The sequence below is a fragment of the Diospyros lotus genome, chromosome 4 (assembly GCF_014633365.1).
Source record: "Diospyros lotus cultivar Yz01 chromosome 4, ASM1463336v1, whole genome shotgun sequence".
Taxonomy (NCBI): domain Eukaryota; kingdom Viridiplantae; phylum Streptophyta; class Magnoliopsida; order Ericales; family Ebenaceae; genus Diospyros; species Diospyros lotus.
The window spans coordinates 6,507,785-6,577,748 of record NC_068341.1 but is presented as its reverse complement, the minus strand read 5'-3'; the positions used below and the strand labels follow the sequence as shown (position 1 = coordinate 6,577,748).

General features: G+C 36.8%; 8 protein-coding genes and 2 non-coding genes across 12 annotated transcripts in view; 7 read left to right on the top strand and 3 right to left on the bottom strand.

Moving 5' to 3' along the window:
- LOC127798834 (major allergen Pru ar 1-like) overlaps positions 1-693 on the top strand; it is an 860-nt gene extending 167 nt beyond the window's left edge. The window contains exons 1-2 of the mRNA XM_052332462.1: positions 1-114; positions 212-693. The exon at positions 1-114 is cut by the window's left edge and continues 167 nt beyond it. Of these exons, the coding sequence (XP_052188422.1) occupies positions 1-114; positions 212-504 (407 nt within the window). The 3' untranslated portion in view covers positions 505-693. The remainder of the gene's footprint in view (positions 115-211) is intronic.
- Positions 694-4,110: 3,417 nt separating this feature from the next.
- Positions 4,111-5,040, top strand: LOC127798991 (major strawberry allergen Fra a 1-2-like). Its single transcript, XM_052332656.1, has 2 exons — positions 4,111-4,385; positions 4,503-5,040. The coding sequence occupies exons 1-2, from the start codon at positions 4,202-4,204 to the stop codon at positions 4,793-4,795; spliced, it is 477 nt and encodes a 158-aa protein (XP_052188616.1). The 5' UTR covers positions 4,111-4,201; the 3' UTR covers positions 4,796-5,040.
- A 4,577-nt stretch (positions 5,041-9,617) lies between these two features.
- LOC127800506 (major strawberry allergen Fra a 1.06-like) lies at positions 9,618-10,364 on the top strand. The gene is made up of 2 exons (XM_052335144.1): positions 9,618-9,824; positions 9,923-10,364. Exons 1-2 carry the CDS (start codon positions 9,618-9,620, stop codon positions 10,199-10,201), a joined length of 486 nt encoding a protein of 161 aa, XP_052191104.1. The 3' UTR covers positions 10,202-10,364.
- A 191-nt stretch (positions 10,365-10,555) lies between these two features.
- LOC127800505 (pathogenesis-related protein STH-21-like) lies at positions 10,556-11,458 on the top strand. Its single transcript, XM_052335143.1, has 2 exons — positions 10,556-10,868; positions 11,016-11,458. The coding sequence occupies exons 1-2, from the start codon at positions 10,685-10,687 to the stop codon at positions 11,312-11,314; spliced, it is 483 nt and encodes a 160-aa protein (XP_052191103.1). The 5' UTR covers positions 10,556-10,684; the 3' UTR covers positions 11,315-11,458.
- A 136-nt stretch (positions 11,459-11,594) lies between these two features.
- LOC127800504 (probable polygalacturonase) lies at positions 11,595-16,593 on the bottom strand. 2 transcript variants are annotated; one of them, XM_052335142.1, is made up of 7 exons: positions 16,429-16,593; positions 16,143-16,225; positions 14,536-14,853; positions 14,266-14,386; positions 13,992-14,166; positions 13,815-13,885; positions 11,595-13,262 (listed from the first exon to the last, which is right to left on the bottom strand). In XM_052335142.1, exons 2-7 carry the CDS (start codon positions 16,170-16,172, stop codon positions 12,583-12,585), a joined length of 1,395 nt encoding a protein of 464 aa, XP_052191102.1. In that variant the 5' UTR covers positions 16,173-16,225; positions 16,429-16,593; the 3' UTR covers positions 11,595-12,582. The 2 variants fall into 2 exon arrangements, with proteins under 2 accessions (XP_052191102.1, XP_052191101.1); XM_052335141.1 differs by having other exon boundaries at positions 16,143-16,593.
- LOC127800924 (U2 spliceosomal RNA) lies at positions 11,747-11,943 on the top strand. The gene has a single exon (XR_008022909.1). It is a non-coding gene; the product is annotated as a U2 spliceosomal RNA (small nuclear RNA).
- Positions 16,594-21,933: 5,340 nt separating the features above from the next.
- LOC127799914 (topless-related protein 2-like) lies at positions 21,934-33,826 on the bottom strand. 2 transcript variants are annotated; one of them, XM_052334199.1, is made up of 24 exons: positions 33,592-33,826; positions 33,318-33,497; positions 31,170-31,283; positions 30,863-31,021; positions 30,093-30,270; positions 29,862-29,991; positions 29,170-29,285; positions 28,912-29,047; positions 28,679-28,785; positions 27,335-27,404; positions 27,191-27,264; positions 27,011-27,106; positions 26,822-26,914; positions 26,008-26,135; positions 25,693-25,927; positions 25,439-25,603; positions 24,872-25,024; positions 24,664-24,774; positions 24,396-24,572; positions 24,166-24,294; positions 23,965-24,060; positions 22,777-22,959; positions 22,525-22,700; positions 21,934-22,378 (listed from the first exon to the last, which is right to left on the bottom strand). In XM_052334199.1, the coding sequence occupies exons 1-24, from the start codon at positions 33,669-33,671 to the stop codon at positions 22,180-22,182; spliced, it is 3,285 nt and encodes a 1,094-aa protein (XP_052190159.1). In that variant the 5' UTR covers positions 33,672-33,826; the 3' UTR covers positions 21,934-22,179. The 2 variants fall into 2 exon arrangements, with proteins under 2 accessions (XP_052190159.1, XP_052190160.1); XM_052334200.1 differs by having other exon boundaries at positions 28,700-28,785.
- Positions 33,827-34,353: 527 nt separating this feature from the next.
- LOC127799584 (pumilio homolog 24) lies at positions 34,354-55,561 on the top strand. Its single transcript, XM_052333741.1, has 17 exons — positions 34,354-34,697; positions 35,019-35,072; positions 35,964-36,025; positions 36,164-36,245; positions 36,334-36,457; positions 36,589-36,672; positions 37,058-37,172; positions 50,296-50,446; positions 50,566-50,679; positions 50,788-50,859; positions 52,154-52,204; positions 52,300-52,350; positions 52,738-52,845; positions 52,938-53,147; positions 54,180-54,254; positions 54,742-54,980; positions 55,071-55,561. Exons 1-17 carry the CDS (start codon positions 34,449-34,451, stop codon positions 55,201-55,203), a joined length of 1,974 nt encoding a protein of 657 aa, XP_052189701.1. The 5' UTR covers positions 34,354-34,448; the 3' UTR covers positions 55,204-55,561.
- A 572-nt stretch (positions 55,562-56,133) lies between these two features.
- LOC127799585 (60S ribosomal protein L19-1) lies at positions 56,134-59,416 on the bottom strand. Its single transcript, XM_052333742.1, has 5 exons — positions 59,195-59,416; positions 58,251-58,373; positions 56,832-57,145; positions 56,477-56,523; positions 56,134-56,394 (listed from the first exon to the last, which is right to left on the bottom strand). Exons 1-5 carry the CDS (start codon positions 59,304-59,306, stop codon positions 56,370-56,372), a joined length of 621 nt encoding a protein of 206 aa, XP_052189702.1. The 5' UTR covers positions 59,307-59,416; the 3' UTR covers positions 56,134-56,369.
- Positions 59,417-69,226: 9,810 nt separating this feature from the next.
- Positions 69,227-69,387, top strand: LOC127800919 (U1 spliceosomal RNA). Its single transcript, XR_008022905.1, has one exon. It is a non-coding gene; the product is annotated as a U1 spliceosomal RNA (small nuclear RNA).
- The last annotated feature ends 577 nt before the right edge of the window (positions 69,388-69,964 follow it).

The following is a 69,964-nucleotide window of genomic DNA, read 5'->3' as shown; positions in this document are numbered from 1 at the left end:
TCGTCGACGCCGACATCCTCATCCCCAAGATAATGCCGCAGGCTATCAAGAGCGTCGAGATCCTCGAAGGCGACGGCGGGCCCGGCACCATCAAGCTCACCACTTTTGGCGAAGGTAATTAAGAACCCACAACTACTATCTTCTTTCGGTGTCGGCCGGCCGCCTGTGCACCGAGTAAAAACTGACGGGACATTTTTCTTTAATTGTGAAGGGAGCACATACAAGAGCGCAAAGCAGCGCGTCGACGGGATAGACAAAGATAACTTCACCTACAGCTACAGCATAATCGAAGGCGATGCTTTGACGGGTGGAATCGAATCGATCTCGTCGGAGGTCAAAATCTCGGCCTCCGCCGACGGAGGATCCATCTGCAAGAACAGTAGTACGTACCACGTGAAGGGTGACGCCCAGATCACTGAAGAGGATATCAAGAGCGGCAAAGAGAAGGCCAAAGGCATGTTCAAGGCTATTGAGGCCTATCTCTTGGCCAATCCCGAGGCTTAATTAGTAACCCAACTATATATTTGGCCATAGTTTGGTGTTGTTATGTTTTACGTACGTTCCAATATAAAAAAGAGCCTTGTGAGAGGGTTTGAGCTATGAACGTTAGTTCAAATGTGTGTTTTATTGGTCTTTCTTTGGATGTATGAAATATGTAAGTTCTTGGAGTCAATAAAAGGGATTGTTACTATACTTCGTCATTTAAAAGATGTTGTATTAAATTATTGTAGTTAAATGCCTTCGATCTCCACTTAGAATTGAGTAATTGGTTCCATACTTTTTACTTTTATAGGTGCATGGTCCTAGACAAGAACAAAGGAGAATGGTAATTTATATTTTGACTGGTTTAATTTCTAAAGAAAAATTAAGGAATTAGAATTGGGTGGTGATTTGATTTGCACACTTAAATTAAATGATCTTACTACTTAATTATCCATTAAATGCAAGCAAAGAGATTCACATATATGTTCTCAAAAATTGTGTTACAGATAATATTTTCTTTTACTTAGATTTAGTGTGTATGTATCAGTTTTAAGTATATAAATATCACTATTTATATTGACGAAATCAAAACTTGCGGTAGTTGACTATTTGATTATTAGATCACTAATTAAGCTTAAGTTTAAACTACAGTTGGGTGCTTGCCAAGTATTGTTTGGTGCAATTAATGAGACATTAAAGCAAGGTGTAAGTTACGTGCCACACTGAGTGCCTTAGCATTCCCATATTAATTCCCAACTGTAACGTTAGTCCTTTCTATGCTCAAATCTGAAAATGAAAATGAAAATCTACGGGAAGCAAGATGTCAGAAATATTTGTGAAGGCGACGACGTTGCTGCTAACTTATGGTGCACTTGTTGCTGCACTAGAGAGCAAGATACCAACGAACCAAACCGTAATAAACAATCAATGGTATCAGCAAAAATTGAGCCTGTTCAGTGGCGATCCCAGCGATCCATGGTACCAACAGGCGCTGCCTCTGGAACCCAGGCCAGGGTTCTATGTCTATACGAAGAAATGCTTGGATGGTCTAGGCGACAGACACTGCGTCCACCAAGTGTTCGATGAAATGTTCTACAGAGGCGAAGCAGAAGCGAGTTGCTGTTGCAAGGTGAAGCAAATTGGGCGGATGTGCATGGTGAGCGTGGCGGGGACTATAGCGCATATGGACAAGTTCAAGCCTAATGCCCAGCATATCTACGACAGTGCTCACCTGATTTCTGTTCGCTGTGCCGAGCTGCCGAGCTGCCCTCCAATTATGTAAGAATACTATTTTAATCACACTTTATGTGTAAAAGTTGAAGGCTTGAAGCGAGTTAATCGAATGAAATTTGGTGATTTGATTGAAAACGTGATCAAACCAATTTTCTTAAATCTTTTATTTTCTTTATATTTTTCCAAATTTCTTGTGTTTGCAAGCCATCATTAATCCTGCTTTGACTTTGATTCTAGGATCATAAATTTCTCATTTCCATGTTTATTGTTATCTGGGGATCGCTTCACCGACGTTGACTTTACCTAATGAACATGGAATCAAAGTAAATTGTTTGTTGAAATACTGTCCAAAGTGTTGTTTGAAATTTTCTCGTGCCAACTGCCAAGGAAGCTAAGTGGGCGAGTGGTCAATCGTGACGTCCAATGTGGGTGGGTCTCTGATATGATAGCTTTTAATTTTTGTCAAACCAACCCCTCAAGGCGGGTCAATATATGACCGACTGTTGGACACCCATTAGAGAACCACAAATTTTGTGGATAATATTTTGTATTTTTATTTTACAAAAAAAATTAGAGAAAAATAGAAACACATTTATTTTTGCCAAATATAAAATCAGTTTTAGACTTCAAAAAAATGAAAAAAATATGTTTAAAATTAGAATTTTTTTTACTTGAACAAAAACTAAAAATAAACTAACATGCATTTATCATTAACTTTTAATCACAACAACAGAATTGGAAAACAAAGTATAAACAAACAATCAAGAAAAATTGGCTACCCATTAAAAAGCAAACACCAACATTCAAGCAAATCCAATTAACCCGTAATTGAACTTCATTAATCTTGCAATTGAAACGAACACAAGAACAAAAAGAGAATCAACAACGGTTAGCGAAGCTGAAGAGGAGAGGTTGGTAGAGGAATCTAAAGGGTTTGCAACTCATGACGATGGATTTGCAACGGTTGGTGGAGAAGGAAACAATAAAGCTTGGCGATGGATCTCCAATGATCAGTGGCAAAAGGTCTGCGAAGCTAAAGAGGAAAGGTCACTGGGAGGGAGTTGAAGGGTATGCGACTCACGACAATGGATCTGCAACGATCAGCGAAGGATCGTTGATTTTTTAATTTTTTATTTATGCGAAAATTTTTACTGAAAAACAACTCCAGTTTTCCATTTATTGCGTTATTAGAGACATAAATGATTGGTTCTCTATTTATCTTACTTTTACTTTGCATTTAGATTATTTATACAACTTGTCTACTTCATCAGAGTATGTACCAATATAAAACACTATATAAAACATGTTTTAAACTGCTTTGTGGCTGTGTATATGGCATGATTCAATTACCACCTAATCGTCACGGGCAGTATATATAGATCGGCCATTGTTGGCCTCCACTGCTTGTTCATTTCCCTAGTTAACTGTTGAACATAGTAAATCAAAAGAACTTCCTTTGCAGTGACTTGAAATGGTCACAAGTCACCAAGGTGGACAGTCAACTGGGTGTCGGCATCGAGACCTTAAATTATTTGAAACTTCACTGTTTTCTCTTTGGTGCGAAGAATATGCCCTGCTTTCAGTGCCTGTTCATTTGTGTAATCCTCCAAGAATATTGTCTAGGTGGTCCTCTCACTCGATATTAGAATGTTAAAGCCAAAAGAGCATTGCCACATGGCTCTTGGCTATAAAAGCAGACACCTAACTGAAATTAACCTATCTTGTTGCTTATTATCAGTGAGGGTATGAATGGACTATATGCTAATCCGTCTCAACAGGATAGCCATTTTAACTCTCTAATACAAGCCTTCTGGCCTAGCTAGCTGGTGTCCATTTCAACAGGATAGATAAAAGTGATATATATATATATTCTGTTAATGCTGGCAAAGGACGACCATTTTGTGGCCTGGAAGCAGGTAGCAAAACATGTGTGAGGTGAGGCCCTCTATGGAGCCAGGATAACTCAATAAAAGTCCCTAGCAAGTATCATATAAAGAATGCCTTTAGATTCAAATATCTACCATTATTTGGCTGGCCTTTAATGTTCAAGCCCATTCATCATACTTGATTAAGATGATGACTTGAGACAAAGCTAATATCTTAATTTCCAAGTGTTTGGATTTCAGGCCACCCCACTAAATGCTATAAAGACTTGGGATAGAAGACCCCAACGTCTTGTTCATTATTTATGTCAAAATAATTTTTTTTTATAGAATTTCTGTACAGAGAACATACCATTTAGCTGAATTAAAATTTTAGATAGAACTTTTGATCAAATTTTATTGTTTAGGATTATCAGGATGCGGAGACGAGGGCCCATTTGGAAACAAGTGGGTAATTTTTATTAGACCAAGCAGGGGGCTTGCCTTCATCTTGCCCTATAAATACCACCTCTTCTGCAAGCGTTTCCCTCACACCAAACTTCCCGCTCTTTCTCATACCTCTTCTCATTCTTTCGATCAAATTTTATACCCTCTAAGCCATCATGGGTGTGATCACTTATGACATGGAGCTTGCTTCTCCAATCCCTCCGGCCAAGTTGTTCAAGGCCTTCGTCCTCGATGCCGACACCCTCATCCCCAAGATCATGCCTCAGGCAATCAAGAGTGTCGAGATCCTTGAAGGCGATGGTGGTCCTGGAACCATCAAGCTCACCACCTTTGGCGAAGGTTCGTTTTTCCTGTATAAAGATGATGCCAATATATTTAAGTTCAAAATCAAGTTATAAGAAACTGCCAGTCACTTAACATGGCTTCATGTGCTCTTCTTTTCCTGATCATATGCAGGGAGCCAATTCAAGAGCGTGAAACAAAGAATAGACGGGATCGACAAAGAGAACTTCACCTACAACTACAGCATAATCGAAGGCGATGCTCTGCAAGATGCCATTGAATCGATCTCTTATGAAGTTCAAATCCTTCCAGGAGCCGATGGAGGTTCCATCTGCAAAAACAGCAGCAAGTACACAACAAAGGGCGATACCCAGATCACTGAAGAACAGATCAAGGCTGGGAAAGAGAAGGCATCGGCCATGTTCAAGGCTATTGAATCCTATCTCTTGGCAAACCCTGATGCCTAGTGATCCTGCCCAGTTTTTTTAGGCTCAAAGAAATTAAGTAAACAATCTCTCAATTACAAGCGTGCTTGTTTGTTACTATATATTCAACCAATGAGTTCATATATGGGTGTGTGTTCGAAAGGTTTCAGCTAGCCGCGCCTATTTTTTTCTTTCTTTGGGTTGTTGGTAAGTGTGTTGTGGCTGTAAGCATCCGGTTTACTGATTGCATTTGCTTACTGAGCTTATAATAAAGATACTTTTGATAATTATGCTCTTTTGAGTCAATGATTAGCTATTGTTAAAATTAGTAGTTTTGTAGAGTTTTTTTCTAGCTAAAATTCCGTCTTTCCCTAAGTTTAAAACATCAAGTAACTTTATGAATTGGAATAAAAGATTTTACATGTTATTTGCACATAAGGATGCTTGGGACCCTTCATTGAATATATGGTCTAAACGGTTAAAAGGCGAAAATAGAATAAACTAAAAAGAAAGAAAAGAAGCGTGGCGGCCTGTCGACATAAATCAAAAGCTACAACCCAACAATGGCATCCCAATTCAGCACTCTATATTGATTGGGCCAAACAATAACCTCTATTCACTCAAAGTGAAAAATCTGCCCTCATTCTTTTGTTTTGCTGAGCGATGGCATGAAGAAATCCACCTCTTCAAGTACTAAATATATTTAGGTACCATTTATTAAAATGAACAATTTAAGAGTGTATCAAGATAAAATTAAAATACTTTTTAAATTAAGATATGAAATGGTCAAAATAAGATTGAGAAGTATTGCAAGATTTTTATTAAAATATTTACTAAATTTTTTTGATGCATTAGGAAACATATGAGTAATTTTTTTTATTTATAAGATTCAAGATAAATTTATCTAAAAAGCAGAAAAGTTAAATTTATCTTAACAATTCTAGATAAGAAGTAACGTGATTTCTTTTTCAATGGTTAATCGATAAATTTAACAAATATAATAAAAAATATTTTTATTTGAAATAATTTTTATGTTTTAATCTACATTTTAATTAATAAACACTAGTTTAGGAGCGCCCGTATTTATTATTTATTTATATGAAGAATTTTATATGTACCATTCATTTTGTTTGGCACTGCCTACTGTCATATCATATGTGTATATATATATATATTTTGTAAGTAAGAATTTTATTAAGTACAACTTAAAAGCTTCTACAACTTTAAATTAGGATTAAGCTCCTACTAAAGATTATATTAGAAGATCTAAATAATTAATAAAAATATATAAATACAAAATGTACAATTTTCTTGATATCAAAAGAAATATATAATTGTCAGGAGAAATTTTTATCAGCATCACTTTATGAAAAATTGTTAAATAAAATAACTTAAAAGCTTAAGTACAACTTTAAGTTAGGATATTCCTTAAGCTCCTACCAAATATTACATTAGAAGGTTTAAATAATTAATAAAAATATATAAATATAAAATGTACAATTTTTCTGACATAAAAAAAAATATACAAGTATCAAGGAGATTTTCATCATTATCACTTTTTGAAAAACTGTCAAATAAAATAACTTTTTTAATAATCATGTTGGCTTTGTCGTTGAATGTTAATAATTATGATATCAAATCTAAAATACTTATCAAAATAATAACTTAAGTTGAGTGTGCATATTCATAGTTCAAGCCACCATTAAGGAGAGTATTAACATTTGATGTCAACCGTCACTTACTAAGGAGCATGAACTACTGGAATGTTGAAGATCTTCATCTCTTGCCCCGCAAGTGGTTGAATTCTAGGCCTCCTCATCCTAATCAACAAAATTAATTAGAAGCCTAGAGCAATTAATGGAGATGGGCAGTTTGTTAATTCAATAAATTTATTTGGATATAATCTATCTAGATAGAATTGTCTTTTTTTGTCATTTTAATTATTGATATTAGAATAATTATGTTATTTATTATTTTATTTACCAACAATACTCCTTCCGGTCACAATTTTTGATTTTTTTATAAGATTAAAATTATCTTTTTGTTTGGTTAAATATTATTAAAATATTATAAAATAAGCATTAAATTACTTTTTATTTGGATAGATTCTAGTCCTTTAGCTAAAGTCTTTGTTAATTATGTTCAATGTGGGTGTGATCAATTTAATTACCAAATACACGATTTCTTATGGTTCAAATATTTTTGGATCAAATCATAGTTTAAAGTGCAAGTCTCAATTTTAGCCAAATTCTCTAGTCAACACTTATAAGAGTTCAAATGAGTTAAGTTTCGACAATAAATTAAATCATATAATTAGGCGTCTTTATGATGTTGAGACTTTTTTTTTTTTTTTAAATAATAAATTTTATATAAATCTCCTCCTCACAATTGTATTTAAAACAAAAGAATAATTAAATTTCTTGAGTAGCAACAGGTCAAATGAATCGCCCATTATATGTTACCCGAAAACGTTAAACAAATAAATGTGCGAATTTTAAACAAATAAAATAAAATGCGTCGCTAAAGTTGATCATTAGTGTGCACATGTATTAATACTTACATACATGGCATATATGAGGGAGTTGACACTTGACAATTTTCTTTTTTTTTTTCAAAGTTACTGATTGCCCATTATAATTTGTTTATGAAACAAAGTCGTTCTACACAGCCGACAGGTTTACCAAGCCCCTTATAGAAAGGGGACAAAAAAGATTTTGCCCCTTATATAAGATTTTGTCCCGCCCACTTTGTAAATTGGGCCACTGCTCACTGATCTCCCTTCCATGATCGTCGCCTCGCCGTTTCGCGTTACCGCCTTGCTGCCCTCGTCACCTCGCCTCGTTGAGGGCAGCGAAGGGGCGAGGCGAGGACAACAGGGAGAGAGCAGCAATGAGCAAGCAGGGAGAGAGCAGCAGTGACCCACTTTACAAATTTGCAAAGTTAGTGGGGGCAAAATCATCTTTTTGCCCCGTTTCAGTAAGGCAGTCGGTAAGCTCGTCGGGCTCTCTAAACTTTTTCTTATAAAACATATCACTACAAAAAATAAGGATATCTTATAAATTTGCATCGATATCAAAACAATTTTGACGTTATAAAATATAAACTTTCAAAAGTCATTACTTGTCAAATAACATATAAATAGTAAAACATAACTTCAAATAACACAATAGCAATTTATCATGTAAACTTTTTCTTACTAATATAGTGTTTGTTAATTAAAATATAGATCGAAAAAAGTGTCATATAGAAAGCATCATGAACAAAAGTGTTTTCCATTATATTTGTCAATTTTTTTAAAAAGAAGTCACATGACTTCTTATATTGAATTTTTGAAGATAAATTTATTCTTTTTCCCTTTCAAATAATTTATCTTAAACTTTATAGATAAGTTATCTTGATAAAGACTTATCTAACTTATTTTAACATACATTACCTAAAATGAATAAGATAAAACTCTATCAAGATAACTTATATGTAAAGTTTATAATATTGATAAGTTATCTAAAAAGAGGAAGGAATAAATTTATTTTCAAAGTTTAAGATAAAAAGTCATATGACTTCTTTTTAGAAAATTTAACAAATATAATAGAACACATTTTTGTCCGAACGCAAATTTTATATTTTCTATTTTTTGATTTATATCTTAATTAATAAACGTTACTTTACAAAAAAATACGTAAAGAAAGACCAAGTCGGCAATTACTCTTTGCATTATTCACCTTTTATCCTGCCATACTTGCAATTTTTTCTTGAGTTTGTCTTGTGCTACCATATACACACACATATATATATATATATATTTAAACAAATATTTCATTTTTTAGGCATTACATATTGATGTTAATAAACTTTTTTTTTTTTACTTGATGTTAATAAACTTGAGAATCCTATCAAATTAATGTGATTTGAATTTTCATTTTTCAACTTGATTCCACTTTGATTCTATTTTTTGAATTCATTTAATATTGAGTTGAGTTTGTGTTAGATCATTAGGTCTATGGACTAGATCAACCCAACTAATATAAACTTTATTTCTTTAAAATTGTTTTGCTTTTCTAATTTTTATTCTATCGAATTTGTTGGCTTTGTCAAATTGGTTGCTTTTTTTTTTTTTTAATTATGTTAAAATAAATTTTAAAAATATTAATATTTTGATATGCTACAAGTTTTTAGATTAAAGAATTTTAATATAATTTTATAGACTTGGAACCAGGACCCAACCTGGTTTAAGTCTACTTTAATTGGTGTTGGTTGATTTAATTTTGTTTTATAATTGAGTAGCAAGTTCACAGTGTAATTTTGGCCTAAAGATGACCAAAATTAATTATTCATCTAATCATTAATTAAGTAGCGAGTTCACACTTTGCACTGCGCTAAAAAAGACCAAAATCGAACCCCAAAAGCAAGCATGAATATCATTCTGCTAGAAGGGTTCTCTGATTTAGAATCCAATAATATCAACAAAATTCTTCTTCTAAATTCTAATCAAGGATCAGGGCAATATCCTCCATAGAACAGGACAATGGTGGTCAATTCAATTTCTCTGTGTCCAGTTAGTGTAATCAGATCCATATTTTTGTCTTACTGTTAAAATTATCTATTCTAAGGCGATATTTCATAGGGATCAACTGGGCATCTTATCCTATCATACCCTTCAATTCATTGGAATGGGATTTGCACTGACTGACCAAACACAAACTCTAAACAGAATTCATGGCCGGCCGGCCCTGTGTATTTACAAGCATATGAGCCAAGCAAAGAGCCTATAATTACTACCCTCTCATCAACAAATCCACACCACCACATTGATCAAATCAAGCCTTTTTGGTTCAAATTTGTCTTCACTGCTTCAGAAAACTAAATCATGGGCGTCTTCACTTTCACTGACGAGTACACTTCCCCACTCCCTCCTGCAAGGATCTTCAAGGCATTGATCCTCGACTCCGAAAACTTAATCCCGAAACTCATGCCACAGGCTGTCAAGAGCATCCAAATCGTCCAAGGCGATGGCGGGGCTGGCAGCATCAGGCAGATCAACTTTGCTGAAGGCAACATTGCTCACTCAACTTATGTTCACTTCAATGCGTAGCCAAATTGTCATCCTAAAAGGCCTTATGTTGATATTCTTCTTATTGGTGTGCTGCAGGCAGCCCTTTTGGTCCGGCAAAGAACCGGATTGACGAGATCAATGCAGAGACATACACGTACAAGTACACGCTGATCGAAGGCGACGCCTTGATGGGGAAGCTTGAGAAGATTGCCTACGAGGTTCAATTCGTGCCCTCGCCGGGTGGTGGCACCATCTCCAAGATGACAAGCAAGTACTACACCTTGAGCGATGATGTCGTGATAGGCGAAGAGGAGCTGAAAGATGGCAAGGAGAAGGCCATTGGGATGTACAAGGTTGTGGAAGACTACCTCATAAAAAACCCTGATGCCTATGCGTAAGTGGATTACTGTGCTGGCCTTCTGGTGCTCTCTCTCAAGACTATTGTCACATTGTATTGTTCTTAATTTGCTTCTGTCTGGCTCTGCTTGCCCTTGGTTTGTAATAAAATCTCACACTGGAGATCTAGTGTTAAAATGAAAAAATGGTACTTTTATTATGGGATTAATGATCTTCAATTAGTGTCGTAATTGGATTCCAAATTTCAATCTTCAATGAGAAAATTCTTGGAACCACCATATTGTCCATCAAAGGAACCATCCATCCGTGTTGAACCGGTCAAAATTGAAGGTTGATTGATGCCTAATTGATCATGGTCCACAATAAAGACTTTTTGAATGGCAGACCACCAATAAAGACTTCAGAAGCATTCACCTAATTTTCTTAGTAGACAAGCCCTAACAAGCAAATATCATATCCCCTTCTTCTATCTCAAATCTTCATTCAATCCATTGCTTGCAGATCTGTTGCAGTAATTACAAGACATGGGCGTCACCAAAGTCAATCAATCCTTCAAAACCCAAGTGACTCGAGATAGGATGTTCAAGGCCCTGATCCTTGATTCCCACAACCTCTGCCCCAAGCTCATGTTTTCATCAATCAAGAGCATTGAATTCATTGAGGGCAATGGAGAAGTCGGAAGCATCAAGCAGATGAACTTCACCGAAGGTTAGCATCTCCCACTTTATTCATAGTTCTGGCTGGTATTGGATGATAACTGTTGGGACTGAATCGGGCAATTCACACGCAGAAATCTAGGAAAAACACAGACACAAAAAGATCCCATCTGACAGTAACTGTGATCTGTTATTGCAGCTAGCCCTATGAGGTATGCCAGACTTCGGATCGACGCTCTAGACAAGGAGAATTTCACGTGCAAGTACACGTTTACCGATGCCGACACCTTGATGGAGAAGCTGGAATCCATCACCTGCGAGGTGAAGTTTGAGCCTTACGGCTATACGGGATGTATTTGCAGGATGACGAGCGAGTATAGAACGAAGGAGAATGTGGAGATCAAAGAAGAAGACATCGAGATGGGCAAGGACAGAGCCATTGGCATGTATGAAGTTGTGGAAGCCTATCTCCTGGCCCACCCCCATGCCTATATTTGAAACCTTCAAACATGTTTGTTTCAACGTATGCTTTCCTCTTTACTTCCAGAACACTTTTGCCTTTCTTGTTGTGGATCTTGAAGTTGCTTGAAAGATATATTCTTCATGTAAATTTTGGATATCTCTGGAATTGGGTTTTGTTCATCTTTGATCTTCCTTGATGATTCTGCAACTGCAACTCACTGGATCGGATTTTGGGTAATCGATGAGAAACATCAACTGTCAAATGACCCTTTTAAGTTTTGCTAGAGTCTTGATTTAGAAAAAGCACAGCCCAGATTTCAGAATGATCCAAGTTTTGTCCGTAGCTTTAGCTTAATTAACTGCAGATATGTGAGTGTTTGATGCTACGTGTGTCCCACATCGACCTGTAACGAGGAGGAGGAAACAGAAAGAGCGGAATAAGAAAGCCAGGCGGAAGGATGGAAGAGCATACCTTTCTCGGCCTTTTGGCTAAGATCAAGTGTAGTATCTGTTCTTATCAGTTTAATATCTGATACGTGGGTCATCGGCCCACATGATATTAAATTAATTTTTTGAGGGGGAGGGCCGTTGGCGGTAGCTTGCTACTGTGGTCACTCGAGCGTCGCCTTGGCGTTGCACCACTGCCCTGGCCTGGCGCGCCCCGCCAAACCTTTAGTCTTAAGTTTCCGAAGCCTAAATGTCTTGCAACTTTCGTTACGGGTTCGTATTTTGAATGGGCCGGATGCACTGAGGTCGATATTTAAGGTTCCATCGTAAGGTAACCTTTTGTTTAGAAAGGATAAATTGGCTAAAGGTTGCTAATATGATGTGATGATGCAATCCTTAAGGGGGGATTCTTTTTGAGTAATTAAGTAACGTTCTTCTATTAATGAAGCTTCGCAAATGCAGAACTGAAAATCAAGGCGAATAATGAAGGATTTAACAGAGTTCTTTACTCGATTTCAACTTTATATACCAAGAACTCCGGTCAAATGTAATTCAACAGAAACCCAACTTCAAATCTATAGATGCTGAGGGTTTACAACACTGTAATGCAGCAACTTGACAAGAAAAGACCACAACTACCAAAACTGCTTTACCACAGGAATGAAGGAATGATGACTGTACACAATGAGCAACTGGAAACATTAAAATAGAACACGAAGAAACGAAATGGGAATTGGGAAGATGCAGAAACAAAGCATTCTGGCTGGCCAGGACTGTAAACTGTAACGGGTTTATCACACTTCAGCTTTCCACCTTATACATTGACTGGATCAGAGTTCTGGAACTGGGAAACGGTTTCATAAAGCTGAAGCTGCGGTGCCGCTATCGGGATTCAGTCGGGAGAAGCAGGCCAGGGAAGAGTTGGGGAAGGAGCTCCCGAGATCAGGGCACGGTTCAGGGAACACAAACCGAGAGGATCCCAAGACATTTGTGCAGATCCAACATGTAGGAGAGCAAGAATTGATACCTAAGGAGATGTTGGACAGGCATATGGAAGTGAAGGGAGATTCCTGAATTCCGGTGAAGTAGCCAGCAAGGCCGATGCTTGTGCCGACAACATTCTGCAGGGTGATCTGGCGCAAAACTGGGAGCGCAGATGGATCAAAGTGGTCGTCTGGATGAGAGCGAATTTGACCCGTTGCACCAAATGCTACACGCACAGTTTTCATCTCAACGTTGGATATAATGATCTCTTCGATGTATCCCCCTCTACCTTTTGTTGTTCTGAACTCGATCCCACAGAGTGACTCGTAGAGGTGGAGGTGCTCCACGAGGACATTTGAAATGCCGCCAGACATCTCACTTCCAAAGGCAAGAGCAGCACCGGAGTATGCTTGTAGGTGGACATGTTTGATGTGCACGCTTGTTGTGGGTCTGCCATAGGCGATCCCATACTCATCCCAGCCGCTTTTGAGTGCAATGGCATCGTAACCTACACTGATGTCGCAGTTCTCTATGCATACTTTATCTGAAGAATCTGAAACAACAAACTTGTCATATGAAGTAGAATTCTCCACAGCTTGATTTTTCATTTATACATAGAAGATTAGTAGAGCAGCACAGATGAAAAGTGTTTTTTGTCTATCAATTTCTCAAATACAGAAATTGACCAGGGGATAATGTAGCACTAACCAGTCAGATTTCTCAGACGCCAATATGTGTTAGATGATAATATCAATGCATAAAGAAAACTGAGTTGCTACGAGGATGTTATTCGACTAAAGACTCGCTATACTTGTGTGGATGAAGAACCCCTAGAACTATAGCACAGGAATACAACCACAAAACAGAAGTTGGATCATAATTCAAGCAAAATCAGGTTACCAATTTGTTTCGCATAAATATAGAAGTCACATTGAATACCTTGACAACAATCACCACTCAAAACTAAACAGGGAAAAGAATTTAAAGACATCAGTTTAGGCCCCCGATTACACAGAAGGCACATAATAGGGAAATTATTTCCTGACATAATTCTTCACAAATTTAAACAAGGTATAAAATCAATGCGATAGATCATTGTGTATACCTGGGACAATGCCAACAGTGTAAGGTGATTTGGGTGGAGCATAGACAGAAACGTTCTGAACTAGCAGATTGCTGCATAAAATAGGATTATAGTGATGAAATCGTTACACTCATTAACATATAACCTAACACTTAAATATATCCATATGACAGATTATGAAAATCTCAATCAACTCACCTGCAATATACTGGATGAATATTAAATGCAGGAGCATTCAGGAAAGTAAGGTTTGACACCACAATATCCTTGGAACCAATAAATTCAACAAGATGGGGACGGCTATAATTTAAGGAATGTGAGGTGAAATAGTCCCACCAAACCAAGCCCTGTCCATCAATGGTTCCATTGTCACCTAGTGATGAAGTGCAAAGTGAGATACAAAAAGAAACCTCTTTGAAAAGTAAAGTATTCAGTCACTGAATTTGACAACGTTAAGTCAGGGCAGCGGTACCTGTTATTATCACATCTTGCAACTTATATCCATTTATTAAGCTTCTATACCTTCCTCCTGGAAGTTCAAGTCCTCGACCATATGAAGGAAGGGGTTCATCGATTTGCCAGTGAGATATATCCTAATTGAACAAAAAACATGTGAAAATCAGAGGCTCATAAAAATACATTAGTTCATTCTCTATGCCACTTCTATTTTTTTGTACAATGAAGGATAGGAATAAAAGACAAGAAGGAAATGGAGGAATAAATGGGAAGAATAGAATGAAACCTTAGAGCCAAGAATGATGGCACCCTTTGCCAGAAAGAGCGTGAGGTGGCTGGTAAGATTAAAGCTTTGAGTAAGCCATCTTCCTGGTGGCACATACAACTGAGCACCACCCTTGTCAGCAAAGGATTTGGCATAGAAAATTGCATTCTGGAAGGCAACAGTGTTCAATGTTTTTCCATCCCCAATGGCACCAAACTCTACAACAGACACACTATGTGGTCTGTTTTCTAGTTCTGGCTTATACTTGCACTGTCTCTCACTCCCTTCGCTAACAATTTTGTCAGCATTGCTCAATGGGAGAAGCAAGAGCAAAAGCACCTGAAAAAACAAGGAAACGACAATAAAAACTTTTTCGATAAGGACACAAAAATCTTAGACAAGTTTCAACAAATATGACATACTAATGAAACTAACATATTTAGAGAATGCGACAAGAAAAAGACAGGGCCAACTGCCTATATTGTTCGAATATCCTTTTCAACGACATTGTTGAAAAGGATATTCGAACAATATCCTTTTCAACGACATTGTCAAACTACTTACAAAAAAAAAAAAAAAAGACATTGCCAAATTACTCGGGAAATATCAGAATTAGATTCTTAAATCAACAAGTCGCTGCATGCTCATTTGCTCCACGTGCATGTATACAAGAATAATAGAAAATAAATAAAGAAGGAAAATAAATTCAAAGAACAAATCAAGGGGGAAGAAAAAGTAGAACACAAAAGGAATAAGCCCAGAGAAAGTAAAATTGCAGGATAAAATACAAGCCCAAATAGATTGAATATAGAAATTAACAATGTTTTATTTACCACCAAGTTGGAATTCATAGCAAGTAAAAAATTTGAATATAGATGGATAAGATGGGGAGAAATAAAGACAAAGATGCACACAACATATATAGAGGCACAAACACATGAAAATTAACAGTAAATATAGCTGAAGCCAATCAAAATAGGCAAGCTGCAAATTCTCATAAACATTCGAAAAGGCCGTACGGCACAAATGCATTGAATTCGTATCAGGATGAACAATGGCAGATAATTAAGAGGGCTCAAAATATTTACAGTAGTAACTATTGAGAAAATGCTAATACAATGAAGAACGTAGTAGCTTTGACATATAGAAGAATTTTTTTCCAGTAGCTGATTTTTACAACCCAATTTTTCCAGAGTCAATTAGTTCGAAATCCCAAACAAGGAATAAATGAACAGACGCAAACAAATTAAGTACGAGAAACAACTAATCACTGAAACAGAAGCCATTGAATTTACTATCTGAAAACTGCATTTATAAATCAGTGGAAAAAGAGAAGAGATCCACAGCATAAAGTGCTACCAAACTATGATATCCATAGTGATCGTACTGGAAAATTGAGTGCGTAAACTTCAAAGGAAAAGAGAGAAAATTCAACGTTGTATGTGTTCCCCTTCAACCATCCATGATTGGTAAACGTTCATCACCGAAAATTTGCAGAAACCGAACAAGGAAATTGAATGCAGACCTCAATGGATTGCAGCAAAACCCTAAGAAGAAACGAGCCAAGCCCTGAAATTTTCTTGATTTGGGAAAGAAGCAGAAACCCAGATAGGAAACAACGTACTTACTAGCATCTTCACGAGGCTTGGCCCCTGCATCAGCAGCCAAATCAAGAAACAACGACAGATTCTGATGCCCCAAACAGCAGAAGCTGCACCAGAGATCGAAAAAGCAGTGTAAAAGGCAGAGTAGCTTTCTGGGTACTATAATATACACCGAAACTCGAACCTTTACTATATAAAATGGCAAGAAAAATTACAGAGAGAGAGAGAGAGAGAGAGAGAGGAGCAATGGGTGACAAATGAAAACTTAAGAAAGGTGATACGGAGAATAAAAAAGTAACAATAAAAATACGTGATTATAATGATCAGGGAAATGCTAATCAGCATTTAAATACGATGAATAACGTCTTTAGCCGACAAGGTTGTTTTGAATTGTACGACGGATCCCCCACTTGGGTTTTAGAGAGAGAAAGCGGAGGAGAGAGAGAAGCTGGAAAACAAAAGTTGGTGTGTCTAGTATTCATATGTTGAGTCCAGGGGGTGACATAGGATTTGTCCCGAGATGATTGCTTTGTGAGATAAAGGGTGGGGAGGTGAGTGATAATTCTACCCGCAGGCACATGGGTTTTCCTCGGTGAAACTATCGGCTTGGAGCGGCGGTGAGGGGAGATGGCGTCACGGCACACACGTGGCTTCTGTTGCTTTTGGCCCACATAGGCCTGACAAAGCCCACCAAATTAAAACCGTATATAAATTGTTTTCATCAGTTTTTGTAACATTTCTGTACCCTTAATTGTTTTACGTAAATAAAAAAAAAGTAAAAGTAAATTATTTTAAATAAAAATAAAACTTAAATACAATGATAAAATTAAATTAAATTAAATTAAAGACCATGAATTTAAATCTTTATTTTTTTATATTTAAAAATTATTCACAAAAGAAAAGATGATATATAGTAGTAATTAGGGATGTCATTGTGGGGCCCGGAAGTAATCATGGCAATGTGCCAGCCTGGCACCGATTGCTGCTTTTGACAAAGCATGGAAAAATCGAATTGAGACAGAAGCGGTGGGGTGCGGTTTTGTTGCGCGGGGGGGGCGTGACGTGGCGTGCGTGTCCCCACTTGGTCCATGGTTTTGTTTTTTTTTGATAGATACGAGTCCAGAGTCCAGAGTCCAGAGTCCAGGTGGGTTGGTCTATCAGGTGCCAGATGGTGTATTTGTACTGAGGTTGAGTGTAGATTACAAACTGTCCCTTCGGTGTTGAGTGTAGATTACAAACTGTCCCTTGCTTGGGTTTGGGTTTAGCTCTATAAATCGAAGCTACTGCTGAGACTCAAGAGTGTTTATTTCCTTCCACTTACAGGGGGAGAAGAAGAGAGTGTTTTGTTGTTTGATAGTTTTAAATTATATATAAATACTCTCTCTATTAATATTTTTATTTATTTATTTATTTTTATTATGGGTACTTTTAACTTTTATATATATATATATATAATCTGTTGAAGATTGATAGTTTTAAATTATATATAAATACTCTCTCTATTAATATTTTTATTTATTTATTTATTTTTATTATGGGTACTTTTAACTTTTATATATATATATATATATATAATCTGTTGAAGAATGGGTTGACTTCAACATGACAACGTTGTTAATTGCAATTAATTAATTATTGAATAATCCGAAGGTGACAGTCGTACCCTATAATTAAATTTCCAGCACCTTGTAATTAATTGTTCAAACATGACAGATGTAGACATGAGGAATTGCTTGCTTGCTGCTCATTCATTCATTGTGTTCGAACACGAATCATGGGCTCAATTTATTGCTCCCCCCCATATAACTCTGGTTTAAATCACAAACACTGAAACTTTGGTCATCTGCTTTGTGATTATGAATGAATTCATTCATCACCATTCATTAAATTATACTGCCGATTATTTTTTTTTATAATTTTGAGAATGATATTGATTTTTTATTTTACTTTTTAATTTTTTCTTTTATCTATCATGTAAAAACTATGATCAATCTATAATTTTATTTATACAGAATTAATCTATTGTCCCCATACAGCCCCCAGTTCAGATACATACATACATATATATATATATATATATGAAAATAATTTTATATATTTTTTTAAAATATTTTTATAATATCTTTTAATGTCATACTTTTATTTATTGAGCAATGTTGTAAATAAATTTACAACTTAAAAATATTTTATAAAGAAATATATATTTAAAATTTATTTACAAATTAATACTATTTTATATATAAAAACTAAATATTATATATAATTATTGTAGATTAATTTTAATTACCTCGATTACAATTACAAATATAGTATAATTATAATTATTTTAATACTTACAATTGTAATCATAATTAATAATTTTTTTTTTTAAGCATAACAAAATTTATACTTATTTTATGTTTTTTTTTAACCGTGTTTGACAAATAGAGGTGAAACCAAATTAATCAAATTATTTAAACTGAATAGATTGAATTTTTTTCAAAACTGAACCAACTCGGTTGAATAGATATTCAAATTGAACACATCAAAAAATCAAAAAAATCGGATCGTTTATATTATATATCATATTTAGTTTATATATATAATAGTATTAATTTGTAAATAATTTTTAAATATATAATTCTTTATAAAATATTCTTAAATTGTAATTTATTTACAACATTACTCAATAAATAAAAATATGAAATTAAAAGATATTATAGTAATATTTAAAAAAATATAAAATTATTTTCATATACATATATATATATATGTATATGAACTACAGACTGTACTAGGGTGAAGTTGGGAGAGAGGGGTGTGGCAATACCACATTTGCGTCGGGCAATATAAAAATGTTCAACACAAATAATAGATTAATTCTATTTATTTATATTTTTATTATCTCATTTTTTTCCCTCTCTTCTCTCCACCTTACTCTCTCCTTCCCTCCCTCTCTCTCATTTGTATCTCGCTAATATGGTCAACAATGATCTTGCCAACGACCATGATGACAAGTTAGAAAAACCCTATTGTCTTCGATGGCAAATTGGTGATACTAATTGAAGAGAGGGAAAATGTGAGGATGATGGTTATCTTCAAGGATGGCAACAATGCTTCTTGATTGACTCGACTCCCTCACTTCTTCTATCCCTTTCTTTATGTCTATGTCCTTCAAAGATGAATGGGTTCACCTTCGAAGACAACCCAAATCCATGTTCGTCTTTGAAAATGATGATGAATCCCAAATCAACAAAATGAAACCTAGGTTTGAGTGTTTTGCTTGTTCATAAATCAAACCCAAATCTAGTATATGTTTGATTTCATTAAATTTTTTGTTCATTCTTCGTTAATTTGTTTGGATTCAATCTAGGTATTTGATTTAATTTGTATTTGGGTTCAATTTTACTTATTATGTTCAACCTCTTTAGTGTTTCATTAGTTGGTTAATTCTTATTTTTAGTCTACTGCACACTCTTTAGTTTTGTTGAAACAAAACAATGAAGTTTTTAATTTTGATAAATTACAATAACTATATAGAACATAAGTTAAAAATATAAAAGCACCTAGACAAATATATCTGTGTATCACAAAAGATGATAATTTTTTAATAAATGTATTGTGTATCACTTTAGCAAGGTTTGAAGTTTAATTATCATTTAGTTATTCATATGTGATTTAAGGTGGCAAATTCGCTCTAATATATTGCACTCTAGCGTCATTTATAAGATTAATATTAGTTAATAAGTGTCGACGTGCAGAAATGATCGACTGAAAATCAATCGTCAGCCTATACTAATCCAGTAATCACGAATGCGAGGGGAAGAGAACAATAACACCATCAACAAATAATATCCAAGAGTTTTTTACATGGTTCAACCAAAATGATGCCTAGTTCACGACTATTCTCTGATCATTTTTGCAGAATAACAGTATGTATTTTTCATCATATTCGTACAATAGCTTTTGATCCCCTATTTATAGTGTGGGATATTAACAATTTACAAAAAATTTAAAATAGTGGGGCCATATCGTGAGAGATAATATATCATTATCTCCATAAAACAAGAAGTAAAAGTTCTGCATTATGCGGGGACTAGTTTCCATGTATAAGGACAGATAGACATCAGATTTGGATGTTCTGTTTCGTGGTCTTCTTCACGAGCTGATCGGGTTAACCAACGAGCTGGAGCCATCGCGGGGAACTCATTGGTTATCGTAACCAGAACTCGCGCTTTAGTAACTATACGACCTCGCAGAGATAACGTCAGTCTTAGGCTCACTGGACTTGGAGAGATTGTGCCTTACCATTGGACTATTCCTCGCCCACAACAATCCATACAATAGCCTAAGACAGTTCAGAAAATATTTGTAAAAATAAGTTTCAGTAATAATATTATTATTCGTTTGCTTTAAATATATTATTATTCGCTTGCTTTAAATTTAAAATAATTTTATAACGGACAACCCACTAAACTTTCTATCATAAAAAAAAGTTACTTGTGAGAAAATTTGAATAAAAATTAAATTCAAATATTTTAACTTTTGTATCACTCAAACTACTGTTTTAATGATTATATTTACAGAATACATACATCTCTTATCACGTAATGGTGCTTGTTTGGGAGGCTCTAGCATCCAATGCAGATTGTCAAGCGAAAAAAAGGGGAATCAATCCAAGAATTGGAGAGGGTGAATTTTGACACGTGACATAAAGTTGGTGTCCTAGAATTCCATGGCCATGGAGAACCAGACCAGATAGACCACACAGAGACAGAGATTCACGAGCCTTGCCTTGGCCGCCCTGCCCCTCCCTGGCACTGGCCCCAGCTTGCCTGCACTTCGCAGGGCGACTAATTCTGCTGCTGTTTTGGAGACATGTTTTTGACGTTGGGTAACTAAATTAAGGGCTATTTGGATATGTTTGCTGTTCTTTTTTTTTATTAATTTTAGAATTGAAAATTTTAGAAGTATGTTTGTTTCATGTAGTTTTAATAACAAATTTTTAAATCAGTAGATATCATTCTCTTGAATTATCAAAATTTGAAATCGAATAAAGAATTTTATAACTAGAAGTAGATTTGCTCAAATAGTGAGCTCAAACACCGTTTTAATATGCTAAAATTTAGATACTAAGCTACATGCATTTGTTGAACTTTGAGAATTGCCCCTAAAATTTCATCACAAAATCCTCTGGGTTTAGAAAACAACAAAACATATTTTTATTTCTTTCAACAATTAACTTTGTACAAACACAAAAACCATATGAATATATATTCTTAGAATGTTCATAATTTTTGGCTTTTAAAACAACAGGGAAAAAAACACAGCTGCAAACGTGGCTCAACAAAATTCGTATATCGAACTAGGCCTAAATCTCCTGATAAAAGAATTTACTAAACTGGAGGGAAAGAAGAAGAAAGAATTGGGGAAGAGAGTTTGGGACTTAATTCCTCATACTTTATTTCAAAACAATTCTGACTATTTATCACCCACGCATTACAAGAATAAGAAGTGAATATCTCCCACAACAAACACAACTAACAGAATTGGAAATAACGAGAAAAACAACTAGCTATTTTCAGGCGGCCCTCAACCCACGATTCCTACTGTATAAGGCCACTGTTATTCAACAAAAACATAAGCAAAGATTTGGTCCTACCCATACAGCCCACCTTCCCACACATTAAGCACTTATCATCTCCTTCCCCACTCGTCTCTTTCATATTTTATTCATTACTATTAGGTTGTCGAGAACTCTTGCATTCAAGAAATACTGTTTAACAAGAAATTCCAGCTACCAGATGTGGTTAGGCAAGAAGTAAGCAAAACCTACTTTCAGAATACTTGATGACTCAGATATTTTGGCTATTAGGAATAACCAAAGGGCAAGTACATAAGTCTCCCAATTCTTTCCCCTCACAAAGGGGATCATTTCAAGAAAGTCTTCCAAAATATTTCAAATGAAAACCATAGCATATATACACGTTCCTGATTTGCTTTACCCCTAGCAGAATAGATGTTTGTTGCCTACGGATTATGGATCAACCACCTACTTGACAGATTGCCATCTTTGGATCATCTAATTAGAGGGATTGCTAGTTGCAGAAGACGCCATAGTCCTGCCGCTCTGTGTTCCGGGATTAGCAGGTGCTTTGATACCCCATTTCCCTTCAGATGCTGAAGGCTCAAGAACTTGCACTGTTCCATCAGTTAGACCTACTGCAAATTGATTTGGCTCGTCCGGGTGTGCAGCGACAACAAGAGGGTACACATTGTGGCTGCAAGGAAGTTTCAACCCCGAGACACTAGTTAATTTCCCGAAACAACAATGTAAGCTAAGAGTGTCTCTCACTCAAACATTTGGCACGCTGAAACACGTAAAGAAGAAGTTAATGATTAGAACAGTGTGAGAATTGCTTTTTACCCCTTCAACTGTGTCTGAGATAAGTATGCTGATGGCGCCATGCGACATCTTAACCTTAGATATTCAGCATCAAATACTCCAATATTGCCGTCTGTAAAAGCAGCATAAACTAGTTGACTGTCACAAGAGTATGCTGCATGAGTTATGGGCGCAGTCAAACCATCTTGTGGCACCCACTGCAACAAAAGAAAGGTGGTGTCAGACCTAGCTAGTTAGAAGTAAATGATTTGGTTTTGCAAAGTAGCTACTTACCTGCCGAATTGGAACCATCTTGGAAGCATCATATACTGCTATTTGTGTTTCATGGGATACCAGGAGGTGTAATTGATCAAAGTGGAATTGCACTCTAGTATCACCGCTGGCTTCTTTTCCAGCAGGCAGTTGAACTTTAATTGATTCCCTCTTGTCCCATGTATCAGTGTTCCAAAAGCAAAGCTGGATATCATGTCAAATATACCACTAAAGGAGTAAGAATGATCTCATATATGGAGGAATAAAGAATACCAGAATAAAGCTTGATCAAAGCATGCTAAACTTCAAAACATAAAACAATTATTAATTAATGGCACCACATGAAGACATTTCGACATAACTAACTAGGAAGAAAGAGAACGAATGATTCAACAAACAATATCACAGTGAACTGCTCCACATATCCCATTTCTTCTTTCAGGAAATGCGATCTAACGAATGGCAAAACGGGTCCCAATACCTGAGTGCACACTGGCTAAAGCAGTTCTTGTCCACAGAAAAACACATTTCAACAGAACATTGGATATATGTATATATATATATATATTTTGATGCACGAATAATTTGCTGGGAACAATTATTAATAGAGGTGACCTCTAGTAATATCTGACACACAATTATAAATGGAAAACTGCAAGACAAATCAACAGGACAGAAAGTTTTAGAAGACCCAAAAACTCTTTTGCTCAACCTTTTGATCACAAGACAACCATTTCCGACAAAACTCATCAGCATAGACAACAATTAAGATAGTGAGAAAATCATAAAAAAGTTATTATCTTATTCAACCAAATAGAAACAAATCTTGTAATTGAGAACTAACCCCTCAGATCAATAAACTGCAAATTCCCCAGCTTTTTTGCAAGGCTGGGGAAGTTTTTGCAGCTTATCTCAAGAGCAACTTGCCAAGTCCTCAATCAACCTTACTTAGAGAAGTATAAGAGAACAATTATTTTATCTTAAATAAATTAAATGTCACATTTATTATCTGTCTATTTTCCAGAGAATACATTTGAGTTTACAAACAACCACATCTTTCATTAATTTCTACAGCTTGATTGTGCCATTCAATTACTCAGATCTACTTCAGATGATACGGAACCAAAGTTACTGTTAAGGAACAAAAAAAGAGGAGGGCAGAAAGAAACATAATAATGGATGTCATAAAAGAAACTGTGCGCAGATTACCTTAGCATCAGTACCAGCAGAAACCAGAATGTTGAGTTTGGTAGAAAATGCTAAACTAGTAATGCGCTTCTCATGGCCTTTCAATTTTGTTTTAACCTAACAGTGAAGGACGAACCAGTAAAATGATTATCAACATAGAACCTCAAATCTGTTAAAGTGACAAAAAAAAAAAAAGTGGCATAAACATGCCAAAATAATCACCTCATCCACCCTAACGTTATAAATGTGGACAGTTGAATCTTCCATTCCAATGGCAATGATATTATTATCTTGAGGATGAAATGCTAGAAAGGTTGAAACTGGCGGAGGTGGCATAAATGTTGTCATAACCTGCAAACCAACAAATTTCCCTCACAATTGAATGTGGCTGCTACCACATAGCATAAATTATACCATCCAAGCAAATTATGTCCACCTTGCAAATAATTTACCTTAAAAGTCATCATATTGAATAAAGAAATTTTTCCTCCACAGGCAGACATCACATATGAATCATTCTTTGAGAGTGCCAAGCATGGAAACTTCTCTTCAGAACTGTCTGGGACATCATTAATCATACGAAGACCACTGTTTGGTTGCCAATGTTGTGGAACAACACCAGCGGTGGCCTTCAAACCAACATATTATTCAGAAATCACTCCAAGAAAAATAAGATACTCATATCAATCCACATAGATAAAGAGGTATACAAGCTGATACCTTTCCTCTTGGATTGTGCTCACTACTACTCCATTTCCATAGCTTCTGAACCCCATTTGATCCAAGGGCCAGAATGCCAGTGCCCAAATTTGTATAAACAAGTCGAGAAACCTTAAAATAGGTGGTACAATTTCAATACAGGAATTTTGACGTAATCTATATATGTGGGAAGTGAAAAACAACACAAGGGGAAAAAATAGCCAAAAACCTTGATTCCTTGATCTCCACTATCTGGCATAGAAACTGACTGACACTGAACAGGATCTACAATTTCAGCCAGTACCCAAGATTTAGTTTTATCAGATACATCCTCCAAAGCTCTTGAATTCTCCGTGCTTCTAGCAATAACATCAATTCCGCTCTACGCATAAATGATTCATTGTCAATAAAAAAGTTGTTGATAATGCCAGAAGGAAAAAGCATGACTGAAAGTCATCAGTGAAGAGTTTATTATTCAAAAGTTTCCCCAATCATATGAGTTTGGTAAAACAAAACATTTGGCTACTTCTCTTAGAATCCCTGCAGTCCACAGTAGCAAAATCACAAACAAGGCCATCTTTTTAATTCAAACTCAATGCTGAAAATCAAAAGCACTCCTGTATTTATGTTCCACTCTCCTACAGACTGAGTAGTAATCATGCAAAAGTAAATTCAAGTAACTTAGATAAAGCAACAAAGCTAAGACTTGACCATTGTTCGACTAATCAACTTCTGAACAGAAAAGCTATCTTTGTAAATCAGAACAGGGAGAAGTGAGGAAGTAGTCAATGGTAACCTTCATTAAAGAAGGATCAGCAGGAGCTCTGGAAATTTCATAAGATCGTCTTTCAGATGCTTTTAAATATCTCAGACCTTCAGCATTAGCAAGAATCTTAAATCCATTCTCTGCTGTAACAGCAAGCAAATTTCCTTCTTTGTTGAATTTCAAGTATGGAAAACTCTGCAAGAATTAGAGTGATGAAAAATATTAAAATAAACTTGAATGACTTTTAGTTAGCAGAAATGGGAAAGTTAGAGAAGCACACTAACCAGAAGTTCACCCTCAGCATCTGTACTGGCAAGCATGCTTGTGTTATCCATATCCCAAAATTTTATCTGGTTATCCTCACCAGCAGCCAAAAACTGATTTTGTGTCGTGTCAACTTTCACAACACCAGCTGCTTTCTTCCTAAACCCAGAATATGTCCGCTTTATAGAACCTTCACTTTCATTCCATTCAACTAGGAAAGAATCCCCTTCTTTATTTGTGCCGCAGGAGAACAATCTGACATTTAAAACCAAGTTATACAACCAGATATATGAAATGCAAACTTAGGTTGTTTGCAGTATGTGCAACTATCTTACCTGCTTCCATCCGTACTGTAGAGCATAGTGGTGCATCCCTGCCCTGGAGCATCATAGTCAACCCTGGAGCCCGCATTGTCATACAACCAAGCCTTGATTTTCCCATCAATATCAGTTGAGAATATGAACTGCAACAGTAAGAAAAATAATTATACAACTAACATAAAATTCACCAAGAAGAAGAGGAAAAAGACGAAGAACATCATTAAAAATTGTTTTACAACATCCACAATTTGTTGTATCTCAATCTCAATTACTTACAAAAACCAAACATACTATACAAGATTTGCATCAATACAGAAAGCAACAAAATACAGATCAGTGGAACCTGCAACCCAACAATTACAGTATGGACAAAAAACTTGAACTAATAAGAAAGACAAAAAGAAAATAATGCTCTAACCTTTTCTGCATTTTACTATCATCCAGCTGAGAACGTTTTCATAAATCCATAGCATTTATAGCTTATTTGGAATTGGTTTGAATAAATCATAATGCCAAAATGCTATTCGGGTGTATTTGAACATTTCAATGCACATCCATAATTAGATGCATAGCATTGGACAAAACACACAGTCCAATTTCCTGCTGCCCCACATCTCAATTTTCACATCATCCATGAAAGGAGCCAGTGTTTTTACAACCCACAGAGTTTGTGATAACTCATTCTGTTACAGGTAAGTCAAGTTCCTGATTTCCTCACAAGGTAGTCTAAATAGCATAATTATATCCATAGAGAAAATAAGTTTGAGCCAGAATGCAATTATTTTCCAACACAATCTCTAAATCAAAGTCTATTGGGAACTCGTCTTACATGAATATTTTCCTTTAGGTGAGGACAAACAGAGTAAACAGGTGCCGCATGGCCTTCAAAGACATAGAGCTTTCTTCCAGTCAAAGTCCAAACCTGTTACAATTCTCAAATGTCAGGAAAAAGAAAATATAACAAAATTTAAGTAACTTACAAATTAACTTTCTAGGCTGCTAACTTCTTTTGCTCAACCTTTATTAACTTATCATCTCCACATGTTACAACACAAAGTTGTTTGTATGGAGAAGAGAATGCTAGATCATTTACTCCTCCGGCATGAGCTTCAATCTGAATGCAAATAGAGGCCAACATCAGTTTGTGTTATAAACTTATCCTGTATAACATTGGCAGCAAAAATGGTTCACCACATACCTCTATATGCTGGCGTAAGGTATGAGGTGCTTGATGAGCATACAAGTGAATCAGATGTTTTGAAAATGCAATGCCTGCAAGAAAAGACATAATATGAAGGAACTCAAAGAGTATCCAACCATGTACGAGTTGCAGCACACATACCTATGAAACTTCCTTCTGGACTCCATGCTACACGATTGACAGAGACAGACAGATCTTTAGAAACAGTAGCCTGCAGAAGCCCCAGGCACAAAGCATAACAATTTGTAGTAAATGTATTCAAATGCCAACATTTGAAGAGCAAGTAATGGAAATTACATATTAAATTTCTCAATTGTTATGAATCATGAGTGAAAAGACTTGCTATCTTGACACAAATCTCAGAACCCTTGAGAAGATGAATAACGAGAAAAAGTATTTTTATTACTCACCATAAAAAAATTGAAGAGCTTTAGTGGTTATAGCTTCAAGCAAAACCAGAGACAAAAAGCAGGGAGAGGGGGGAGAAAGAGAGAACAGAGAACTCTAACAACCTTGGTATTAGACCATGAAAGGGTCAAGATTTAAGAAACTTAATCCCATAACCATCAAATAACTGAAGTGGACATCATATCAGTGAAAGTGCCAGTTCATGGTTTATCATCGAACAACTGGTTCAATGGATAATATAAAATTTATTTATTTCATTGATATGAGAATTAGTTACCATCTAAACTAATAAACACAAAATAAGGTGGACCCTGGACTCTCTGCAACTAATTGTACATCCCAAATTCTCGTGTTTGAAATTGAATAGCCTCAGTTCTAAAATTTGAGAGGGATTTTTACTAAAAGTTATCCTTAAATTGCATGAAACAGACCAGTAACACATTCAATATGTTACTATTTTAAGTTCCATTCTTTTCCCAGGGAAATTGAATCCATTGAACTGGACTATAACGCCTGCTGGTTTTGGCAATCGAATCCATTGAACTGGACCATAACGTCTGCTGGTTTTCTTGTTGAACCAGACAGTCTGGTCCATTATTGACAAAATGCTCATCCACAAGCCTAACGAATAAGATTTGTGGGGTAAAATCCAATAGGATCACATAAAAGGTGTTTTGGGGTAGGTGTGGATCCTATAACATAGTGCACCAATATTAACAAAAAAAAAAAAAAAAAAAACCTTCCTCCAGGCTAAGGTACCTCAGTCACAGTGCAACAACCCCCATCCCCTATATCCTTGCACCTCCATGGGGAAACCTTTTAGCCTAAATCCAAAATCAAATAACTTTAACATCTAAGAGTGAATTTGGAATAGGAAAGTAGCAACTCTGATAGCTTGATAACACATAAGAGATTTTAATTATAGTGACCCTTCCAAAAATAGCTTCATCAGCATCAGTGCCAAACTAAAGGAATAATATATTGATTGCATGATAAAGTAATCAGTAAAATATTTGGAAAAAATAAAGGAGTGAACATATTAACCTATTAAGCTGACTCAGAAAATAAACTAATAACCTGAGCCACAGAATGGGTTACCACATTCCAAATCTTGAATGGCATATATAGCAGCCTCTCTTGCAAGACTACTTCCCAGAGTGCAATTTCACCATTGGCACAACCAACTAAGCCAACAAGATAAATTCAAGTCAAAATGGGATAAAAATAAGCAAGGGAATAGACTGGCGATTGGAGTTGTAATCTAGATTCACTTAAACCACAAGAGGCATGGGATAATGAACTTCTCTGACCAATAAGTAAGGTGTGATGAAAAGGATGGAAATCCATGCTTGTCACAGTGGATCCCTGATGTATTGTACGAGCTACATTTCTTGGTAAGTTGTCAAGTGACCATAAAGATTGCTGAGAATTTGCAGGACAGCTGACCTGCATGAATTTAACAGAGACACAAAATATAATAGATTGGACACAGATTTAAAAGATAGCCAAAAAAGGAAAAATGTAAATACATGACTCCTTGTGAAGAATCCAAACTCTTTTATGCATACCTCTTCAACTGATTGGGCAGAATGCAAACGTTTCATTAATTGTTCTTGACCATTAGATTGATAGTCAATTATTTGTAGGCCAGGGGAAGGTGTCCTTGCTTGTTTCAAAGTAGAAGCTGCAAGAATAATAGGTGAACCACATCGACAGAGATACAGTCAACCAGATATTCACCACCATTCCAAAATTTAAATGCCTTTGTAGTTCTGAAGGAAAAAACAGAGAGGCTTGAAGGAGAAACCATAATTCATGTGAGAACTAGATATCCTGGATAACAGTAGGCAGAACAAATGAAAATAGACAATAACAGCCAGAACTATGAGCAAGCACAAAATCTCCCTGAAAGTGTTTGATAAGGTTTAAACGGAAATCAAAATCCAGTTTGGGTCAATTTTATATTATATATTAGGATAAATGTTCACCCTGAAAATGTATTGTAAGATTTCAACTAAAGGAAACAACAAGAACTTTTAAATCATCTTCTTTGATTATGATTACTCATAAAATGAGAATGGAGAGTGAAACTCAGAAACAAACAAATTTCTGAAATCCTCTCATTGGAAAGTATACACTTTAATCTTTTGAATCTGCTTGAACATTGTTCCCCTACCCTCCCCCAGAGGGAGGGGGGGGGGGGTTGTTGGCGTGGAGGAAGAGGGGTGCAAATAAAGAAATAAAGTAAAACAGCCATAACCTTGATTTGGTTGAACAGATAATGCTGAAGCAGCAATTAAAGCTGTCTGAACACTTGAGGAAGCATTTGCATTTGCCAGCCAGCCAGCTAAAGCATTAGCACTAGGTGTGCCTGCAACTGTTTGAAAGGGCTGCATGTAACAGTGAAAAGATCAACACATATAATGTCATCAAAAGAAACTATTCCTACGTTTCTACAATGAAAAAAAGCTTTAAGTGAATCTGATCATACCCCGCTAAGTGCTCCAGGTAGACCATAAACAGCAGGTTTTGATACTGCTGCAATTGGAAGCGTAACAGGACTGGGCACACGAGCTCCATTTGGGGATGAACATGTATGATCTGTGAATAACGTCTTGATATCTGGATTTGGCTTCGGGTTCTTACACAGTTGGTGCTGCCAGTTCAAACTGTAGAAGACATGAATTACCATTACAGATGGCAAAAATACAGATTAAACTGATACAAACTCAAAATTACGTCATTAACAATATTCAGTTCTTCATTATTTAAACTGACTCTCCCCTCACTCTCTGCCACGTGAAAAGGATACCAGGAAGTGACAGTAACCCTACCTAGATGGCAATAATATCTCCTCCCTGCTAAAAAGCTGAGTGTAGGGGGCTAGATGAGCCTGCAGATGCAATCTATGGTCCCTTATGTCAGGCTCACAAGACGAACAGGCAGAAATCTTAAACAATCCCCTAGAAAATAAGCAAGAACACCCCCCCCACCCCCCCCCCCCCCCAAAAAAAAATGTACCCATCCACTAAAACACAGGAAGCATTTCCCACCAAGCCACCACTCTCAGGTGGTATACAAGTGTGGGATTCATATTAAAGAGAAAGGAGCAGCGGCAAGGTTGGCCTAGTACTAAGTGGAATCTCAGATCATATCTGGAGGCTATGGTTTTTGCTCGCACTAACCCCTCAAGCAAGGCTTTGTTCCTCCTATGTACCCCAGAGAGAGAGAGAGAGAACTATTAGGCATCAAATCTATCACCTTTGATTGATCAAATTACGGAGACGTGATGCCTTGAAAGTGGGGAAAACAAGCTTCTCACGAAATAATGGATTTGCTTCAAATAATTTCTTAAGCTCCGCAAGCATCATGCTCCTAGCTGTTTTAGTGTCTCCATACTTTGATAACTGCTCATTTTCCCTGCATTTCACATAAAAAGTGAGTTCAATATCCCAAGATAAATAAGTGAATTCCATGAATTTCTAGTAAGTTAACCGTCATGCCTTCTGCCTTGGTTAAATTTAACAAGTATTCCTTTTGATGATAGTCAATAATATCTATAATTTACCTGAAGTTCTCAAGAGTTAGAAGTAGTGTAATTTCTTTGTATAATTCTTCATTGAATGCTGAAAAAACTTTTAAATCCTGCACTAATATGTCAACAGCTTTAGCTCTATCATGCCTGTCCAAAAACATAGAACCAGCATTAACAAAAGTCTATGTTAGTCTCCATTCAACACTAAAGTAGACAATTAAATAAATTACATATAAAAAGATATGCATGCAATCACAAAGATGTGGATGCATAAACTCATAAATACACACACACATACTGATGAGCCATGTTTGGAGATTCTATATGGCTAAACACAGGATACCTCCACAAAAACTTGACCCATTACTATCACAAAAATCTCAAGCTTTGCTCCTATTTCAAGGCATCATGACACTAGGCACTTTAGATAATAAGAATACAATCCACAAACATTTTGAGGTGGTGTCCTGTCTTCTTGGACACCAATCCTCAGCAATTACTTCCAAAAACATGTTGGAAGTTCCCAGCCCGAATAGTTGTGTGGATTAGCCCCCCCTAATGAGAAAGTCAGTCGTAAATTCATTATCATCAATAGCATAGATATCATAAGATGTTTATCCATCTAGAACATTTAAGTGAAACTTACTGGAGATGTTCCTTATTAAAACAATAAGGTTTGTCTTACTGTTAAAAAAAAAGACCTCTAAAACTAATTCTTTACGTCCAATGACTATAACTGAATATCATTTTGCAGCTTAACACAAAGCCCAAAAGAAATTTGTTCCAAAGCCAAATAAATGAAGCCTGAAGAAGGGAAAAAAGGTGGTTGTGCAATTGAGCAGCCTCACATGGCCATATGAAACAGGAGTGCATCAGTCTGTGATCTGTCCATTGTCAAGAGCGTGAAGTTCTTGCTGCTCTGTGAAGCCATCCTCACACATTGCCCTCCTCTTTGGGAGCCATGAAGCTCTGACCTTCATTCAAGCTGCATGGCTCAGCTACCAACTTGGAGCGGGCAAGCCAGCAATTGCAGCTTGCTAGCCCTGCCTCATGTTCTGCTGATTTTTCTTTTTCTGTATCTTTTTTCTCACAACAAACAAAGATTTCAGTAAACAATCACAATCTCACAACCCAATCATAGCTCTGATACCTACTTGTTAGGGTTGCTTTGATACTTTATGATCATTTTGAAACCACTTGTTGGGATCTAACTTTGCATGTCATATAGAAATCAAAGAAAATTTAACGTGATATAGCCTTAACAGACCCACGTCAATGATCCCACCATAAGGGATAATCCACGAATCAGCAGTTTTGCATGGATAAACTACAAAAGCCTCCTAACACATCCCGACTCCAAATAACTAGTCACATCCTGAGGGCCCTAGTTGTTGAATCAAAGAGCATTCACAGTCCTCTTTAATCTGAATAACTGGCCACACACCCTAGAGACTCTATTTAGCTAGCTGAGGGACTCTCTCACACTTAGATACATCACAATAATTCAGCTACTTCATCTCATAGATGACTGGTGTGGTTCATCAACAACTGAATTAGAGGTCTCCTATTTATAGGTTGCAACACACAACCTTAGTGGGGATTAGGTTTCTTAAACCTATCTTGTCCCCCTATTCACAATCAAATTGGATTTTTATATGAGACTCTATAATCAGATATGAATTTGAGGTGTTACCTGACATCCATTAAACATAGTTTTTGCACAGAAAAACTACAAACTCTCAATCACCTAATTTTGGATGAACAAAACTATAAAACCCTCACAATATTTCACAATTCCAGATAACTGGTTGGCCAAACTTCGACGGCTCAGTTCATCTCGAGGAGTGGTCCATCAATAACTGTATTGAGGATGCCTTTTATCGGCAACAATCCGAACTGAATTAAGTCTCAAATACCTATATTTGTTCTATATTCACAATCAAATTGGGTTTTATCCGACATACTCTGTCACTATCAATACAAATTTTGAAGCGAGTCCTACTTTCAAGAAGCAATGACTTATGCGGCCCAAAATCTCAAATGCTGAAACTGAACAAATGAAAGAAGACGGAGGAGAAAATTATATGCAACATGCTAGAAAAAAGGGTTAATTACATGAATATGCGCCTACATAGATATTTAATAGATTACCCATTTGAAATTAAATATAAATGGAGGTACCTGTCCAGAGCTTCCAGATACTTCTGCTTTCTGATCTCGAAGTATATCTTCATGGAGTACCGGTTATCGTCGAGTTTGGTAAATCCAGAAAGGTATATCTCAACCTCTTCCCACTCGCCAGCCAAAACTTTCTCTTCAAAGTACTTCATGTTGAAGAAAAGTCCTGATTCTTGCTCCAACCTACGCCGCCATCATACAATTATACACATCAAACAAAAACCAAACCGTATACATAGGCAGAAATGAGAGAGGACGAGGAATCGACGAAACTTACTTGTGGACGGATTCCTTGAATTTCTCTTCATCGAGAAATTGCAGAATCAGGAACACCAATTCTCTGCTCAGAGACGACATGTTCGGCTCGAGATAGCCGAAATCCACTCGAAATTGATCGGACGACCTTCGGCTGGACTCTAGGGTTTGCTCTGCAACTACAGGGTCGGGAATCGCTTCGAAGAGATGGTAAGAACTAGGAAGACGAAAGGGAGGTGCTGAAATAAAAATACGAAGTGAGAGAGAGGGAGAGAGAGAGAGAGATAAAGAAGAAAGAGAAAAGGAGGAAAGTGGGCGGGGGTTCAGAAGTCAAGCTCTACGCGCGGGCGGTCGGATACTCGCGAGCTGGGGAGGACAGCTCAGCAGTAATCGCGCCACGTGCGCTGCTCGGGCGGATTTGCCAGGCTGGCGCCGCGATTGTCACACCGCTGCGAATGCGGAAAGCGGTGCCCCGGCACGGACCACGTGACTTTCTTCCGTCCGTTTTCTATGAGTCATTCATTCGCCCCGATCGATCCGCTATAAGTACGAGTACTTATAAGTGATCAGGCATAAGTTGTTCCGCGTTTCATAACGTGGAAGTGACGAAACAACCCAGGATCCTCCGGTGGCCGGTAATAAAATTTGTGGGCTCTTTGTGAAGCGCAGATGGGCCGTCCAAGATCCAAATTGGACCACTAAACGGAGGTCTAATTTATATTGGGCCAAACCCAAGTTTTAGACCCAAACGTTCTGATTCTTCTGAAATCTGAATCCACAAAACCCTTGCAGAACCCCAAGTAGAAAGCAGAAGCAAGAGCACAGAGCCGGTACTTCGGAGAGAAGAAGAGAAACCGAGCAACTCATTCAAACTCGCCCATGGCGGCCAAAGGCCGAGGAAGCGATGAATCGAAGAAGAGAAAGGGGGTCTCACCGGCGGATGACGGAGAGAAATCAAATCCGAAGAAAGTGAAGTCGTTCCCCAATCGCCCGCACAAAGCTCCTACCAAACGCCTCGAATCCCACAGGCAACAGCCTCACAAATTTAAATCCCAGTTCGGGAAATCGCATGCCCCTGAAGAGAAGGCTGCCCCAAAAACCAAGCGCGAACGCCGTTTACACGCGAAGGTCTAGTATTGTTTCCAACTTCCATGTTACATAATATACACCTGGTAGCGACAATTTTCACTATTGATAAAGATGGGAATGAATAACAAAGTCTCTGTTACATGATTTGTTCATAATTAGTGATTTAAAGTTTCGCTCTACAACGTGGCCTTTGCGAAGCTACTCGAAAAACACGTATTTAGATGCCAAATATTTTTTTGCGACATGCATCTATATGTTGCATTCTTGAATCTTGATCATTGCGGACTTGTATTAAAGTGTATTTGAAGTCCTGTATGTTATTTACATTTTAATCTTGATTGGTTGGTGGGTTTATTGCAGGAACTGGCCGAAGCTAGGAAGAAGAAGAGGAAGCCTTATTACAATCTCGAGCAAGTATGTGATATATGCAAATCATTAATTTTTAACTTCTGTTTAGTTTAAGAATTAGCATTCTAAGCCTGTGTGAATTGCATGAATGCACAGTAGTAAATTGTTGAAGTGTTTGCTGGAAGAAACTGTAGCCGTTGCCTTTTCAGCATAAGAGCTAAGCTCTGTTTCTGTTAACCCAAATTTTTGTGGATATTGTTTCCCCAGTTCTGTGTTGGTTCCATATGTTGAATTGAACCTCTCGTGTGCAATTTTCTCTTGGATATATGAGTAGATTAGACATGTTTATCATATGACATGCAAGTGACTAATTTAATTGGAAAGGTCACTATATATGCAACTGGAAAACTGTAGATTTTGCCTTCTCCAGGACCACCTTCTTGAAGGATATGATTATAAAATACCAAATTAGCAATTACTTCTGGATGCTCCTCCCTCCTGCCCCCCGCCCCAATCTCTCTCTCTATATCCCCCCCCCCCCCCCCCCCCCTTCCTCTAGTGGTTAAGTTTGTGTGCATGGGCGTGCAGGTGTGCATGCTTTTTTGTGTTGATATTAGTTTTTATTAGGTATTCAGAAGAAGAACAAAAATTACTATTTGATTTTCCTTGAACTGTGTTGCTTCTTTTAATATACATATTTCTATCATGGGCCGCGGCTGTACACGTGAATGGTGCAACCTTTCATGTGTTTGATGCTATTTTATTTTAGATTTACTTTTCACGTGAGAAATTAGGTGAATTAGTGCCTTTTATCCATGGAGATTGAATTTCATCTTCTTGTTATCTTTTTGAACGTTTAAATAGTATGATTTCGAGCTTCTTTAGTAAGATGGCTAATTGATTTAACCAGCATCATTGAGTGTATGATGCTAACTCAATTTCTTTGCTTTTCGTTAGGAGCTTGCTTCGTTGTGGGAAAAGATGAGGCAGCGTGATATTGCCAAAGAAGATAGATCCAAGTGTGTATTTTTATACAAAAATAAATATTTCCTCAATCGCATGTCAGATATAATTGACCAAGAATTAAATTAGCTTTTGAACTTCCGCAAAGAGAAGTGATTAACCAAAAATAAAATCTTTTTTAAATTTCTGCAAAGGTTGGTGAGTGAAGCTTTACAGAAAATGAAGGGAAAGATTCCTGAAATTGCAAGCTCCCATGTTTCGTCTCGTGTCCTGCAGGTGATTTCTACTTAACTCCATGATTTAATCCATTAATGTAGTTTTCATTGATTACCATAACCTATCTTAATTTGGGTTCCAATCTTAGACTTGTATCAAGTACTGTTCACAAGCTGAAAGGGATGCTGTATATAAGGAGCTGCGACCCCATTTTCTTACCCTTGCATGCAATACTTATGCAGTCCATCTAGTGAAGAAGATGTTAGACAATGGTATAACTGCATGCTTCTCTTTTCTTTTTCATTTTTGGTCTTCTGATAAGTGGTAGTTGATGCCCGCTTTTCTAGGAAATATAAATGCTTAGTTACTTGTTAGCTTAAGTGACTTCTTGTACTATTTGCAGCTTCAAAGGAACAGTTTGAAGAATTTATTTCCTTTATACATGGACATGTTGCTTCCCTTCTCAGACACATGGTTGGATCTGTTGGTATGCATCTCTATTTACATTTTGTACCAATCCATTTCATCTCTGTTCACTTCTTCTGAATTAGCTGACTTGCAGAGGGGTTGCTTATTCCAGGTAGTTCCTAGTTCTGATACTCTGACCAAAATATGAAACTAACATGTGGGAAAAGTTTTTTTTTTCTTTTTTAAATTAAACAATTATGCTAAATCTCTTGTTTGGTGTACTCATTGCATTATGTTTTTGGGAAGATAGAGTGAGGGCAATTAGATGGCTATTTTTATAGTAAAACATGATACTACCTGATTGTTCCTATAGTATGCCTTTTTTTGCCATGTATCCAGATATATCCCCCTTTGCCTTTGTAGGTTGATTACCAGGAGGGCTCATGCTATTTACTTTTGTGCAGTCATTGAGCATGCATATCAGTTGGGAAACGCAACTCAAAAACAGTCTCTTCTGACGGAATTATATTCTCCTGAGCTTCAATTGTTTAAGGATTTGGTGTCTAAGAAAGAGAGCAGGTAACCATCATCTGTTTGAGATGACTAATGAACAAAAGAAAATAAAGAGATGATTAATGAACAAAAAATAAGCCCTATTCTTGCTTCAGATGACGCTGGTTTCCTTTCATGAATGTTAATGTTATGATACTGTATCTGTACACTCATAAAACTGTAGGGTACTGGGTGCTGGTTCTTTGTGAAAATTTTGCACTGTCATACATTTTTATTTACATCATAGCTGCTTGGCCAAAAATTTTCCCCTTCATTTTTGACAATGTATCTTTTAGTGTGTAAACTTAGATTTTATATATATATATATATATTTTGCTATATGAGGCTATCTTTATTCTTTTTCATTTTAATGTCATAGTTTATCAATCATCCAAAAAGATGGGGAGATTAATGAGGACGTCTCCCTTGGAATTGAGGCAGAATGGTTAAAATTAAAAATTGGATCCAACATGTTATGTGATAATAAGATTCCATTAAGGTTGTGATAGAAATTTAATCAAGAACGAGATAATTGACCAATTAAGAAAGGATAAGAATGGCACAAGTCGCCACTATGTGATAATGCAAGGCAAACACACTTAGATAAGAGATAGAAATTATTCCACACTTGAACAACAAGTGATTAAAAAGAACTGAAGTCGATAGACCAATCAGAATTCAAGCCAAAAGTTCAATAATCCTAATGACTTGTCATGTCTTCCCTTATATAGGAGAGAAGTCCATGACTTACATTGATTGTGCATGGGAATTACAACAGTCATCTTGGAAGCTTGAATAATTTTAAATGTCTCGTGTTCTGGGAAATTATGGGAAATGTAGGATAGTTACTATTAGTGGCATGGGAAAGATGAGAACTTTTAATGATAGGCATCTAGAAACCAGCTGCTTCTTTGAATTCTTCTTTTAGTGCTGATGAGCTGTCACCAACTGGAGAATCTTGGCAGTTGCTGGAGGAATGTTTATGGGCTTTGGGCCGTTCTTACTTGGGTTGGGGAAATCTGCAGGCTCATTCTTGATTAGGTCCAGATTTGGGAGGACTGTTTTGGAGATGGTCCAGGTTATTGGGCCTTGATATGTATCAATCCCCCCTTGTTGGAGAGGACTTGCCCTCAAATCCGGGTTTTCAAATTGCTGCCAGTCAAAGTTTGCCATCCTTTTCCTTATGCCTTGTACTCGTGAAATCAAATCTGGAGCGGCAGCCTCTGTGCTTGAGTTTAATTTTCCAAAATCATGTGATCTTCCTTGATCCTGTTGGCTTATGCCACCTTTACCTACCAAAGAAATGGCTGGAGAACCAGGACCAGAACTAACCACACCAAAGTGTCTCTTTCGCCGAATATTATTTGCTCGATTGTATTGTAAATCTGATGTTCATTCTCATCTTCAGAACTATAATATAACTTTTCTTCACACGGCTTTCCCAGCCTGCTCCACACACTGATCCTAGGCTTTTTGTTATGGTAGGTTGTTTATTGAACTGCTTTCTCTGGATAGGTTTTGAGGATTTCCATAATTTCTGGCCCAAGTTGGCCCTTGTGAATTTGGGAGGGATTGAGATGAGCCAAAACAATGCTATTTCCATCCTTTGAGAAGGAATACGTGTTTGTGCACCTATCATGCAGAGTTCTCCTATCAAACTGCCAGGGTTGCATAAGGAGAAGGTGGCTAGCGTTCATAGGAACCACATCGCATAGGACTTCATCTTGATAGGACCTGCCAATATAGAAGGGCACAAGAATTTGCTTTGTTACTTTTACCTGGCTGTCCTTACTTAGCCATTGGAGGTTGTAAGGATGGGCATGCAGAATACTGGGTAGCTCTAGCTTTTCTACAAGGGTGGATCAAACCACGTTGGTGCAGCTGACACCATCAATGATAAGGTCACACTTTCCTTTGCATGGTACAACAGGTCTGGAAGATTGTGTGCCTTTGTTCATCATGGGCTTGCACCTGGACATTTAACAGCCTTCTAATCATAAGCATTTCTCCCTCATTTGCATATTCAACACAGGTTTCACTTGTGGCATTACACGAGTCTTCTTTCTCCTGCCCAAATTCTTCATCTGGGGACTCTTGGACCATAATCACCTTGCAGTTAGGACATTCTGAAGCTATGTGCCCATGGACGAGTTGGTGACCCAATTGTTGGTGCAACCTGGGGTCCCTCTGGTTACACACTTACAATTGGATTGGTGTAGTATAAAGGGAGATTGGTGGTAGGAGATGACCAATCCTTGAAAGCACTTCACTGTTCAGCATTGGGGGGTCATTCTGAAATGCGGATTGCATATCATAAGGTAAAACAACTATTTTTTTGGCCCAGGCAAAAGAAAGACGTGATGGAATTTGTGTTGTCATGTGTCATATGTCAGCAGTGCAATCAGGAGCATATGTCTTACCCAGGGTTATTGTAGCCTTTGGCCATTTTTGAGCAGTCATGGGATGGTATTTCCATGGATTTCGTGGAAGGCTTACGAAGATCAAAAGGAAATGATGTTATATTGGTGATAGTTGACCGTCTGACCAAATTCAACCATTTTACACATCCATTTATAGCTTAGGAGGTGGCTTGAGTATTCCTAGACTTTGTGGCAAAAATACATGGAATACCTAAGTCTATTGTGTCAGATCGAGATAAAATCTTTACAAGTACTTTTTGGCAAGAGTTATTCAAGAGGTTGGGAGTGGGATTGTATGCGTCCATTGCATATCACCCACAAACAGATGGTCAAACAGAGCGGGTTAATCAATGTTTGGAGGTATATGTGTTTTACCAAATCTAGAAGCTAGAACAAGTGGTTGTCCTTAGTATAATGGTGGTATTATTCCAGTTACTACAGTGCTATTAAGAGGAGTCCGTTTGAGGCTATGTTTGGGTTTAAGCCTTCCCTTTTGCTTACTTTTTTGGGATCAAATCGTACTATGGCTATAGTAGGCCAATAATTTACAACAGAGGCAACAAATGTTGACAATCCTTAAGAGGGAATTAGCCACTACCCAAAATCCTATGAAGCAGGTAGTTGATAGAAAAAGAAGTGACAGGACATTTAATGTTGGGGACAAAGTTTATCTTAAGGTTAGACGATTCCTGTAACACCCTTATACATCCATCCTAGCTTCTAAGCTTAGTCCTAAGTACTTTGGGCCATATTCTATCGTGGTTGAGGTGGGCAAAGTTGCTTACAAGTTGTAACTTCTAGAAGGAGTGAATACCCACCATGTTTTCTATGTTTCCTTGCTCAAGCAAGCTAAGGAGCCCCTTGCTTATACAAGCCAGGAGTTGCCTCATGTAGCAGAGGAAATAGAAGAAGTGGTAGAACCCCAGGCTATTGTGGAGAAGCGGGTTATCTACCAAGGATTGATGCCCTTAACCCAGGTTTTGGTATAGTGGTCCCACTTACATCCGAAGCACACCACTTGGGAGAACCTGTCTGTCATGAACCTAGGGTTCATAAAGGTTTAAGAAGTAATTGGGGAGGAATTGAGAGAAATGAGGGAGAGTAATAGAGAGAAACAAGAGGGAGATTGGAGAGAAGTCTTAGAGAGAAATGAGAATTAAGAATTCATTTAATTCAAGTATGATCATCCCATCTATTTACAATAGCCTTGTATAGGCATATCAGACTCCTAACAACATCCCAACTCACCCATGTGCTCTAACCAATTGCTAAAATATCTTCTAAGAATTATCATAATCCCATTACTATATTTCCTCTTTAATGCTCCTTGGGTCATGACAATTCCCCTCTCCTTGAGAGAGTTCTTGTCCCCAAGAACTTACAGCAATAGCCATTGCTTCATCCAATTCCCACATCCTCTATTTGATTTATCTTTCTTTGTTTCTTTCTTTCTCCTTCTAGGCCTCTTCTTCTTCCACGTTCTTAAGTGTCCAAGATCAATCCATGGCGTAATTTGGCCTAGAACTTCAATGGGAGCAACTTGATAGAGTTCTGTTAAAATACATTTGTACTAGATTAGAGCTTGTATTGTAGAGGAAGAATCATGTTGTATTGTTTTCTGTATTAGTTCTTTTAGGAGGGAAATGTTTCTAGAAGGCTGACCGAGATTGTTGTAACTGCCATTTGGGCAGTCGGTCAGAAGGATTTCTCCCACCCCTATAGCTTATAAATAGGGGCCGAGAGGTAGGCTTTTGCAGAGCTTTCAGTGTGGGTTTACAATCTGTCTTGTGCGAGGATGTGCGGTGAGAATGAGGGTATATCTTTCTTGTTTACAATTCTATATAGCTTTCAGGTTTATGGGCTAGGTGAGAGTTGGGTTTTATAGCACATGTAATCGTGTATTGGTATTCAAGATAGTGGAGAAAGCAAGGGCAAAACCAATTTGGATGTAGGTCTCTTTTGAGACTGAACCAGGATAAACTTGTGTGTGCTGTTTGCAGTTCTTGATTATTTTCTTGTTGGTTTATGGTTTTAATTCGTTGCGGATTAGAGAGACTGTAAAAGAGTATTTGAGTGATTGAGTGATCATAGCTAAGGGTGAGATCTAGGTTAACAAGTTCAAATCTAATACACCCACCTTCTACAATAGCTGCTCAATCAAGATTGGTCTCTACTTTAAGAACACAATCAGCCATTGGTTCATCCCACCATGTAGTAGATAACAACTCGGATTTTCTAGTAGTAGTAAAAAACAACACAACAACAGGAGTTTTGTTTCCTTCGGCAAAATCTTTGACTTTTTTTGCTATCTCCCTTAGCCTTCCTGTCAAAACCTGCACTGGAGGCTGTCTGATACCTATTTTAACCCCAACCAAGGATGACTCAGCCTTCTTCAGATCCAAAGACAAAGGAGCAATATACTTAGGGCCTTCTTTAACTGCATGTGGTCCATCACAATCTTTACTCAGCCTAGGATAAATGTTGCAAGTATTCCCATTCTTAGCTTTCAATAGGTCCAGAATCGGAGGAAGGATTCTAGCACCAATATCTGTATAGATTGATGGTCCTTCAATCAGATTCTCCTGATCCAATGCTATTCCATTTCTCACAAATTTCTGATCTGGAACACCGCCAAATCCTTCTGCCCATGCACTAGCCACCCTGGGTAACGAGTTGACTTTGGCTTCCTCTATCACTTCATCAATTGCTTCCCTATTATTTCCTTGCAACCTTTCAATAGGTGCATCTTGGGGTATTATTTATTCTTCTAACTTCTTGTTATAAATTGGGAGCACTGGCTACCTTTAAACACATCCAAGAAACCAATTAAACACCACTCAACACACTCACAACTCACTAGCTAACAAACCACAACACACCAGATAATAAAGAACAGAACAAGAAAGAAACATCAAACCACATAAGACGCAACCTTTTATCTTGGTTCAGGCCAATTGAATTGGTTCTACATCTAGTAGTCCAACACCCTCCATTGAGTAGCCTTTATTCTGTAGAAATTGATCAGTACAAAACCCAATCTCTCATACAATCCTATCGCTCAAGTACAATCCCTCATTCACTCCAAGAAAACCCAGGAACTCATACACAAGCCTCACTTTCTCTAGAACATATACTCACAATAGCAACTGAGAGCTTGAAAGGATATTGGATCTCTCTTGACTGTCGCTTTGCCCTCTTATTTATAGAAGAGGCAGAACTCCCATATAACTAATCAAATATGAGATATTATAGTTAGACTCTCAAAGATACAACAATTACACTTTAAAAAATAAAACTCTAATTGCCTAAAATAAATTCAGCCGATAAATCTTTAAAGCTTGCACTGACTCCTATTATCTATCTCGAGGCAAACATAACAATTCTCCACCATTTGCCTTGAGATCTTCAACTCGATAGACTAAATATGCCCTCTCTCGGAATGATGGAAAAAACCTGATCAAATCAAAACACAAAACACATTAAAGCAAAACAAACAATGCTATAACTGATACAATCATTCTTTTACACAGCATCACAACACAATGAACCTCACCCAAATTGGCCTTTCCACTGCTAGACTTTATTCCTAGCTCCCCAACCGGCCTTTTAGGCTTTACCACTGTTCTTCCTCTAATGCTTACTTCAAACAAACAAGATTGCTCGATTTTTTTTTTTAATTCTCCTCTATCTACCTAGCAGTCTACCAAGATATGCTTAAGATTAGGGTAACCTAGGCTGCCTTAAGCTGTCCAAACCCTATTCCAATCTCTATGCCTTAGTATTTCCCAGCTTATCCTTCCTCCCACACTCTCAAACACTGATCTAAACACTCAGGTACACCTTGAGAGTTCTATTTGGAGAAAATACCAATGAAGCTGCCTCTCAATATACTAGACATACCACTGGAATACTCACAGCTTCCACATGCACTCAATTTTAACCCTTTTGGACTCTTCCAATCTTATATCTTATCTAAGGAATTACTATCATACCTAGAGAGATCTTCTAAGCAACCAATCCTTTGCTTACCTTTCCCTCTAGCCTCTTATCCCCTTGGCTACACTATAAGATCAATTTTCCCTTAATTTCCACATGGATAATGGCTGTTAGTGATACCTATTCGACCCAAATTAAGCCTTCATGTGCTGCCTTAACCAATGACCATTTGTCTAGCCTTTTTCCTAGACCTTTCCCATTTCCAACCTTCCTTAATTCTCAAATAGACACTTCACAGCACTCCACCCCTTTAGCCTAAGGGATCTTCCATTTAAGGTCTTAAGTTTCATTTCTCCCCAAATTTCCATGGCTCCATGCCATTCATTTGGACAAGAGTGCATCTCCTCTTCTTATACAAGAGGTTTCTATTTTCCAACCTATTCCTTAGCACTCAAACCAGTGCATAAGTATCTTAAACCCAACTCTTTCCATATCTTACTGGTAACTCACTTTATGTTCTATCTTCTACCTATCCTAGGCAACACTAGATCTTCTATTCCCTTGCTCATTACCTACAAGATGATTCTCCTTCCCTTTCCTTGCTTAACCCAGATTTTGATCAACATGGGCTACACCATACAAGACAACACTTGCACACTCCCTTTTCCCCTCACTGTTCACAAGGACCCTCATTGCAAGAGCCAAAGCTATCTTGAACACTAGCTTTCTCTCTCTCACAATCCAGCCCATGCTTACACAATGAGAATGATAAATTTTTTTCCAGATTTCCCTATTGCTATACCCTGGTTCATAGGCTAGTTTCGGACATTCCCAAAGGATTATACATGCTGTTTTATTTTTCCAGCATCCCAGATTCCATCCCTTGCCCTTAGCATCAGATAATTTTATTTCCTATTAGTTTTCCCACATAGGTAAGAACCCTAGCTCTAGAAGTCCAAGGCATACTTGTTTTACAACTCCACCACACCTAACCCTTCGCGCCATAAGTAATTCCAGCAAGATTATATTTAATTCCAGCAAGCTTGTATATGCTTGGGAATTCTTAGGGACACGCCATCTCTACTAGGCTCACCTCACCTAGCTCCACCATGAGACAAGGCCTAGATAGGTTCCCCCTAGATCCTAGAAACTGATCTCTAATGGGCTTTTGACATATATAAGGTCTGTTTTGGAGACTTCTACATTTGGTAACCTTACCAAACTACATGGTTCCTATTCTCTTATACCTGTAAACTTTTCCCTCCTCCCTAGCCTTAGATACCTTTTCTTAGTCCTTCCTCAGCATGTGGGCTATCCTCAACAAATGACACTGCCTAACTTATCCTAGGCTATCCTTAATGGCTGTAGCTTATCCACTTAAAAATGCTAGCCTGCACCACATAAATTCCATTCTTGAGGGTTGCTTCCATCTCTATAAGAGATCCTTGTGCAACTTCTTAGGGCTCCAATTCTCCTCTATTGGAGAAACCCTTTCTATCTGATTCTCCTAGGGAAATTAGGTTTTCTTTTAAATCAGGGACATATTTTTACAACTTCTAATATTCTAGAACAGCTCCACCATGCATCCTATTCTCACATCTCCAATTCCCTTGACCTTAATTGTTGCCCAGACAGACCATTTCCCCCTCCACCATGACTCTTAAAGATTTATCTATTTCTTATGAGAAGTGCATCCTAAACCTAGTGCCTATGCTACTTTTCCTGCATACCTAGAAAAACTATAGGACATCTGCACTCTCATAGTCAAAACCACACATGGTGCTTGAGCATTCGGAGCTGGTTCTATCTTGGAATTCTTTCTTCCTATTTGGGCAGTCCTTCTTCATATGCCTTTCTTCATGGCAATGAAAGTATTTAATCACTCTCTTGCCAATCCTAGACTTAGACTGAGACCTACCATTTAACCTAGGGTCTCTTTTTCTTGTTCTAGAGTTCACTACCAAAGCTTCTATGGCAGATTTTTGGGACTCTACCTTGTGTTGTAAATCCTTGGAATTCAAAGCTCCTATCACGTCATCTAGGGTCAGCTTATCTCTCCCATGATTCAAGATATCTACAAAGGTCTCATAAGACTTAGGAAGAGAGTGCAATAAGACCAAAGCCTTATCCTCATTTTCATACCTAATATTTATATTCTGAAGATCCAAAATACAATTTATTAAAATTGTCCATATAGTCTTGCAACCTGTGACCCTCAACTCATCTTGAAGGAAAAAAATTGTGTTTTCAAATACAGTCGATTAGAGAGGGTTTTAGTAATGTAGAGTGCATCTAACCTATTCCAAAGCTCCTTCGTGGTTGTCATCTTTGACACCTTCCAGAAGACTTTGTCTCCTAGGCTTAGAATAAGGGTGTTAAAGGCTCTTTTGTTGGTCTCTTTCCTCCTATCCTTAATTTCCTTTTTTTGGACTTTAGTTAGGGTTTTGAGCATAGGCTTTTCAGCCTCTAGGGCATCCTCCAGTCCAAGATTTCCCAAAAGAGCTCTCATCTTCATCTTCCATAAGCCAAAATCGTTTTGGCCATCCAATTTCTCAACATCATACCATGCAACAGAGGTTATAGAAGCCATTCCTGTGGGTATGTGATGAAATTCTAAGTTCTTGATGGTTCTTGATGAGTGACCCTGCTCTGATACCAATTTGTTATAAATTGGGAGCACTGGCTACCTTTAAACACACCCAAGAGACCAATCAAACACCACTCAACACACTAACAACTCACCGGCCAACAAACCACAACACACCAAATAATAAAGAACAGAAATAAAACCATAAATAGAACAAGAAAGAACCATCAAACCACATGAGACACAACCTTTTATCCTGGTTCAGGCCAATTGAATTGGCTCTACATCCAGTAGTCCAACACCCTCCATCGAGCAGCCTTTATTCTGTAGAAATTGATCAATACAAAATCCAAGCTCTCATACAATCCTATCGCTCAAGTACAATTCCTCATTCATTCCAAGAAAGCCCAAGAACTCATACACAAGTCTCACTTTCTCTAGATCATGTACTCACAATAGCAACCGAGAGCTTGAAAGGATATTGTATCTCTCTCGACTACCGCCTTGCCCTCTTATTTATAGAAGAGGCATAACCCCCATATAACTAATCAAATATGGGATATTACAATTAGACCCCTAAAGATACAACAATTACACTTTGAGAAATAAAACTCTTAACTACCTAAAATAAATCTAGTCGATAAATCTTCAAAGCTTGCACTGATCTCCTATCATCTATCTCGAGGCAAACACAACACTTCTCAATCACTGCAGCTGAATCCCTCTTCAATTCCAGAAATTCCTTGTCTCTCTTGCCATTCTTGTTAGCTGATTGAATGCCTCAAGCATCTCTTGTTTTGGACTTCCAAGATTATCATCTGGATCATCCTCATCAACCACCTCCTTTCCAAAGGAATCTGAATGTTCCTTTAATTTTCTTTTTGTCCAAACACCCTAGACCAAGCCCTCGGAATTTCTGTTGTTGTTGCTAGCACTGTCTTGACAACCACCTTCCTTGTCAATTCCGTCGAAACCAGTATCCTTCTTCCACTCCATGTTGGAGGTAAGCAATGAGTTCCCTTCCCGCCATCTTGACTTCTCCTTTGGTTGGTCCATTTTGAGAAATTCCTCTTTGTTAAAACTTCCGCGATAATCTTTGAAGAATTTAGCAGGAAAGCTGTAATGATACTTCTTAGTAAGTATCATTGCAAACTCTTGGAACTTTTTGTGTAACATACGTTCAAATTCCTTGCACTCTCCATGTATCCCGTTGTTGGGTTTTTTGTCAATTCGGCTAAACTCATTATTCATCCTTTCCTTTGCTTGATTCCTCTGGCTGAAATGTTCATAACTCCTGTTGTTGCCAACTGAATATGTTGCCTTCTCCTGTAGCCATTGAGGCCCTAATTGCCTCATGGGTGCATTGCCTCCCTTGGCTTCACGAGCAGAGCACCCTACTGAAAATGCAACATCTCTATGTTGCATTTGAGACTCAATTGGTCTCATACGTGCACTACTCTTCCTGGATGAAATCTCACGGGCTGGAAAAGCAATAGGCTAAGAAACTGCAGCTCGTTCCATCCTAAATCCCAAACTCCCCTTCTGTAATTACCTCACAACAATCACCTCTGAAATTGTCCCGATAATTGGCAAATTGCAGTCACCTCTGAAATTAGTGGCCAAGGGTCACTTGGTAGAACTTCCAGTTTTGTTGAATTCACCAATCTCTGGAATAATCAATTCATCGGAATCGCCTTTAGATTCCAAATAGAGATCACAACCAATAATTGATCGGATTGCACCCTGGAACCACCTGAATTGCTCGCTGTCAATTTCCGATCAACCTTGTTTCCTTCCGACTTAAATCTAAAACAGAAACAATCCATTGCTTGGTCAATTTGGTAGGGTTCACCACACTTCCGTTGCTCTGTCACGTTGCCACAACTCAATGCCCAATATCATTGGCTATAGACTACCTTCAAATTCGATGAATAGTTCTCTGAATTCTGCCCTAGGAAATTCGGACCCGTAAGTTGAACGAGATGTGATCGTCAAGCCCCGCACCGTCTTCGATCGACTATGTTATTGTCCTTCAAAGTTGCCTCAATCAGTTATGAGGAGCACCTTGCTTGGTGACGATTTGTCCTTGATTCCTTAGGAATCATATCGGAATTGTTGGCCGATAGGTTTTGTTGAAGCTCCTCGACAGTTCGCTCGTATCGCCGGAATTTCACAACTGAGTATTGATCAGTTCTGTTCACCAAGTCATTGGAATTCGCCTAGCTTTGCTTGAGCGTATAGACAAGTTGGATCAGAATGACTGAAATGATCTCCTTGTTTGATCGACACTAATCTAGCTCACCAAAAATCACTCGAGGCTTTGCTTCGATCATGCCTTCCTTCTCGCTATCTACTCATGATCAAAGTGAATTCAATATTACCAATGGAGTCCTCACCCAATCACCGACCGCTGGTTGGAATTCACTTGAATTCTTGAATTGATCTTGATTCCTTTCGGATGCTTGCACTCGCCTATCACATTGTAACTAAGGGAACTCGTCGGAGTTCTTGTATTCGTTGGAATCACTCGAAGTTTCTGCTCTATCGATTCCACCGAGAGTCATCAGAATCAACTGTTACCAATTGCAGGAATTACAGCCAAGGAATGTTGGTTCTGATACCATTTGTCGTGAACCTAGGGTTCATAACAGGTTTAAGAAGTAATTGGGGAGGAATTGAGAGAAATGAGGGAGAGTAGTAGAGAGAAATGAGAGGGAGATTGGAGAGAAGTCTTAGAGAGAAATAAGAATTAAAAATTCATTCAATTCAAGCATGACCATCCCATCTATTTACAACAGTCTTATATAGGCATATCAGACTCCTAACACCATCCCAACTCACCCATGTACTCCTAACCAATTGCTAAAATATCTCCTAACAATTATCATAACCCTATTACTCTATTACCCCTTTGATGCTCCTTGGGTCATGACACTGCCTAACTTGCTGAAGCAATTCCCTAGGGCTGCGGGTTTACTCTAATTCTTGGGGACAATAATTGTTTGAAGAGGAGGGGAAAATGTCACAATCCTAGTGGTAAAAAGGGGATTTGTCAATAAATAACCACTTGTATCAGTTAGCTTAGTTAGCTGGTAGTTGTTAAGTGGTTAGGCAGTTGGCAGTTGGGTTGTTAAGTGGTTAGGGAGTTGAAGAGCTAAACAGTCCAATCTCTTCTGTTATATCAGTTATGAGGTGGGCTATATATGTAACCGATGGATGTGAGAAAAAGATCATTGAATAACATAAGTATTTTTCCTCCTATCCTCTCTCTCTCTCTCTCTCATTCTATTCTGTTCAAACCTTGCTTTCTGTAATTGTCCATCCCCAATTCTTGGGGCTTGACTTTGGGTTGGGGAAATCTGTGGGCCCATTCTTGATTAGGACCAGATTTGGGCGGACTGTTTGGGAGATGGCCTGGGTTATTGGGCCTTGATATGTATTAGGTTGAACCTAAAGTTTTATAAGACAACTATAAGATTAGATTTGTTTTATGGCACAAAAATAAGGTTATTCATAATAAGGTCCAAGTGGCTCCTATTGAAAATAAAATGCGTGAGACACAATTAAGATAGTTTGCTCATGTGTGAAGAAGACCAATAGAAACTCTTATTAGGAGAGTTGGTGGAATAGAACAAGTATTTAGTAAGAGGTAGAGAAAGACTAAGAAAAACTTGGTGGGAGACAATTAGGTGTGATATTAGTTGTAAGGGCTTTACAAAAGTTGAGACCATATATAGAAATGACTGGAGAGTTAGAATTCATGTGGGCAACCCACAGAGCAGGATAAAGGCTTGCTATGTTGGTGTTTTTGTTGTTGTAGTAGTGGTCATTGAATCAAATTTCGAAGGTTTCAAAGGTGCTCTTGGGAGCTTGCTATTTATGTTGTTGATCTTTTAGTTGTTTCTCTAATATGGTATAATGCAAGATCCCCACCACCACCACCATCACCACTGGAATCATTTTTTTTTTCTTTTTTCTTTTTTTTTTTTGTTGTTGTGGGGGAAGGGGAGGGGGGATTTTGCCGCAATATATCGTGAGAATTTGCATGGCATTAAACATTGCTGTTTGGAGGGATAACCTTTGTATTGTCTTCTTTTACATTGGCTTTCAAGGAACTTCCAGTCAAAGATGGTTGCACATCATTCTTAGAATGAATTGCCTTTCTACTACTTTCATGCATATTCATGATTGTTAATAACTTTGTCAGGTTAGTGGATGTAATTTCTAACCTGGGTCTGCAAAAAGGTTCGGTCTTACGACACATGAGTTCTGTGTTCCAACCAATCTTGGAGAAAGGAATAGTAGACCACTCTATCATACACAAGGCATTGATAGAATACTTGACCATTGCTGACCAGGTATTACATATCAATTATGTAGCTTTTGATAATAGAAAGGATCCTTTGCATATCAATTATGTAGCTTGGAGGGTTTCCCTCCCTCCCTTAACTTGTTTCTTAATCAAGTTTGTTAAAAGTCCTCTGCTGCAGATGTACTTCAACAGTTGTCAGGTCCACTCCTTGTTCGGATGATCTATACAAGGGAGGGATCTAGGATTGCGATGCTTTGTATAAAGCATGGAAGCTCGAAGGTTTGTTGAGATTGATTTTCCCGTACTAATCTATGAATTACCTTTGGGGTTTTGATCATGGTATTTGTGGAATGCTGAATTACCATTTGATGTTGTATCTTATTTCAGGAAAGGAAGAAAATCATAAAAGGGATGAAGGGTTACGTGGGAAAGATAGTCCATGATCAATGTGGGACTATGGTAAGGATCTCTTCTGAATTTTTTTGACTCTTTTAGAGCACATTTTTTTATGCTTTTAGCTTTGAATGTTCATTTTGAATTATTTTGTGTGTGCACAAAAAAATCGTTCAGCTTCTCACATTGAAATTATCTTAATCTTATTTTTATTTATATTCATTATTCAGTTCTACTATCATGTTGCCTATAAGTTCAACTGTCCTCTTCTTAGTTGTTAAAAGGATCTATCCTTGGCAATGCACCAAGGTCTCGTACTAGCCTAATCACAAACATGCCAAGAAGCTCACTATAGAAATTTGTATTTATCACTGAAAAGCAATTTAACATGTCTGTCTTATATAAAGATGGTCCTTTTTGGCATGTATTAGCTAAAATGTTTGGTATCAGAATATATATTTTGACGAGTGACATGTAAGTAGTTAATTGAATACCATGAGACAGGAGAATATTAACAGGACACTGCATGGTGGTCTTTATTTATTCTGGAAAACAAAAGTTTGAGGTTAATCCTTTTTCATATGAAATTTTTATCATAATAATGTGCCTGTTGCTTAAACTTCTGCATTAGTCAAAGATACCAGGTAAAGGTAAATGAAACTTCCTGCCATCACCCTATACCAGACTATCTGTAGTTTTGTTTATCATAATGGCAAGGAGGCTGGACTGGGAAATTGGTTGCACTGTGTAAATCTGACTTTTTTCTTTCTCCGAAATGGGTATTCTAGTTATTTCACACATGAAAACATGTCTTTAAGAGCAACCAATTAATGAGCTTTCAGAATTATATTGGTTCCTGAACAGTTATATACATTTATATGTAAGATATATGAAAATGTATATCATCGTTTTATTCTATATTAAAACAAGACTTATGTCTGCCTCCACCAATATGCTAAGTATCACACTTTATTCTAGAATTCATGTAGCCAACCCCACATAATGGGATAAAGGCTGGATATGTTGTTGTATATAGTCTTTCATTGAATGGATACATAAATAAATGTACATTGCTTAATTGTTTCATTGAACGAAAATGTGCTAAATCTTGTTTACATTTTCTATTGCGGTAAATGTAAACTAAACTTATAAATATTGCTTGCAGTAGTTATCTCGTAAGTTTAGACCTACAATTGAGCCACCATTCTGTATGCTTTTGTTCTTTTCCATTTCTGGCTTAATTCTGTAATGCACTTTTTATTCTTCTGCTGCTCTTTCAATGTCTGGCCGCCTAATATTTAAACTTTTTCTAATCTTCTATAAATTTTTTTGGCTGCTATTTACACTAATTACTTTTCAGGTGCTTGTCTGCATTCTTTCTATTGTTGATGACACTAAACTGGTGGCAAAGGTTTGTTTCTTGAGCTATGCCATCAATATGTTGTCTGCATATTTTAGTGCTACTTTTTCTTGGGTTCTTTTTCATTATGATTCTCCTTCTTACAGGTGGTTGTTCGGGAGCTTCAAACAATTCTGAAGGAGCTTGTTATGGATAAGGTTAATATTATTCCAATAGCATTGGGGAGCAATTATTTTTTTCCTCCTTTTTTGTGTTTTTTTTTTTTTTTTTTTTTTTGGGGGGGGGGGGTATTGAAGTCTTAAAAGGTACTTCAATTTATTACCTGTAATAGCCAAGGTGGTCTTAGAAGTACTATTGCGTCAATAGCACACCTTATCAGTCCCTTGCTTATGTAATGCAATCACCTATGCATCAGGGGTTTTACTTTCTGTTCTTAATCAGTTGGCTAATTTTTCATGTTAAGAATTTTTAGTGTATTTCTCATGCTCCGTTTTAGGAAGAATGCCCTTTGCATTATTCTGTCTTGACTTTCTTGTTGGTTATGAATAACATCCATATGAATTGGTTTCCTCTGTTTATCTCAGAATGGAAGGCGTCCACTACTCCAGCTACTTCGTCCCAATTGCCCACGCTATTTCAGTCCTGATGATTTGGCTTCTTTGAATCTATCAATTTCTTCTCTCTGCACCAAGGTACAAAACTTTTTAGTTTTTTCATTTGACTTCAGAACTCTCTCAGACAACTGCTGCTGTGGAACTTAATTGGAGTCTTCCTTTCTTTCCAGGGTGAGTCAAAAGTAAATTCAGAGTTAGATAATCAGAAAAAGTCTTCAGAGGCTGGTGAAGAAGGTGAGGACAACAGTGATAGAGAGGGTGTTATAGGCGAGTCTAACAAAGATGCGGCCCCTGGCCAGAACGTCCACTTAACTGAAGGTGGGAAAAAGGATCCTTTTTTACGAAGACAAGAATTGTTGCTCAATAGTGGTCTTGCTGAGGTTGGTATCATTGCTTCTTTTGTTGCTCACCTTTAAGGAGCACTCCTCCACTTAGGTGGTATCTCTTTTTTATTCTTTTTATACTTTTTCATCATCTCCTGTTTCCCCTTTTTCTTCTAGGCTTTGTTTGATAGAGATTTAGTAATGGAATGGAAGCGAGTGGTATGGAATGTGTATTTTCTTCTTGTTTGGGACAGTAGGAGATGAAAAATAATGGGAAATGTTTCTTGTTTTGGGGAGAGCATTGGAAATGGATGCATTGGAAGGATATTAAACAGAAAATGGCCATTATACCTTTGTAGAATGTGATTAAGTCAAAAATAAACTTGAACTTTTAAAAAATTATTAAGGGTAATGTTCTTAAAATGCAAAAGGTTTCCATCTTTTCTCCTGCAATTCATGGGAGACAAAAAATAGGGCTTTGGATAAAAATGAAAAAAAAAGTGTTTCTATCTATTTTCATTTCATTACTATTGTCCCTCCCATACAAGGAGAATGCTCTTCCATCCATTTCCATCCCATCCCCCTGGCGCAGGGCGTTCCTTCCTTTTTTTTTAATTTTATTTTAATAATTTTTTAAATCATTTTAGAGCTTATTTTACTAATTTTAGGAAGACTAATTATTCCTTATTCTAGAGTATTTAGGATTCTTATTTTGTTCTTACTTAGTTTTATTTTTCTTTTTTTAATTAGAATTCCTTTATCTCCTAGAAATAGGAAGTTTAAAACTACAAGCCTATAAATGGGAGCGCATGGAGTTTATTTTAGCACATGCAAACATAGTTTTATTTTTTATGATGAGAATGTTTTGCTAATTCTTGAGTCTATGTTCTTGTGTGAGGATTAGTAGTGTGTTTTCTTTATTTTTTTCATGCTATGCACTGCGTCATCCCCAAATACATTGTTAAGGCATATTCTTGTCATCAAGAATTTGTAGCTGATCCGTTGCCTATATGCTGTTTGTCTATAGTTACTACTTTGCATCCATGACAACTCTTTGGCAGCTTAACTTGGACCTTTTATGTCTTGCAGAGTCTCATTGATACATGCATCGAGAATGCAGAAGAATTACTTAGATCAAATTTTGGCAGAGAGATCATATATGAGGTATTGATTGTATTTTGTAAAAAATTATTGGTTTGTTTACTTTTTATGAGTAGATATTCATATGAGGTGCCAAAAAAGGGATTCTGCCGAGGCCCTAAGAACTACACAACACTTTCATGCATACACCTCCATATATGTTGTTCAGGAAGTCCGCAAATAAGTTCCCAAGCAGTTCAACCTCCCGGTATGGCTAATGGAAAAGAAGTCTACTGTTTCTTTATATTCCATGCAGAGTTTTCAACTTCTTCCTCATTGTTCCTTGCTGTTAATGGGCTAAAATTATATGCAATTTTGTCCCCGTATGGATGGATCCCTGGCTTTGATAATTATTTTTTTTTTTTTGGCTGTACTGAAAAAGTGACACTGGTAGTGTAAAACCCGTCAACCTATTGCCAGCCTACTATAGGGTTAATTTTTTGCTTCTCATGACTTGTGTTCATTGCCATGTCAATCATTGTCTTAGTTGTTACCTTGACAATGAATGTAGGTCGCCATTGGCGGCGATCGTGGCATTCTCCGCCCAACTTTGGATGCAAAGTTGGAGGCCTTACATGGAGCTATAGCATCTCTTGTTGCACAGCCTAAAGCAGAAGAGGAACATCTCCTGGAAAATTTTCATTCTAGCAGGACTATTAGAAAACTGGTTTTGGATTGCCCCGCCTTTTCTTCTGCCCTGTGGGAGAAAGCTTTGAAAGGGAAGTGCGAAATCTGGGCGCAGGGTCACAGGTTAGACCTCTAGCGTTTGTTGCGTAAAAAATACAAGAAGTTATGATTCAATGTAGAAATTTTTTTTATGCCCGCTTATTATTTTCACAGTTCTAAGGTAGTATCTGCGTACTTGGAGTCCTCGGATCCTACGACACGGGAACTGGCGAGAGAAGAACTGCAGCCCCTAGTAGATGGCGGTATGCTCAAATTGCTCGGAAGCGAGCAGTCGCCGGGAGCATGATGAAGTCACTTACTTGGCCAAGCATGGCAATCTCATTACCATGCAATTGCAAAGTCATCTTGATCTCCAAGTATTTATTCTTGGCAACGAGAAACTGCAGCAAAGAGCATTTTTTTTTTTTTTTTTTTGGTTTTAGTATTTTATTTTTCTGAAGAGAAAAAGTATGTTGTATCAAGAATATTATGACTCTGGAACATGTCGTGCTAATGGAGCAAAATTATTACGTTAGGACGAACTTTTTAGTACGTATTCACAGTAGATAATAGTTGTGGGAGGGCACTTGTCACCCTTCTAAAAAAGAGAACTTATTTTTTCCCGACTTGATTCTTGCACGGATTTAATGAAATTGTACCATGCATATTTAAAAGAGTAATTTTAAGATCTTTGGTAGAAAGATAATTAAATAACAAAATCATAGCAAAAATTAAAAAAAAAAAAGTAACAAATAATAATTGAGATCTAACCGTGTCCTCACGGTATTCTTCATGCTCCATTCATAGGATGCAACTTAATAGCCTCAAGAACTTCTCAATTACTCGGTGGATTGAACAAAACACACAAGACACTGTCATCTAGGAAATGGTAGAACAAAACGACAAGCAAACACAAACCCGTAGAGGCAGGATTCTAGAGCAATTAGATTAATCAACCTTAATAATGAGCTGGATGATGAACTTGTCTATCATCCTCACAAGGGTAGGTGTAATGGTAGGAATGCCTCTGGTGGCAAAACTTGGTTTTCTTTCTTAAACTACTAGCGTAATGTTGTTCCACATGAGGTGGGCCGATCCATATCCTTCACATTTATCTTCCCATCAGGCCTAACTTTTATTTTGCCCAGATCCAACCTTTAGCCTTATAAGAGAGAGTGGACTGGGGGTAGGTTACACAGTTTATACCTCCCATACTTGGTGGCAAATATAAACCAACTTGCAAAACCAGACCAGAGTCCCTTGATAGGGAAAATTGATGATTCAACAATTCATCACAAACAACAAACCCGTCACTCAACAAAAACCTTAAGTAACTCCGCATTCTTAAGTTTGAAAATCTGATAATACTCTGATAAACAAAATTGGCTGTGAAAGAGTAAACATAATAGTTCTGAAAACAAACTAGACTTGCATGGATCCTGCACTTTTAATCATCAAGACGTATCAGCTGTCTCACTTCTTGGCTTTCTTAGGTCCCCTACATGCACAAACAAGGTTATCAATTAGAGGCTTCGTCCATTTGAAAAACACGCATTAACATATTTTTTGTCATTTCTTACCCAGCAGCAGCTTGAGGTGCAGGGGCAGGTGCTCGGTCTCCAGGTCCCTGACACCATAAGGTATTCACAACTCGTAAGACCATAAAAATGCATGCACGAGCATATATTTCATACAAAAATACAATTGATATGCCTGGATATCTCTATCAGTGCAATAAACAGTAAATTAGCTTCTCTGGGTGGCACGAAAGCCTTTATGTACTTTCAACCACACAGAATATATAAATTAACCAGCATTCTGTTGCTCGTCCATCCCAGTACTCTTTCTTGTAAGGTACAAGTTGATCTTACCAAAACCAAAATGATATCCAGGGCATGCCTCGTAAAAGTCATGGTATTTTATGTCTATTCTTACCTGAGCCAATCTCTCCTCCCTGCGAGCTATTTTTCTTTCCCTGCTTGCCTTATTCTTAGCACGCTTTGCCTCAAATTGGTCAGATAATGTCTTTTCTCTTGCCTTCTCAGCCTTTGACTTGTGAATACTCTCCATGAGCACCCGCTTGTTCTTGAAGACATTACCTTTCACCTTCATGTACATGTCATGGTACATGTGCTTATCAATCTTCTTTGATTCCCTGTACTTGCGAAGCAAGCGCCTCAGCACACGCATTCTCCTCATCCAAAGAATTTTTGTTGGCAATCTTGCCTCCCTAGTTCCCTTGCGTTTACCTGGATAAATTTAAGAAAGTATGTATCATATGCCAATGAATTTCAAATTCTGGAACACAAGGGGGTACAAACAAACTGCAAATGTACCAAGGTAAGGAGGGAGGTTATCTAATCTAGACATGTCCATCAATAAAATAGAAAGATAAACAAATAAAACTCTAGAGGACAAAAGGACAAATTTTCATTATATTTCTCCTCACGTGAGAGGGAATAAAAAAAATAAACAGAAAAAAAAAAAGATAAAATAAAACCTATGAAAGGAAAACATAGAATTATAGCCACCCCTAGTAAGAAAAGGAAAAAGCAGGGGAGAGAAATAAATAAAGGGCACAGGCACAACCATTACAATGTTATTTTAAAAGAATAAGCTATACCATTTTTTTTTATCAAGAAGACTGTTACAAAAAGATAGCATTTTTATATTACTTATTACAAAGTAACTCAAATTCGTGGATAATGCAGAAATAACATCATGAGGTTCTATCATTTTCTCCTTGGATCACTCAACTACTTTAATTGAAATAATATGAAATGCTACTTGTGACAGGATTCTTGCCAACTGGGCACATTTTTCTGGTCTTTGATTGATATCACACTCATTGCTTAAGAGAAATAGTTCCCAGCATTGACACTACTAATCCATATACAAGTAACAACTTAACACTTGGCAGTGTCATGAACAAGGTTAAGTAAAAGGTTAAATGCATGAGAAAGCACAACCAATTTGATGTTCAAACAAACTACAGCAATAAAAGAGGATTTCAGGTTCACAGTGCTATTTTATATATGTAAAACCAAGGCCTATGTTTCTAAGCAGTTTCAATATTTAACACACCAAAAGGAGTGAAGTTACTAAAGACTAAAGTAACCCCAAAGCTACCGAATTTCAGGTTCAATTCAAGGAATTCCACATCAGGACTATAGAACAGCTATTATTGTTTTATTGCAATAAACAGGTCAATCCAAGAAAATTTTTCATTCTTCCAAAAATTCACAAAAACATTTATCCATTCAAAGGTTATGCTTCTGTGACTTTTGTTAAAACACTATTGATCAATCCAATAATTTGCCTCGTCAAATACAACAATTTCCTAATAAAACATACCATATCCAGAATGGCGTCCCTTTCTCTTGGCCTCTTTCATTCTGCGAGCACGAGATCGTGAGTGGATCTTTGTTGGTTTCCTTATGATGAAACCATCCTTCACTAGTTTCCTTATGTTTTGCCCTACATAGCGACAAGACAAAAAGGGCCATAAAATAGCAAGTCATAAAGAGGACAATTAATCAATCTCTAATGGAGGAATTCCCCTAACTTCACGACAAACAAATGGTACACTGGAAGCCAAAAATTGGCAGAGAACAAAATGCAATATTTCAGACGCTCAATATGGCTTACAAAGTAAAATAAGGTGTTATTTAACAGATTGGACTAAAAGACTTGAGCAATTTCCAGATGGCTTTCACATGAAAAGTGAAAATATGAACCTAGGTGTTTGTTAAAGCATATTTAGAGAATAGGTGTCTGGAAAATGTCAATTTCAATTCAACGAGAATTTCCTAAGCACTATCATTGAATACATTGTTTCAACCAAATCCAATCCTAACTCCTTACTGATAAACTCATAATCTGCTGGGCGAGGGGAACCGAAAAGAGAAACGGCCGAAATGTAATTCTCGTTATCGCAATTCTTTACATGTACTTCAATCAGCAAAGAACGCCAGCAGAAGGAACCGAACCGATCCACTTGAAGTAATCGAAACGATTGAAGAAAGAAAGAAAACGTGTCCCCTTTTGCTCAAGGGACCATCGCCCTTTCCAGCAACATACCCAAAAAATAGAAATAAAAAAAATCACAATTGCATATATCAATATATACAATTCAACTCCAATCAACTGAAAAGTTTTCCGCCGAAGTCCATATTTCCCCCGCTCGAAAATTCAGATCTCAACACTTGATACATTAAACACACACACACACACACACACACACACACACACATATATATATATATATAGAGAGAGAGAGAGAGAGAGAGAGAGATTACTGGAGTTGGCCATGGAGATCTCGTTGATTTCATTGGGGTCGAGCCAGACCTTCCCTCTCCCGCACTTGAGCACGCTGGCAGCCAGCCGCTTCTGGAGCTTGAGCGAAACCATTGCCTCTCTCTCTCTCTCTCTCCGAGTCGCAGAACCAGGGTTATTGGGGAAGGCAAAACGCAGAAGATTTTATAGCATAGATAGAAAGAAGGAGCTGCTTGTCTAGGGCTAGGGTTTTGAGTGACCTAGTTGGTGAGCGGAACCGCTCGAGTTACACGAGTTAAAATGAGTCCTCCAACTCCCTGTTGAACTGAAGCCTGGCCCACGGGCGCAAATCCATATAACCATTGTCCAACCCGGATATCCTCCCCGGGCCTCTTACCATGCTAAATCGCAATTTTACAAAATTAATATTTGGTTATAATTTGATAATTTTAAAATTGTGAAACTGACCAATCACTTAATCAAATAAATTTTTTATTTATTCATAAAACTATAAATTTTAATTGATTCTTAAGTTAAATAACAAAATTATAATATAAAATTATAAATATTAACTATTATTGATAAATTTTAATTCTTTTAAAAATTGAATTGTCTTTGTACATAAGCATTCTTTTACACATGGATATAAACAACTAGTTGTTTTGCACCTTTATATTTATTTATAACATACACACACATTAAATTATTATTGTGTTATTTTTTTTTCAAATCATCTAAATAGTCAAGCTATAGTTTTGGTAATTTCAAATATGATTTCAAAAATAGCTAAATTGTCATTATTTATAAAAAAAATTATTATACAGAACCGCATTTATATAACCACGCAAGAAAATGTGTGACCTTATGTTACTAAATTAAATTAGACACACATAAGAGAGTATGGACAAATCTTATAATCACCACACTTTTATGTATCACAATATTAATATCTAAAATAATTCATTAAAATTATAATCATTAACGCATTTGTTACATTTAAAAAATGTGGTTAAATTATTAACCATACTTAAAGAAAAAAATGTGACAATAAAACATTTTTACTATAAATACATTGAAGCATTAAAAAATAGCCATACTTAGACAAAAGTGTAGTCACAAATATTGATTCTTGAAAATGTATAATAAAGATTAAAAAAGTTTTAGTTTAATGTTAAGAAGACCTTAATGGCAATGGAGTCAATAATTCAAATAAACGTATTAGAGCTTTTGATTATCGTGCGCTATAATCCTTCCACTAACTAACATCTCGATTGAGCAAGTCAAACTCATAAGACTAGGTAACTATGTCAAGATCTAATATGGTGTGATTAAAATGACACATCAAAACTCTTTCGACATTGAAAACTTATTTCTGATCATGCGCACACTAACGGTTTTCTAATCACAACCAATTGAGATTGTATATGATGTTCACCTCACGCCAAAGATCAATAAATCTCATCAGTCAATATCTGCCTCCATACATCATATAGAGAGCATTCTCATCTCTCACACTGAATGGTTTCACTCAATGATAAATATCTAACACCAGTGCACAAGACAACTCTATCGCCTCCAGTCTAAGGACCAGATGCACAATCGAAAACCAATAATAGATCATTAATCATTTCAGCCATGCGATATGTTACAAGCATCACATTCAACAAATGTTTAACTAATACCTACTCATATGTCTATTATCTACATTTGATGTAATATGTCATGCAACTCACTATTATTTATTATTACTATCTTATACTAATCAAATGTAGTAACTTATGTGCTAGTCCATAATTGATCAATCATAGTCTCCATTTGAAAAATCATAGGATTAGGAATAACTTTAAAAAATCTTGTATTTTAAATTTTTGTCACATAATCTTAACAACTTAATAATAAGATCATTAGGAAATCTAGGGATTCGTTTATACACAATTAGAGAGCAATGAATGAATAGATGACCATTTTATTAATTACAAGATTATCATACAAGTATCATTATTATATACTAGATGTAATCTATACCTAGTATTAGAGCATTTAACATTAATAATTTAACTCTAAAACTTTCTATAATGGTTTACCATGACCTTAAAATGATAATTTTGGTTCACTTTGCTCTTGAAGTGTTTTTACTCGAATTCACTCTCAAATTAAGCTATTTGAAAATGTTGCCCAGATAAATATCTAAGAAATGGGTGAATTGGGTTTTTCGAAAATATTTAACTATTGCTTTATATTGCAAAATCTTTTTAATGTGATCTTTAATCTTGAGATTACAATAAATGTGAATATAGATGAAACATGCAATCACAAGACACATAAGAATTTTATAGAGGTTCAGCTGTATAAAGAGCTCAATCATTTCTCTCAAGATTAAGCTTGAGGTTCTATTAGGGAGATAATAACTCTAACTTTTAATTGGAGCTAGAACCAACAGAAAATTCTTTGCCTAAATAAGAATAAACACTAACACATACAATCTCCTCACATACAAGTGAGTAAACAATAAACTTACAACCAAGAACTTCAATCAAATAAGTAATTAGCAATAACAACAAATTGTTCACCAATATTTGAACTCTCTTGTTTGAATGCTCTTCAAATTTTGTTCACCTTGCTCTCATCAACAACTGATTCTACATATATAGTGACATTTTTTTGAGAAAAGTATGGGCACATGAAGAAAGTGAAAAACTGAAGGTATATTTGAAATTTACATCAGCTTTATCTTTTACTTTTTCAGCAACTGTTAGAATCAATATAAACATGAGAGTACATTGTACACACTGTCAAATTGATAAAGATAAGGGGATAACCTGAAGTATAATTGAACATAAACTTTATGGAGACAAAAAATAGCATATGTGTTAGACTAAATTAGAATCTTCAAAAAGTTAACTAAAAGTAGCTTTATTTATAAAAAAGAAACTTGTCTTTATGCATGGGAATGTCAGGTTTAAGTAATAGGGTTCAGAGAAAAGCATGACCATGGAATATATGTAACGCCTCGCTTTCCCGGGCGTGTTATAACTTGGGACAATAATTTTTTTCTTTCAAACACTAAAACTAAACCACATCATTTCTCGAATCCGTCCCAGAATTTCCATACATTAATCTCGAAAGAGAATTATTATACCCATCAAATGCGGAAGCAAAGATCGAAACCTGATATTTTAATATTAATCATAAATCAATTCTTACATCTTCATTAACCATAAGAATATAAATCAACATTCATCAAAACGTTCAGAATTCAAAGTAGCAGAACTTAAATACATGGGCTACATAACATAAATTTCTTTCTTCATGCACTCTGCCAAGTGCTATTTCATGCCTCATTTATCCTCGAATTTGCTACAATCTCTACCTGGAACGTTTGAATATTCCAGGGGCAAAACCCAAATTAGATGATGAACCATCTAAGTAAGGGTACATAATGTTATATCATGTGTGTATGCAATGTCTTTCCTCGTAGGTGTCAATTGCACCCCTCATTCTACCTACCATTTTTGCGGCCACCTCTTTCGAAGACGGAGTGTATGGGTGCACTCTTGGTAAAGCAGCGGTGTCAGTTCGTACTCCCTACGGTCTCAATGCGAGTGATCAATGATATCAACATGTATTTATGCATTTCATAGTCATGTCATGTATGTAGTCTACGTGATGGATACATATCAGAATATGTCAATATGATGAAAATATTTTCGAGAAACATAAATCACTTACAAACCAAGCATTTTTCATAAACTAACTTTAATTGGACAATACCACTTACCTTCTCAAGCTTATCGAGCTACCTCGATATTCGTGCTTTGCCTCGTGCATCGCCTCGATTTGCGTGTCAACCTAAAAATTCTACAAGTCACTTCAACTTATTCCTCAAAGCATCATATTCACCATAATTATTTAAATAAATATTAAAACCTATTTTTCCATAATTTCTGGCATTTTCTTTAATTTTCTTTCTATTTCTTCATAATTTTCTCCAATAAAACCAAACTAAATAATTCTAAAATATTTTCTCAAATATTTCACTATGAAAATTCATAAAATAATATTTCTGAATTTCTGAATTTTTCTAGAGAATTTTACTTACCTTGACTTAGCCTCACCGGCTTACTCGATATGCGTGTCACATCATCGAAATGCGTGCCGGGACAATTTTCTTTGCCAAAATCTCTGAAATAATAATAAATCATCAAATCCTATTTTTTCAGGATTTTTCAAGAATTTTCTCCATTTTCTTTTCTTTTCTTCCCTTCATCATTTTTCTTCTTCCTCTTCTCCCGCGCGACTTGCGTCTTCTTCTTCTTGTGACCGCCGCCCGCGCGCTGCTACCTCCCTCACCAGCTACTGCTGCCTCCACCGGCCGCACCACAGTCGCCGCCGCGAGTTGCCATTGCGGTAGCCTCTCTTGCCTCGCGACCAGCTGCGGAGCTCGCGGCCATGGCCGCCTGCAACTGTGCGTCAATGACTGCTGGCCACTTGCCACGGCTCCCTCCGACTACCCACCACCACATGTCCTCACCTTAGCCACATTCGCATCCTCCAGTTGCCTTAGCCAGCTGAGCCAATGTAATACCTGAAAAACTTTCGGGTAAGAAATATGAGGTTTCAAAGGAAATCGGTATCAGAAGAGCCTGAGAAAATATCTAAATCGACTAAAGGGAACACCCGGGGGCTCATATACCTAAAGAAATAGGCATATACCTATTAAGAATTTCAAGAAATGATTTTTAGTATCGAAAGAAATTGGATCAGGAATGATTTTCGGTACAGCTAAAAATACAGCTATGATTTTGACTGAAAAATTGAATCAATGCAGGAGACCTTTGAGGGGTCAACAGAACTACAAGAAAGTTCATATTTAGTATGTAGAACAACCCTTCAGTGGTTTCAAGAAGAAATGAAAAGGTTTAGGGTCAAAACGAAGATTCAAGCCTAAGTGCAGTTTTTCGGAATTGCTAGAGGGAGGTCGAAACGATATTTTTTGGAATCATCAGGGGTTAAAATGATGTTTTAGGACTTGAGGGACCTATAGGAAATTATTAAAAGTCGAGGAGCTTGGTGAAATGGGCCAAAGTGAGAAAGCCAAAGTTTGAGGGGCCAAAGTGCAATTTTATGAAAATCTCCAAACAACTATGGCCGACCAACCCATCAAATCACCGAAATCGGCCACAGGGAGGGCACAAGAGTTGCTCAGGGAGCATCTCTTATAAAGAGCTTAGCCGACAACAAGCAATGGGATGGCCGAAAATTGAAGAAAAAATGGCCGAAAGTTTTGGCCACTTAGATCACGAAAATGGAGCTCTTTCAGTGGATTTGGGACTTGTTAAGGGCAATAGGGGACATCAGAGGCCTTGATTGAAACGAGATCTGTCATTTAAGGGCTCGAAATCGCCTATAAATAGAAGATATGATGGCTTAGAGTTTTACAAGATTTGAGCTTCAAATCGACCTCATTTTTGAATAAATTAAGGCACCAAACGATAGGGATTTTGTTGTCTATGAGGTGAGAATCATTTTTGAAAAGTTTGAGGAATTTTGGAGTTCATTTGAGGGGTAATCGGAGCTTTGCCGGAAAAATCGAATCTCGCCGAAGCCGGACTGATTTTTGCTCGGAGGGAGGTCTTTCAAGTGTTATTTCAATCTCAAATTTGGCTACAGTGATAAAATCAAGATAAGATATCTTTTGATATAGTCAGTTTAATTTTCCGGTGTGCCGGCACTGGAGAAGATGATCGGAGATAATTTTTATTATTTTTAAATGCTGAAAATAAAGAAAAATAGAGTAAAAATAGAAATAAGATGGATAAAGTTATGGAAAAATATCCAGAAATATAGGAAAAAGGAATAGTTTACTTTTATGAATTTTTATTTTGTAAATTTCATTATAAAATAATTATTTTTAATTTTTGAAAGAAAACTTAATTAGAAAAAAATAGGAAGAGGTTTTGAAAAATTCCAAAACAATTTATGGAAATTGTAAATGTTATTTTAAGAATTTTCATGAGGAAAAAATTGAATAAAATATTTATTAGGAATTTTGGAAGAATTTATGGCTATAAAAAAATAGAGAAAAATAGAGAAAAAATAAGGAAAAGTCTAGAAAAATTAGATTATTGATTTTTATTGGAAATTATTGGCCAGGAAGTGATTTGTCCAAGGATCTTGACAATTTGTAATATTTTCAAGGTTGACACGCAAATCGAGGCAAGTCGAATTTTTATTTTAAGGTGAGTGATTTTGTCCCTATAACTCATATGATATGATTACCTTTTTATGCATGATATCTACGTATTTTATTATCATCTTCATGTATTGTTGCATGAAAAGTCGTGAGGTATGTATGACATAATATTATTGTCATATTAAAACTCATACATGGGATTGGGATGTCACCTTAAGAGTGTAGCCGTAATTCTCCAAGGGCAATTGATGGAACAACGTTAGGATTATCCTGCAAATGTTCGGGATTCTGCCTAGGGTTCCGTGCCGGGCTAATGGGTCAGGGAAGTTATATTGGGGTATTTGTTTATAAATATCCATGCATCATTCATTCATTCATACTTATTAACCCTCACTTAGAAGATTTCATCTTCTAATATTGGATTATGTCCCTAAAATATTCCACGTTTCAAGCAAGAAAAGCGGCCGGAAGGACAAGGAAGTGATAGAGGCATGAGCTTCACAGAAATTTGTGGCCCCCATGTGGGGTTAGGACCATCTATTTCATTCAGTTGTATTGTTTAAGATTTTAGCAATATTTGTAATATTAGGTTGGGTGAACGATGTGTATGTAACCACGTATGTATGTTTTCAAAGTTTCTTGCAGGTTCTGTCTTGCTTCCGCTTATGTTTAAAGTATATCACTCATTCACCATGTTTGAGAGTGTTAATGTATAAAGGTTATGTTGAGGATTTATTGTTGGTTTATGTTTGATATAAAAAAAAAAAAAATCCTAGCATATATTAATGCCCTGTGAGGCGGGGTGTTACAGCCAGCCCCTAGCTCCTTTGCGCGTCTTACAGATCGCGGCCATGGCTGCTCTAGCTCACTGCCATGGCCAAATTCGACCCTTTCCCTCTTTCTCACTCAATCTGATATGATCTTTCTCTCTCTCTCGCTCTCTCTGCTATCACCATGCTTGGCTAAAGCTTGTGGCCAAGCTCTCTCTCAAACTCTCTCTTGCTGCTTCTCAATCGGCCACATCTGCTCCAATTTTATAGGTGAATCACTACTCCCTCACCTCACTACCCATATTTTCTTGCTTGAAAATCACTCAATCGCTAGCCACACGTTTGCAGAGCATGGAGATTGCGTGCATAATCGATCATCAATTTGCAGAGGCGCCTGCTTTGCTATGTACATACATATAAATATATATATATAATTATATATTACACCTTAAATTAAGAAAAATTACACATTAAACCATAATTTTTACTTCTATTTCATCTATGCAACTTCCCAAATTGCAAGTATACCCTCAAACGCCAAATTAAATTGCATTACAATACTGAAAATCCAAAATTAATAACTCAAAACATAGTAAAAAGGACGATTTGACCAAGTGTCTTTACCAGGCTGTCATTTAATCTCGAAACCACTGAAGGGTTGCTCATTACGCAAAACCGGAGCCCCCCTAGGGTTCCGTTGATTTTTCGGGAGTCCCCTACGATAATTCGGTTTTACAGCCTAAATAACAATTGTATTTTAGCTGTACCATAAATTGTTCCCAATTCGATTTCTTTCGATATCATAAATCCTATCTCGAAACGCTCGTCAAGACCATGTCATTTTCCTTAGACAATTTCATTACGGGGCATTCCCTAAAGTTGATTTGGTACTTATAACTGATATTAATCCAATTTTTCGGTATTCTAAACTCATCGAAATTACATGGCAACTTCATACGAACATGGGGTATTACAATATATCTCTTGGCGTGCATGAAATACGAATGAGGAGACAAAGATGATTGTTAACTTCGATGGACCAAAGATCAAACGTCAAAGGTCTGATTGCCTTAAGTCGACTGAAGATAAACTTTGATCGACTTAAGTTAATTAGTGACTTAAGCCAAAATGTTCGGTCGACTTATCAGTCTATTGAAGATGGAGACCAATTTTTTGGCCAACTTCTGTCTATTGAAGATAAACTTCGATTGACCGAAGTTACATACATACAAATACACATTCTTTGCATTACTTCGATTGATTGAGCCACAACTTAGGTCGATTGAAGATACCTAGATGTGAAGGGAAGATAGAGCATGTATATGTAAATGTGTGCAATACCTTTAAGCATAAGTTGAAAACAATTTTTGTAATTTTTAGGAAGATAAATTTTTGTAAGCATCAGAATTATTTTATTTTAACACCCTTGAGCATAGTAGAAAAGTTCAAGATGGACTTTAAGTAAAAAAAAAAAAAAAAAGAAAGAGTTGAGGGGTAAACGAACTAAAATCATAAAGTTCAAGATTGAAATTGAGGGTTTTTCCAATTTATTGTTGATGCTAACTTCTAAATTAGTATATTTTTTTTTAATGCACATAAGTTATAAGAAAGGGTAATTTGTGTGGTTCAAGTGCTCAAATTGGAGTTTAACAATGTTTTGGGCTTGAATACGTGCTAAGTTTCACATAATAAAGTATGGGAAAATACAATTAAATCCACTTATACATGAGTGGAGAGAAAGCATGTCACTTACCCACAGATGTATAGCTGTGAAAATTTGTAGATTAGTAGAGTTTAGCACTCTCCATAAGTGTGATAACTTTTTATAATATATATGTTATTCCTTCTATAACGATTCATGTCTCTGTCTTAGTCAAAAATAGCAATCTTTTATAGAGGTTAATGTAATTTGTATATAGAATAACTTATATTGCCTTGGTCTAAAAATAGCCTAGCTGAAAAATGGTGGTGACAACCACTTTCAAGGTGGTTTGGTACTCACAAAACTAGTCGACCACAACAAACTATCCCATAGACCACATGCTCTTTTAACAGTTGAAAATGTGTTTTACATTAGAATGTCACGTGTAAAATTATTTTTCTTTTACATAGATGTTTCTTAGGATGTCATATGTTAAATTAAATAAATCTACCCCATCAAAGAGATTACCGTATTTCATGCATATATTTGTCTAATTAATTTATGTTTTTGGAGTCCTCGTAAACAAGAAATAAAAGAGAATCATGTCTCACAGCACATGTTAAGTGGTTAGACCACGATAAGTTAAAATTCGATTATGGGTTCAATTCCTTACCCTACGTATTGAGGCAAAATCTCCACACGCGATTTATCTCATCTGTCAAAATTGAAAACACGAGCGTCGAAAGATTACGTAAGAACAATGATTCCAAAAGAGGATGATGCGTTAAATTGGATTATATAGAGGTAGAATAGGGATTTATTTTTATTAAATAAATAAACACATAATAAAATAAAAACAAAAAAATTATAAAATAAACATAAGATCAAATATATAAATTACAAAATTTATTTATATATCAACAATAATCAATATAAATATTTTCGTCGTGTTGTCATTCTTGAGTAAGGTTTTGTCACCAACTTATGACATCAATTTTTAAGGTCTTTCAAATTATTGTTATTTATAGTATTTTAAAATAAATAAACTAATGAATTGAATAGGATTGGTCACTAATTAGTTGGCTAGTTTAATCTTTTACTACCCACCAGACCTGTTTTAAATTTTCCTCCACTGTTGGTATATTCCAAATGTCTTTTAACTATTACAAACATAGTATGACAATAACATACAAGTTATAATTCTAATTTATTTCAGTTTTTTTTTTTTTAATACATAAACGTAAACATGAGCATAACTCCGTACATATAACCCCATGACTATCAGACTTTATTATATTTACTTTCAAAGGTATTAAAGGCTGATAGTCATTTTAAGTTCCATAATAACGGTAAATGATGAAGAGGAGATCGCAATATCCCACATCGGAGCTGCTGAAAGAATGCTCGGTCACGAAAGTCTATATAATATAGTCTCGGCAGATGGGTCAACATACTTACCTGGACGGGGTCGATGGACGATCAACAAGGTCCATGGCCTAGGTTGACGGCCTCCATTGCACTGAGGAGGTGCGTCCGCCTAAGGTCGGCCCAAGTGGTCGAGCCTACGTCATAATTTGTGATAGCGGGGGCCTGCGTTCGCGCGGCCCCTGTCCAAATTTCCTAGACAAAGGTTTAGGCCCGTTAAAAGCTTCTGGCCCCACTCGTTGTGGTAATTTCATTGTATCTAATGCAGTTAGTGGATGGCTTTGGATTTTGTTTCTGGCCTTTACAATGGCTTAGGGTCTGAATTGAAAAATAGATTTGTTCTGCCATTCGAACGGGGGAAGTTTGAGCAAGAGTGAAATTAGTAAGAAAATGTGAAGCTAGTTCTGGACTGTCAAATTGGTGTTTGAGGCCGACGATATTTATTTATGGGTTAAAATTAATGTTCCCTGCCATGCGAGTGTCTGGGAATTCTGAGAAATGGTAAGGAATTCAAGTTAGTTATGGTGGGGTTTTCGATGTTTTCTACCTTCTGGATGTTAATCACAAGTGGCCGAGATTGTTTTGGGCCTAATTTGAAAATTAGATATTTTCTGCCATTTGAACGTGGGAATTTTGAGCAAGAGTAAGGAATTGAATAGTTAGTTCTGGGCCTTGCAAGGAGTTGAAATGTTAGTTTTGGGCCTGTTCAACGTCTTTGGGCCCTACAATGCTTATTTGTGGGCTTTAAAGGAAAACAATGATG

Bases quoted from the DNA above. Each gene is read 5' to 3' on its own strand.
- LOC127798991 (XM_052332656.1), top strand. From the start codon at position 4,202: ATGGGTGTGATCACTTATGACATGGAGCTTGCTTCTCCAATCCCTCCG. The intron at 4,386-4,502 runs GTTCGTTTTTCC...GATCATATGCAG, and splicing joins GCTCACCACCTTTGGCGAAG to GGAGCCAATTCAAGAGCGTG.
- LOC127800506 (XM_052335144.1), top strand. From the start codon at position 9,618: ATGGGCGTCTTCACTTTCACTGACGAGTACACTTCCCCACTCCCTCCT. The intron at 9,825-9,922 runs GTTCACTTCAAT...GGTCCGGCAAAG, and splicing joins ACATTGCTCACTCAACTTAT to AACCGGATTGACGAGATCAA.
- LOC127800505 (XM_052335143.1), top strand. From the start codon at position 10,685: ATGGGCGTCACCAAAGTCAATCAATCCTTCAAAACCCAAGTGACTCGA. The intron at 10,869-11,015 runs GTTAGCATCTCC...CTGTTATTGCAG, and splicing joins GCAGATGAACTTCACCGAAG to CTAGCCCTATGAGGTATGCC.
- LOC127800504 (XM_052335141.1), bottom strand. From the start codon at position 16,172: ATGCAGGGGCCAAGCCTCGTGAAGATGCTA. The intron at 14,167-14,265 runs GTACCGCTGCCC...CTTCATCACTAG, and splicing joins GCAAGATGTGATAATAACAG to GTGACAATGGAACCATTGAT. The intron at 13,263-13,814 runs GTATACACAATG...TTGTTGTTTCAG, and splicing joins CACTGTTGGCATTGTCCCAG to ATTCTTCAGATAAAGTATGC.
- LOC127799914 (XM_052334199.1), bottom strand. From the start codon at position 33,671: ATGTCGTCTCTGAGCAGAGAATTGGTGTTCCTGATTCTGCAATTTCTC. The intron at 27,107-27,190 runs GTATGTGGTGAA...ATTTGCATTCAG, and splicing joins CCTTACGCCAGCATATAGAG to ATTGAAGCTCATGCCGGAGG. The intron at 25,604-25,692 runs GTTAGTGTGCTT...TAATTCTTGCAG, and splicing joins ATGCTGAGGGTGAACTTCTG to AGTTTTCCATACTTGAAATT.
- LOC127799584 (XM_052333741.1), top strand. From the start codon at position 34,449: ATGGCGGCCAAAGGCCGAGGAAGCGATGAATCGAAGAAGAGAAAGGGG. The intron at 35,073-35,963 runs GTATGTGATATA...GCTTTTCGTTAG, and splicing joins CTTATTACAATCTCGAGCAA to GAGCTTGCTTCGTTGTGGGA. The intron at 50,447-50,565 runs GTATTACATATC...GTTTGTTAAAAG, and splicing joins ACTTGACCATTGCTGACCAG to TCCTCTGCTGCAGATGTACT.
- LOC127799585 (XM_052333742.1), bottom strand. From the start codon at position 59,306: ATGGTTTCGCTCAAGCTCCAGAAGCGGCTGGCTGCCAGCGTGCTCAAG. The intron at 58,374-59,194 runs GTAATCTCTCTC...GTCGCTATGTAG, and splicing joins GATCTCCATGGCCAACTCCA to GGCAAAACATAAGGAAACTA. The intron at 57,146-58,250 runs GTATGTTTTATT...AAATTTATCCAG, and splicing joins GGGACGCCATTCTGGATATG to GTAAACGCAAGGGAACTAGG.